The 60,948-nt window shown below is 51.9% G+C and overlaps 1 long non-coding RNA gene across 1 annotated transcript; it reads left to right on the plus strand.

Moving 5' to 3' along the window:
* The first annotated feature begins 26,434 nt into the window (after window positions 1-26,434).
* LOC103542021 (uncharacterized) lies at window positions 26,435-39,369 on the plus strand. Its single transcript, XR_542614.2, has 3 exons — window positions 26,435-26,918; window positions 28,319-28,381; window positions 39,126-39,369. It is a non-coding gene; the product is annotated as an uncharacterized lncRNA (long non-coding RNA).
* The last annotated feature ends 21,579 nt before the right edge of the window (window positions 39,370-60,948 follow it).

Here is a 60,948-nt window from a genome sequence, read left to right on the forward strand (position 1 = left end):
GGAGCGAGAACGCTTTGAACCAACAGATGCAACGTCATAGAAGCGTCTGTGTGAACAAACTCTGCTCATGTGCAGAAGGAAGCAGAAGTCCAGCCAGGCCACCAACAGCAGGATGTGGAGGCGTCATCTCTAGCTGAGTAACGGCAAAGCACTCATGCTTTTGTTTCTGTCATCTGTCTTGTTGGAAATTTTCTGATCTTTGCTTTGCCAAATACAAGTAGGATTTAAATAACTATTTTCACGCACTTCTGTGTGGATCTAGGGTGCTTCCAATAATTAAAATATTTTCTCCTTTAAGAAGCTGAAAGATGAGGTGGAATCATGTGCGCCCCCCGCCCCCCACAGGTGACCCTGATTTTGTTGCTATGCAATCTGAATGGGGAAAACATTGCTGTGTTTCTCCTCTACCGTTCTCACACTTGCAACACTTCTGACACCAGGTGTGTGGGTTTTCCACATGTCAAGCAATTCTCTGACACCAGCTGGGTGTCCTATAATTCAATTCAGTTCTGATATTGGGACTTAGCATCAAGTCCCACAAGCTAAGGGTTTAGTCCCACAAAACTGCCCCCACTTCAGACGACAACTGAGAGTCCAGGTTGTCATCTGTACTTCTGATTAACAGGCTATAAGTTGGGGTTCCCATGACTCCCTCTTTGGGTTCAATAATTTGTTAGACTGGCTCGCAGAACTCAGCGAAACGCTGACTTCTGTTTACCAACTTATTATAAAGGAAAAAGATGAACAGCCAGATGACGAGATCCACAGGGTGAGGCCCGAAATGGTCCTGAGCGCAGAGCTCTGTCCCCACGGAGCTGGGGTGCGCCACCTCCCAGCACATGGATACGTTCACCAACCAGGAAGCTCTCTGAACTTTTATGGAGGCTTTATCATGTAAGCATGACCATCAACTCAATCCCCAGACCCTCTGTTTCTGCAACTGGACACGTAGGAGCCCACAACCCGGGCTGTATAATAAGAGCTAATGTCTGTAAAGTATCGACCACCACGTGGTCCGATTCCAGGCACCCCACCCATGCTGGACTCGGGTTACCGTGTGTTGGGCACTGCTCTCAGTGCTTGAACTTGCATGTCTTCCATCCTTATCACAACGCTATGCAGTCTGTGCTTAAGGAAACTCCAGCCGGAGAGGCCAAAAGGCTTCCCCAAGACCATGCAACTGGCAAAGGGCAGACCGGTACCTAACCCCAGTCTCACCACGCCCACTTGCTATTGACAAATCCCTAATGCTCTCCCTTGTGCCGTCCCATACATCCATCACCATGACCCACACTGATGGTTACTAATCCCATTTCCCAGTTAAAGAAACGAAGCTCAGAAAGATTAAATGACTCTCTGAAGACTAGAAAGCTAATATGAGGCACAATCGGGTCCAGGAATCCGTCGGTGTGACGCTGAGTCCTTCTTTGGAGACCGCTGCCGATTCCAGTGTGCTCTGGCGCTGTGTTTACTTAAGATTGCAGGGAGGAGCGGGGGATGGAGGGGTCAGTGAAGGTTTGAGGCTGGAGGTGAGTGTCGGATCTGATGAGCAGGAGTCGGCAGAAGGAAATAAGGGTTTGGACTGTGGTTCTCAACTGCCTGCTTTTGTGGTAGGAGCGGTATTAAGCGATAAAAGTTTGGTTGGCATACGCAACAGAATTATGAGGCTCCAAATGACGTTCACTAAGGAATGACCACCGTGTCCCACACAGTGTGTAACCGGGTCTCACTTCCGCCACTATAGCGCCACAGTGAGGACGCTGCCCGCTGGATTTCGCCCTTCCCCCGCAGACTGTTTGGAGGAAGGTTGACGGTGCCCCTTCAGAAGCCAAAGCTCTCTAACGTCCTGTAGACACGTGCATTCTGGGACTTGGCTTCACGGCTCTCACCTTTTATCTTCCACCAACTGAGTCACCCCAGCCCCATACCTACTCTTCTGGGTACTGGTTGTGAAGATGTCTACTAAAAGTTGCAACCAAAAACAAATTTTACACATTGATCAAAATTTTCTGGTGATCCTGTGTCAATACAAATAATCCATAATTATAAATCAAAATTGGAGTGAGTTTATTTATTTGTTTTTGAGGAAGATCAGCCCTGAGCTAACATCTGCTGCCAATCCTCCTCTTTTTGCTGAGAAAGGTTGGCCCTGAGCTAACATCCGTGCCCATCTTCCTCTACTTTGTACGTGGGACGCCTACAACAGCATGGCTTGCCAAGCGGTGCCATGTCCGCACCCGGGATCCGAACCAGCAAACCCCGGGCCCTCGAAGCAGAACATGCAAACTTAACTGCTGCACCCCTAGGCTGACCCTGGAGTGAATTTATTATGAGCCAGATCTGAGGACTAGCACAGAGCCTTCCTTCCCCAAGGAAGGAAGGGCACCAAAGAAGTGGATGTACAGATTGGTTATATACCCTCTTGGAACAAAGAGCATACATCACATATGACAGGAATGTCCCATTTACAATCCTCATGAGATGCTCAGCTGGCACAGCAGATCAGTGGTCAGCAGGTCACAAAGTGAGCACAGAAGGTCAGTAATTAATCCTCAGTTCCCGGGAAGAGATGCTTATCTCCTCCCTCCCCCGCCCTCCCCCCCCCCATAAGGGGGGAAGTTACATCCCTATCTTTAAGGGCATCATTCTTGTCTTTGGAACACAGTAAATATTTAAAGCGGATGTACAATGCATGCTCTACAGGCCACATCAGCCCCTTTTGGAAAAATAAGGTCAGACTGAGTTAGTTTTAACCCAAATGGCTTCCTCATATACTCCAATATATCCTATTGCTTTTTATTCATTTATCACCTGCAAGGCATTTCTGGTACACTAGGTCCAGGGACCCACAAAAGAATACCCCTCACGCGCAGGTCCATGAGAGAGGGTGTTTTCAACAGCCGGCATTTAGCAAATGGGCTGGCTGGGAGCTGGGGGCCCCCTCCATTTGTGGAGGGCTTCAGCCGCCTTCACTGGACTCGCCAGAGGGCAGAAGTCATGCTGAAGTGGCCATGCCAGGCTGAAACTCTCCAGAAAAGGCTGTCGGCCAGGGCACTGTGATGATTTGTAATCAAATTGTGTTTCATTAAAGGGAAGGTATCTAGAGGTTTCCTATTGGCTGCGTTCTTGCAAATTAAAGATAATAGAGTTAACAGAGAACAATTCTAAGTCAGATGCCAACAGGTGAAATGAGCCCAAAGCAGCTTCGCCTCTTCGGATGCTCACATGTAGAATGTGGGTCCTGCTCAGGCAGGGGCCAGGCTGGATTCAGTCTTTGTCCCAAATCACAGGTTCACGTTAAAAACAGCTCTGCCGCCCCCTAACCAGATGACTTTGAGCCAGTCTGTGACCCTGCCTCTCTTTTTAAAACAAGGAAGGCCTGTAGAGTGACCAGCTGTCCCAGTTTGTCTAGGGCTGGGGGGGTGGGGGAGCAGGGGGTGCTGTTCTCAGGGCACAGGACTTCAGTACTAAAATCAGGAAAGTTCCGGACAAACCAGGGCAAGTCGGCTGCCCTCTAGGGCTTCCCACGATCCCTGACTTTGTCAACATTCTGGGATTATTCCAACTCTAATATTCTTGAAAATTACTGAACCTCAAGAAGCCTGGAGCCGCTATGTGTGTGTCATGAGGCCAGTAGAACTTCCAGCACTGCTGTGGACTCGGCAAGTGCTGCCCTGTCTGGCGTTCCTGGCCAAGCACTGTCGCCTCTGGCTGTTCTGATACCTGGCAGTCCCGTGCTGATGAAGTCTCCAGAATGTTCCCACCTGCAACCCTCACCACAGCCCCAGAGGCTGGCAAATTTCTCTCTTCAGGGTAAAGAAATGGAATTGCCCAAAGCAATTATGTGATTTGCTTGAGGCCACAAGGATGTTTAATAAGGGAATTAGGAGTCCACCTCGCTGCCTTGTGCCAAGCCAGCGGCTCCTTGGCCAGGCCAGACTGCTGTGTGCCCCACAGACACACACCGAGGGGTGGGCTGCAGACCAGTGAGTTCAGGCCTCTAACATATTTGGCGTCTCCCCAGCTAGAATCATTGCTCACTGCCTGATCCATTTCTCCAGAGCTCCCCACTTCCTCCAGGCCCACTCACAGCTTCGTGGGCACCTCGCTGCCCAATGCAGGGAGGGGTGGTCAGCGTGCAGGCACCCCCACGTCCAGGTGTTGACCCCACCCCACAGCACGAAACACAAGCCCTCACTGTGTCACCAAGAACTCTGTTTTTGCACCCTGTCCTCACCTCCCAGCAATTGCCCAGGAGGCAGGGAAGGACCTGGAAGGGCAGGCAGATGGAGAGAAGGGCAGGCTGCCCCACCCTGCCATAGTCAGGGGCTCCGGGAGCAGAAACCCCTGCAGCGAGGCGTCCTCTGAGGCCCAAAGTGGGCCAGAGCAACCTGAAACTCCAGCCAAGAGGGATGGAGACCCAGGAGGAGGCAGGCCCGGGAGGAGGCGGCAGCCTGTAATTTTTAATTTACTTTTTCTTGCCCTGAGACAAAAATTAATTTGACTTGGGAAAAAAAAAAAAAAAACTAACTTTTTACTTGACTTTTGAAAGTAAAATTTCTGCAACTCTTTTTCCACTTAACAGAACGTTTCCTCCACTTCTAAGGCATCCTGTTAATATGCGCCAAAGATGGGAATTCCCTGAGCTCACTTCGCATATCACTGAACTGATTTTTTTCTTAATTTCCCAGTAATACTGGCTGGGTTATGCTAACAGGAGAGTTAACAGCTAATTTTGCTACAGGGAAGAGAATAACAGGAAATGATCTTTAATAATGAATTAAAGAGACTCCTTGGATCCTGATTCCTTTTATTAGGTAAGGTCAATGGCAGCTTAAATGAGCGAATCTATCCCAGACCTACAACGAGATACCAAGAAAATTGTCAGGCTGACTCGATTCGTCACCAGCTCTGAAGATCCGATGGTAAAGCCTGATGCAGCGGTGGGATCATGAACTTTAGACTCAAAACTGGACACGAACCTGCACTAGCTGTGTGACCTTGACCATGCCCCCACCTCTCTGAAGTTCTCTCTTGAGCTGTTCATGGGGATAATAATCTAATAATCCCCCCCTTCTGGAGCTTTGTGTTTCTTCCTGAGTAAAAGTGTGTATGGTCCAGCACACTGTCCCTGTGAATGGCCCCATGGTATTTGCCCCCTTCCTTAGAAAGAGGATGTAGTTTACAAAACAGTTTCATGGGCATCGTGTCATTCAACCCTCAGAATAACCTCCCTTTTAAAACGAACCATCCAGACTGGATTAGCCTCATTTCAGGACAAGGAAGGTCAAATACTGCCTGAGGGGAAGCAATTAATGAGAGGGAGGACCAGAATCCTTAGGGCAGGTCTTCTGACTCCAATTTATTTCAACTATATGGTCCTGATGCTTCAAACTAGTTGGCTCCACATTTTTTTAACCCCATAGATTTATTTTTTATTTATTTATTTTTTTTGGTGAGGAAGATTGGCCCTGAGCTAACATCTGTTGCCAATCTTGTTCTTTTTTCTTCTTCTTCTTCTCCCCAAAGCCCCCCAGTACATAGTTGTATATTCTAGTTGTGGGTCTTTTTAGTTCTGCTATGTGGGACGCCACCTCAGCCTGGCTTGATGAGCGGTGCTAGGTTCACGCCCAGGACCGGAACCAGCGAAACCCTGGGCCACCGAAGCAGAGCATGTGAATTTAACCACTCAGCCACAGGGCCCACCCCCACACAGATTTTTTAGGAAGTTTCTCAGGACACATCACCAACCATATTTATTTATTAGGCATATATGTGTTCTTCTCTATGAATAGCAGTACACACACACACATATATGAAGTGAAACATACAGAAAGATAGAAGATACAAAGTAAATATAAATTGAAGTTGTAATGTTTTCTTGCAGGAAGAGGGATATGCGGATAAACTGGAGGGGAGGGGAGAAGCTGTCAGGGTGGAGAAAATTAGCATTGCCTCGGGGCTAGGAGCAGCTAGTCCTGCCTCATTGTTTCATCCAAGCGGAAGCAGAGGCGTGGAGAGGTTAGAGGTTTGCTCAGGGTCATGCAGAATTTGCCTCTCCAGGCACCCTGCCCGGGTCCTTTTCCACTGTAGAGCAGAGTTGGTGCTGATGCCAGCAAGCCCTAGGGAGCCACAGAGGGTGTTTGAGTGAGGGCAGGGCAAAACAGCCTGCTTCGGAATGCTTACCCCCAGAACTTCCACAGACTGATAGTTTCATCCCAGCCAAACCGCAGGCTCACATCCTTAGCCAAAGCCCATGTGTGAAGGTTCCGGTTCCCAGAAGTTTCCAAAGCATGGGATGTAATTACAACGTTTTAAAGCAAACAAACACACGCCCGAGTGGGAGGACTGCATATTTGTTTGACTAATTAGAGGGAATTCACAGAAAGGATGAACAATAACGTCGGCCTCTTTTTTTTTTTTTTTTTTTTTTTTGGTAATCCTAGCTGACATTTTCTTTTGACATTTTATCAGTAGCTCATCTTTATTTTTACTGTGCTCTCAATAAGGTTCCCAGGCAAAGCGTCATGCTCGCTGGCACCACGTCACCAGCAGCGGCTCAGGGCGCCAGTTTTGCAGAGCGCCAGTTACCAGCCCGCGGCAGCCAGGGGAGGGCTGCCCGGCGGCGGTGATCGCGCACCGTGGGAGGCCTGCCAATTTGCTGCCTGGCTGCCGAGAGCCCGGGTTCAGCTCCCAGAGGCCGCGTCAGGCCGCCCTGCCCCGAGCTGACAGTGCAGCCCGCGGACCAAGAAGGACACGCGAGTCAGCAGACTTCCGGCCCCTCCTGCCGCTTCCACACTCCTGCTGTTTGTTCATCCCAAGGGCCAAGAGACTGCGCTCTCGAACAGCGAGGTTAACACCTGCTTCCTGAGGACCTAAGACGTGTCCAGCGAAGGTGCCAGACACAACGCCGCTGGAAGAGCAGCTCGGAATCCGAGGGATCTGGGCTCAGGGTAATTTCTCTGAGGCGCCACTTTCCATCCGTAAAAGGGAGATTAAATACCCACCTCATGGGTTATGCTGAGAATGAAGTCAGAAAATTACATAAAGCGTTTAACACAATGGCTGATGCATTCGTGCATCCCTGGAAGACTGATGGGGGCAGATGGAAAATACGACTAAGGCAGCTCAGGAAACATCACACCAGGACACAATAGGTACCTAATAAGTGCCCTGTTGGACCCCATAAAAACTCTTAGAGAGAGAGAGGCAGGCAGAATCAGAAATCACTGTAATATATGGCTGGCTCCAACAGGTTGGGCAGTAGGGAGCCACTGAAGGTCTTTGAGCAGAGGAGACCTGTGGCAATTGAGCACCTGCCATATGGCTAGTCCAAATTAAGATGTGCCATATGTATAAAGTACTCTCTGGCTTTCCAAGACTTAGTGCAATCAAAAGAATATAAAATACTCATTAATCGTTTTTATATTGATTATATGTTGAAACGATAGTATTTTGAATATATTAGGTTAAATAAAACATTATTATAATAGAATTTACCAATTTCTTTTGTGGCTACTGGAAAATTTAAAATGACGCATGTGGCTCCTGTTACATTTCTGTTGGACAGCCTTGCCCGGGCCTGTTTGCGGGCTGTATCAGCGCAGAGAGCAGCTGGAGGCAGCACAACATCTGGGCCACTTCATTCCAGCCAAACTGCTGAGGTCCCCTCCGCCCAGCCCGGCCTCCCCCGCCGCCAGTTCACTGAGTAATTAAAATGCCTCAAAGCAAAGAGCCCAGCTCCTGGGTGTGCTTGACGACGCTCAGAGTTTTGCAACGTGGTTTCAGCAGGGAGCATCCGGGCAGCATTCTCGAGCGCCCGTGCTATCCAGAGCAAGGACCAGGCGCCAAAGTGCCTGGCTCGCAGCCCCGGGATCTGGTGGCCATAGCTCAGGCCCAGCAGCGGCCGTTTCAAGGGTAAATTAAAAAGCAACCAGCATTTTCCTCTCCAACTGGCACCAAATGGATGTTTTTCTGTGAGGATCTCCTTGTGGAGGCTCTCCGAAGCCTGCGGATGGATCCCAGCAGATCCCACGCGTGGTGCTCCCAGGATGGAGAACGGACGAGGCAGATCTTGTTTCCCTGCACTTGGCTTTGGTCTGCAAGCCCCAGGCTCAGCCTTGAAACCAATAATGCCACTGACCTGCTGGGTGGGGACCGTGAACCTACGCCGCCTCCTTTCTGCATCAGCAAAATGGGGAAGCTGGGTCGCATGATCTGGAACATTCTGGGGGAAGCCCTGCTACCAAGAGGGGTTAAATGCGTGTGATTTGCAGTCAGCGTGACCTCCGCTCCAGTCCCAGCTCTGCCACCTACAGGCCATATGCTGGGGCAAATGACCAGCCTGTCGGAGCCCCTGTTTTCTTTTTTGTAAAATGGGAATGCGTGTAGTGGCAATCTCCTGGGTTGTTGGGAAGGTTAAGTTAGATAACGGGGGAAAGACACCTAGTGCAATAGTGGGCACCGAGGGAGCCCCAAATAAAGTCACCCAGTAAATAAACACTTCAGAGTTTGTTTTGGAAACGTTAGTCCGGGCCTCAGAAGGCCTTAGTCAGCAAAGGAGCTTGTTACCTCCTCCAGCTGCTAACTCACTGGAGGGACTCTGATGTTTCCTCTGTACAGAGGGGCTGCCCCCGCAGAGGCAGGAGCAGAAGGGGTGCAGGGGTCTCTCTTTGGAGACACTGTCCCTGTGGGCACAGCTGGGCCCAGGGGTCAGGAAATCTGGACTAGATCTGAAGTGGGGCTGGGAATGTAGCAGACAGGGATGCTCACCAATTGTGGTAGGCAGAATCTAAGATGGCCCCATATTCCCACCCCCAATGTACATACCCTGTATAATCCCCTCCCTTTGAGTGTGGGCAGAACTTGTGAATATGATGGGGCATCATTCCCCTGATTAAGTTACATTATATGGCAAAGGTGAAGAGATGTTCCAGATGTAATTAAGGTTCCTAATATGTTGACTTTGAGTCAGTACAAGGGAGATGATCTGGGTGAGCCTGATCTAATCAGATGAGTTCTCATAAAAGTGTTTAGAAGTCAGAGATAGAAGTCAGAAAGATGTATCCTGCTGGTCTGGAAGCAGCACACACTCGCTATGCTGTGAGAGGAGGGGGCCGTGTGGCAAGGACCTGAAGGCAGGCTCTAGGAGCTGAGAGCCGTCCCTGCCACAGCCAGCAAGGTAACAGGGACCTTAGTCCTACAATACAAGGAAATGAATTCTGCCAACCACCAGCACACTTGGAAGAGGTCCCCAAAGCTCAGATGAGTACACAGCCTCAGCTGACCGCTGGAGGTCAGCCTGGTGAGACCCTGAGCGGAAGAGCCAGCTAACCCATGCCCAGACTCCTGACCCGGGGAAACTGTCTGATAGTGAATGTGTGTTGTTTCAAGTTTGTGGTGATTTGTTATGAAGAAACAAAACTAATACACCCACCAAGTCCGCTCCGGGATCCATTCCACCCCTGTCCATTGGGTCACGCAGAGCCTGTTGGGTGCCTATTTGCCTAAGCCAATCAGCTGAAGCCCAGCCTCTGGCCTCGGTGATTGGGACAAGGTGGGCACGTGACCCAGTTGGCCCAATCAGAGTGAAGCCCGGGACGTCAGTCTGATGATTGGGGGAGAGACGTGCTCTGCTCCTGTGGGTGGTGGGGAGTTGGAGGAATGAACAGCTGCCCCCAGGCCGAATCGGGCTGAGATAGAAGCAGCCAGCTGTGGAGGGCGACGCCGTGACCTCAGACTTGGGAAGCGCGCTGCACCTAAGACCCACCCAACCCTGGACTCTCCAGACGCGTGAGTCAGTAAAGCCCCCTTCATTCCCTGAATTGCTTCTGACAGTTTATGCTGATTTTTCTGTTCCTCGCAATCTGCAACTAAAAGCATTCTGCCTGATGCCTGGGGTGTGTGAGCATCCCAGTGTAGGCTCTGACTGTACCCAACAGCTGCCTCTGGTTCATAATAATAATAATAATAATAATAATAATAATAATAATGCCTCCTGCTGTTCTTTGTGCATTCGACAAGAATTGATTGAGGGCTTAAGTGCCAGAAATTGCATTGCTGAGATGGGGCAGCTAAGTGGCAGCCCAGGCCCTGCGCCCTGCATGTCACAGTCCAGTGGGGCTGCAGACGAGCAAACCAGCAATTACAAATGGCAGACACGGTGCAAGGCATATGCACTTTGGCCAAGTGGCTGTGTCAAAATTAACCAACTGAAGCCAAAGGACACCATCGTGGAATTTACTTCTGGGATAAAAAGAACAATTCTGGCATCCAATTTTAAAATTTCATTATTATTACAATTTTGTCATTTACGTTTTACTAGTCACATTTTGGACATTCGGCATCTTAGGGCAGGAACAATAATTCCTCGAGACTGTCAGGGGTCAAGTGGCCCCAGGGCCTCTTAGCTCACATTTGTAACATCAAATAAACACTCCCCCTCAACTGAGGGCAGGGGAGAAGCAAGCTGTCTGGGGCTTACCTCATCTTCCTCACAGCTCTCTTTTTCTCTTTATATCCACGTTCTTTATTACATCTGGATCAGATTCATCCTGAACACTGTACATAATTTTGGAGTTTTTCCTCCTATTTTGAGATAGCGGAGGTGACATTCCATTTCCAATTCATCCTCCCAGGATAGGGAAAAATTTCCCAAGTATTTTCTTGGAATCCTCACACCCTAAGTAGAATTCTTAGGCAGAATTGAATGACTAAAAATCAAATGCAGTTATTAAAGTTTATTTTGTTTAATGTTGTGAATGCAGGTACAATAGCAATTCTACAAATATTATAATTGTGATATAATCTAATTTCTATTATTCTGCTCTGTATTATGTAAATTTTATAAACATTGGTTAGCTCAGAAAGGAAACAGTATTCTTCGTAAAGTTATCTACCAAACACGCTCAATATTTGTATTAACTGTTAGTCTATCTCCCTATTTATTTGCCAGTTGGAAATATGTTAAGATGACTTAGCAAATAAAATTAACTTTCATAATCAAAGTTAATTATTGTAGACTTTTCTCTTGCAATAATTTATACTTCAAACAATTGATAAAATTTCTAAATATAAACAAAAAGATTTGAGTCTACGATACTTCAAGAATGCTTTCGTATATTTGAAAGTAAATATTTAGATATTGACAATAAATACGAAAGGTATACATTCTCATTTTATTATTTACTTGTTCAGTAAATGAGATATGATGATAACCTGGCGAGATCACTCAGTTGTTGGTGATTCACAATTTCACAAATTCCAGAAATGACATTGAACTAAGCCTTTGGCTGTTCGATGCTGAATTCCAAAGGTCAAAGCCAAACTTTGTTTCATCCCTGCCTCAGTTGGACCCAACCAGGGAATTTCATCACTTGAATGGAACTAAGGCAGAGAACTGATGATATGATGGTTAGTTTGGTGTGTCAACTTGACTGGGTCACAGGGCGCCCACATGATTATTAAACAGTGTTCTGGGTGTGTCTGTGAGAGTATTTCTAGATAAGATAAGATTTGAATGGATAGATTGAGTAAGGCAGATGGCCCTCCCCAACGTGGGTGGGCCTCATCCAACCCATTGAAGGCCTGGATAGAACAGAAAGGTGGAGGAAGGGAGAATCCTTTCTGCCTGCCCGACTGTCTTGGGCTGGGACTTCAGTCTTTGGGCTTAGCCTCGGGCTGGAATTACACCGGCTCTCCTGGGTCTCCAGCTTGCCAACTGCAGATCTGGGAGCTTCTCAGTCTCTGTAATCATGTGGGCCAATTCTTTGTTATATATATTTTATATATAATTATAAAATTATAAAATATATATAAATAAAGTCATGTATGTGTACATATACATATATGTATATGTCCTATCAGCTGTATTTCTCTGGAGAACCGAGACTAACACAACAAGTGATGGAGGAGCTGATAAGCCAACCAGTAGACAGGGATGCAGTCTAGAGGTCAGAAACAGCAGGAAACTGCTACCTAGGCTGGAGGGACAGAAGGAAGAGGTGATGTCACTGGAGACCCTGAGGCCTGGGGCTGGGGGGACCCAACAGAAGCTGGAACCTGAGTGGAGCTCTATGGCAGCACTGGAACCACAGAGGAGACACAGCCACTTCTCGAGAACCCATCAGAGGCAGAGGAAGGACGAGAAACACTCCTGCTTCTCCCTTCCTCCTGCCCTCCAGTCTCTTGAAGAGCCTGCAAAGGTCGTCCATCCCCCTGGCTTAGAGAGTAGAATCAGGAGACAGAGAGACTGGACCTGACCACATATGGGCTCAGGACCAACACCAGCCCTATAGAGTTTCTTATCCTCACAACAACCCTAAAAAGTAGGTAGTTCCTTATTGCCAATTGAATAACTATAGTTCAGAGAGGTGACATGACTCTCCTAAGGTCACACAGCTATTCGATAGTGAGGTTCAACATCACAGCGACATAAAGACCTTAAAATGGACAATTAGACATCCCTGCTCTTCAAAGTATTTTTCCAGCTGCTTTGGTACCCAAATCCTTTCTCCTCTCCCCTTCCCCATGCCAAAAATCTTGTTCATTTCTTTTAGATAAAGGCCCTTTTTGCTTCACTATCTCCCTAAAGACAATATCTCAGGGCCTCACATTCACCCAAAGGGGCCCCTCAAGGATTTTCCTGTGCAAAAGTCTCTTCTCTGCAAGAAACGTGGGTCCTAGATGTCAAGATAATCATTTCTTTGTCCTACTTCATGAGTAAGACTCATTTGAAGTGCTCTGCCACCAAGAAAAATGGTGAAAAACCAATGCTCCAGACAATCCTCAGGCCTATTTCAAGTCCTTGTGTTGTGGTGCTAAGAGATCCTAGAAGGAGGAATGCCCCAAGCTGGTCTGCAAGGAGAACTCATACTCCAGGCTCTTACTGCCAGGGTCAGAGGACACAGGGGTCTTTATTTCATTCTTCTCAGGCACAAAACACTCCCCCCACCTCCCTCCCAGGAGGCAAGGGACACCCAGGAGCTAGGCTGGGTCATACCCTGGATCCCCCTGCCCCATCCTCCATGCCAAGAGCAGGATAGCCAGGACCCTGGCCACCCAGCCAGACACCTCCCTGTGTCCCCTCTCTCTTTTCTCACTTTCCCTATTTTCATCATAAAAGTTATACAGCAATTGTTATAAAGATTTAGAAAATCCAAATATAGAATTACCACTAATCCTACCACCCAGAGGCTACCACCCTTAGAGATATTTTCCTTTCTAGTCTTTTTTCTATGCCTAATAGACATCTTCCCCCCATGAAAGTAGGATCAGGCTGGACATGCAGTTTTGTGTCCTTGATTTTTCCATCTCCATGGTCACATTGAGAGATAGAGTGGCTCAGGACCCCCAGTGCTATGTGGGAAAGTAAGTCCTGACTCTCTGCCTTACTGGGCTGCCATTTCCCCGTCTGTAATGTGGGCGTTATTCTGACATTGCACCTGCATCATAAGGTTGCTGGGAGGATTAACTGGGTTATTCCTTGTGAAGTGAGGAGAGCAGTGCCTGGCCCATTATAAATATTATTACCATGATTATTATGTTTCCATGGCAGCAAAAATGCACACAAGCATCCTTTTAAATGGATACCATTGCATTGAATGGATGGATAGAAGGATGGACATAAGTGATTTAAACACTTCCCTATTGTTGGACACTCAGCATCTTTCCAAAGTTTCACTGTCCTATCCAACAATAAACAACTTCACACATGAGTCTTTTTGTATCTGTTAATTTAGCTGACTTCTATCCCAGAAGAACAATGGCTACATTGAAGGGTAGGAGCTTGTTTAAATGTCAATGCATGATGCTGAATTGCTCCTTGGAGAAATTGTGCGATTTATATTTAACTGTGGTGGAGAGAGATCTTGAACCTGGGCATTATCAACATTATTAAGTAGTTGTTTTACTGTTGTTACTAGTTTCAACTCAGTGCCAAGCAGATGGGCAGTAAATGATATCTTGCCATTTTAGTTGATACATTTTTGCTTTAGCTACCTCAGTGAAGCCTTCTGCCCCATTTCCCAGCCCTCCCGCCCACCACTACCCACATCTTTTCTTCCCACACATCTGGCAAGGACAAAGACATCAGTTTTCTAGCCATCAGCTGAGGTGCTTAAGAATAGCTGCTCACCAAAGATGCCCAAAACACAGCCATCCTGATTGCTGTTGAAATTCGGTAGTGACAGTGATGATACCAAACCTCTTAATCTCAAGTTCGTGTGCCAGATATGCAATCATCCAATCACTGAGACATCAGGTGCTTAGAGATGGAGAAAGGTTTATTTGAATTGGAGAAAACAAGAAGGCAGGAGGATAGGTTCTCTCAAATCCACCTTAACAAAAGAAGAAAGCAGGCAGTTTCATACAGCTAAGGAGCTCGGGAGGAGGAGTTTCTAAGAAACAAAGGGGGAATCCTGTTTCTTACTCACCAGATAAGCCCTTGGGCAATTAGACTTCTGGGCTCAATAGCAGCTGGGAGCTGGTTAGCTGGTGATGGTAACTTCCTTAAAGGCATTCTTTTCCTTCTGCAAAACAAGCTCATAAATCCTTGTGACCCTTGAATCACCCTTCAGGTTAAACAGGAAAACAGCAAATTAACAAGATTAACTTCTTTTCATCTGTGTCTGTGTTGGGAACAAGGGGGAGAGTAATCTTATCAAATATTTACAGTAACCCCAGGTACCTGGCTTCAGTGGCAGCAGTCAAAGGAAGGAAGAGGAAAGCTGTCCAAAGTATTTGGGAGAAAGGCTTCTGGGACCAAAGCTCAAGATATACTGGTACTGGTGGCATTCTGAAGGCCATGAGTGCGTGTTTTCACCCAGAGGAGGCACAGGCAACACCAGGGAGGTTCGGATCTAGAGGAAGCCCTGCAGATCCAAGGGCCCAGGGGCCACTGGAAGACAGGAACCACGTGTGACATTTCCAGCCGTGGCTATTGGGCTCCCTTGAGGCCACCTCCATGGGTATTCAGAGTATTTTACCCCACAGACCAATGAAAAAATGACCTTTTCAAAGCTGTGGTTATAATTAGAGTCTGTTCAGGACAGGACTGAGAAAATAACCCGGCAGCACATCCCAGGCGCACAGGGAATTCATGGCAAATGTTGGCAGAATAAATAAATCAACATAGTGGGGAAAATTGGTTTGGGATTTGTCAAAAGTTCTGATTGAACTGAACTCCCTTGTCAAGACTTAAGAGATCATTAACAGATGCACAAATCAATATGATTTCACTGGCTGCGATGTGCAGGGCACTGTGTTCAACACACAGAAACAAGAGAGAAAAGGATGAATGGGTCCTGCCCTCAAAGTGTGCGCGGGTAGGACTGTAGGTAACAACGTGCCCTTGGGTTTGAGCCCCAGCTCCCCGATTCAGTAGCTGAGTGTGTGGAGACAGTCATCATCATTCAGAGTCTTTAAGCCTCAGTGTTCTCTTCTGTGGAATGGGAGTACTAACAATAACCACCCCACAGAGCTGGGTGAGGATAAATGAGATGAGGCTGGCGACATGCCTGGCAAGTCAATGGGCAGTAAACGGCAGCTGCTATTGTTTTATTTTTATCCAGAAGGAGGAGAAGAGACTGGCTCTGATCAGTTCTCCAGCCCTAGGTAGACTGCTCTCCAGCAGGACGACCAACTCCAGGCTTCATCAGAGTTTGGATTTAAGGCCATCCTATCATACATCCTATCGTATCTTACATCTTAATTACATCTACAAAGACTCTACTTCCAATAAGCTCACGTACCTGGGCCCCAGCGGTTAGCATTTGAGCATATCTTTTGGGGGCACAGTTCAACCCACAAACGACCCTTCTCTCTGAAGTCCATCACACTTTTCCTTCATCCCAAGCTCTGCTCGACTGCGACCTCCCCACAGAGGCTTCTGGACCCACTTGATCCGAGGTAGTCCTCATCACTCCATACCCTACCCCTGCTTTCCTTCTCCCCAGAGAACTTGTCCCCACCTCTATACTATCTATTTTCCTGTTTGTCATCAGTCTCCCCCACTAGCACATAGACTCCCTAAGGGCAGGGGTTGGTCTGGCATATAGTTGGCACTCAATAAATGTTTGTGCAGTGACCGAGATGGTGACCAATGGTTGTTTAGTCTCTCTGCTGGGGCGCTGGGGGACACCATGCTGCAGCCCAAAGATTCTTCCCATTTGCAGGGAACACTACAGTAGGCTGAATAATGGCCCCCAAAGATGTCCACATCCTGATACCCAGGACCTGTGCTATGGGACCTCACATGGTAAGTGGGACTTCGCAGATGTGATTAAGTTAAGGCTTTTAAGATGGGAGAGTATCCTGGATTATCCGGGTGAGACCCATGTGATCACAAAGGTCCTTATAAAGGGAGACAGGAGGGCCAGAGTCAGAGGAGAAGATGTGGCGACAGAAGCAGAGGTTGGAGCGATGTGATCTGAAGATGGAGGAAGGGCTGCAAGCCAAGGAGTGCAGGTGGCCTCTAGAAGCTGGAAAGAAGGAAACAGATTGTCCCCTGGAGCCTCCAGAAGGGACACAGCTCCACCAACACCACGATTTTAGCCCAGTGAGACCCATGTCAGACTTCTGACCTCTAGACCTGTAAGACAATAATATGTTTGTGTTGTTTTGAGCCACTAAGCATGTGGTGACTGTTACAGCGGCAAGAGAAAACATACTGTGACCTTGTTCTAACTCTTCCCAGAACAGCTCCTCCTGACCCAGGCAGGTCAGCTACGCAGCAAGGATTTGCAAGTGAAGAACTGAGGCCCAGAAGGGTCAAGGAGCTTGCCCCAGGTCACACAGCTGGAGAGAGGCCAACCCAAGATTTAAGCCTGTTTTATCTGAAGTCCTTGCTTTTGCTCCGACACGAGAGTGGAGGGTGACTGTGCAGCTTTAGTGGCCCGTGAGACAGTCTCAGCCCTGCCTCAGCCCCGACAGCCACCCCAGGACCCACACAGAGACGGCCATGTGATGAGGGTTCTGTTTCTACATGGTTCGTCCTGGCGGAAATGTGTTTTGAGTGGTGTTTATGGACACATCTGGGCCCCGTGGAGCCCTGGCTGCACACGGATTGTTCGAGAAGTAAAGTAGAGCAGCTGGTGTGATGTTCCACAGAGCCGGCCTCCGAGGACAGCCCCAGAGCCCGGGAGAGGGGCACCACGCCAGCCGGACATGGAAGGAAGGACGGGAACCCCTCAGTGCTCACGGCTGCAGAGCATCCTCCTGCCCTGGTCTCTGGGTCTCACGACAGACCGTCCGAGTTCTTATCACCTCAGTTTACAGACAGGAAACGGAAGCGTGAGGAGGGCACTGATGTGCCCGAGGGCCCGCAGGGAGGAGGGAGAGCTGGACTTTGTATCCAGGACCAGAGTAACTCGAAGGCTGCCCCTTAATGCTGGCCCCAGGAGTTCCCCACCCACGACTGTGCCAGCAGAAGCAAGAGGGGAGGATGGTCGAGAGCTGACCCACTCGGCCATGCACAGTGCTCAGGGCTGTGGGCCTTGGTGTCCCTCAGCGCGATTCTATGACCGTGTCTCCCATGTGACTCTAAAGGCCCCTGCATATTTTCCAAGAAAGCCTCAAAAACCAAGTAGCTTCATACACCCACAATCTCTCTCTCTCACACACACACACATACCTACCTGCACACAAACACACACACATACATACACCCTGATGCATACATATTTACACACAGACATACACCCACTTACACAGCTATGCTCATACATACGCTCACTGAGGACACATAGCACATGCACGCACACATGTACTCCTGTAAACACACACTCAAAAGCACTCCCCCACGTGCACACATATATCCATGTAAGTTCATATACAACATATATGCATAAATGTTCAGACATATGCACGCATTCTCACCCTCACACAGACTCACGCACAGACATACACACATGCATATTCACTCACACACACTCCCCGACCCAAGCACACGTACACACACTCAGCGTTGGGCCATGGCTGCTGTTCCTGAGACTCACCTGCTTGGTTATTCAGGAAAATGAAACAACCCCGGCCTATCGCTGGCTCTCCGGGCAGAAAGACAGACTGTCAAATCCTCGGCTTAACATCCTCTAATCCTCCTGCCCGCCCGGCGATTCCCCTCGGATGCTGCGGTCAGGCATGTGTCGTCCCGCAGGACGCGCTTCTGATCTTGGCGAAGTTGCAGGATTAGTCCCCTGGCCTGACACGCGCCCTGCTCACCCTGAATGGGGCTCCCCCCGGCCGGACGCCATCCCTCGGAGCGGTTCTGTGGCGTGGCGGGCTCTTTCCTCCCGCAGCGGAACACGGAATGGGAGGGCCGTGAGCACTGAGGCCAGGAGGAGCTCCACCCCTCCCACCTGCAACCACGGGCAAGGATGGCCCTTGCTTTCCCTCTGAGACACAGACCCCTGCCCCTCGGGACAGAGAGGAGGGATAAAGCCGAGATCTGCTGGAGTCCAGAGAGCAGGGCAGAAGACGCCAAAAAGCAAGTGGAGGCGGTTCCAGAAAAGGTATGGACTCAGCAGAGGCAAGAGAGGGGACAGACGTGCTGGCTGATGTAATTCTGTGTCTGGCCGGCCTTTGGAGGGCTGGGCGTTTGCCGGGCGACTCTGCAGGCTGGCTGGGGGAAGATCCCTTCCCTGCCCGGTTCAGCCGCTCCAGGGTTGACGGTCATCTCTCTGAGGCGCCTACTCGCAGGACCCACCAAGGTGAATTCTGTGTGTACACAGAGACTCATATTTTTACGTTAAACCATGCAAGACCGCCCTGTAACCAGGTGGGATCCTGTGGCTGTGCATCCTCGTGAGATGCAGTAACAAGATGAAGCTTAAAATGAACATTCAACAACCAATCCCTGGAGACCTAGGGAGACAGTCCTGGCTTCTGGAAGGAGCAAGCGGTGGAGACAGATGGATCTGAGCCCAGATCCCAGCTCTGCCACCTAGCTACGAGTTGAGTGGCCTTGAGCAAGCTTCTTAAGCCCTCAGATGGGCCGGCCCAGTGGCATAGTGGTTAAGTTTGCACGTTTTGCTTCAGCGGCCCAGGGTTTGAGGGTTCAGATCCCGGGCGTGGACCTACACACTGCTCATCAAGCCATGCTGTGGCAGGCATCCCACATACAAAATAGAGGAAGATTGGCACAGATGTTAGCTTAGGGACAATCTTCCTCAAGCAAAAAAAAAAAGAGATTGGCAACAGCTGTTTACTCAGGGCCAATCTTCCTCACCAAAAAAAAAAATAAACAAAAAAAGTCCCTGGGAACCTCGATTTTTCTCATCTATTAAATGGGAACAACACCCGTTCCAACTTCACAGGATCTTGAGAGGACCCAATGACTTGCCATCCACAAAGCTGCTAGCACAGTGCCTGGCACACAGGAGGTGCTCAGTAGGATCTTTAATATATCCACAAAGACCCTTTTTCCAAATAAGGTCACATTCACAGTTTCTAGGGCTGAGGACATGGACATGTCTTTTGGGGGCCACGATTCAACCCACTACAGGACAATTTCCAAACATGAAGCAGGCTTCAGGCAGACCAACAGGAGGAACGGAGCAGGTGGCACCCCTAGGCCTCTGGGGGTGAGGGAGGGAAGGGGCCTGGACCATGCAGGGAGCTGTAAGTGTAGCTGCCTGGCACCGCCACCCTTAACCCTCAGCTCACAGGGAGGGAGCAGGGAAAAACACCCAGCTCTCCCCCTTCTGTCTCCAGCTGCCTGCTGCTGCCTCCAACTGGCCAAACTGAACCCAAAGCCAGAGGGTGGGGGAGCCCCAGTGATGCAGCCACAGCAGGTGGCTCCCGGGCACACAGCAACCTGGAGAATGATCTGGAAGGGCAAACAAGAATATCCTGCAAAGCCCAGTTTCTTGCTTTGGAGTCCTCCGGTGCAAACAGTTTCCTGGTGAATAAGCATCTCATTAGAGGAGAAACGGATAAAAACCGGGTCTCTGTTGAGCTTGCATTTCCTTCAAGTCGCTCCAGACTTTAGTCTCTTGTGTCAAACCCTTGAACTCTTTCCCATGCCTGTCCTAAGTCCATGACATCCCCAGACCTGGCACTTCATGGGAGCAGGCCAGACCCCCATCCCCTGCCATGCCAGAAAGCAAGAGACCAAACGAGCAGTACTGAGGGCTAGTACAGGGGAGTCTATGGTCCTAGGACTGAGCCGAGTGGACCCGGATGTATGTTCCCCATTGTAGACAGAACCAGGGCATCAAAGAGCCGCTAAAGCCGAGGTCAGTGGCCTGGGATCCACCGGGCAAAGGGCGCCTGCCCCACCGACCCTCCAGGACTCCACACGGAAGTGTCACCTTCTCACCCAAGGCTGCAGCACAGAATCCTGCCCCAGCTGCTTTGCCCTCCCGCACGGAAGGCAAACCTGCAAACCACTTCTGTCGCTGTTTCCTCAAGTACCGCGGAACAGAGTACACCGCAGAAATCGCACTGCTGCTCCGGGAGGGGCCGGCAGCCCTTCAAATTACTGTCACATGACCTTCTCCAACTTGAGCTCCCCTATTTTATCTATAATAGGTAAATGCACAGTCCTAGGGAAGGGGAATTTTTTAAAAACCAAGTGTAATAAACCAGAAAAGTACCACTTGTCGCCGGCAAGAAGCGGTGCCCATCAGTGGGCTCAGAGCCATCCTCACGACCCCCCCGGAGCCCCCAGTGCTGGGAAGACTGTTCTGGAAGTCCCCGCTCACTCGGTCGGGAACAATTATGAAGAGCCTGCTCTGAGCCAGGCTGAGAGCCGGGCGCGCGGTGCCTGCGGTCCTCCAGCAGCTCCCGGAACGGGAGACTGTGTCGGAGCCGCAAGCAGCCAGCGCGGAGATGTCCTTGCTGCCCGGACCGTCGTGGGCACAGGCCCCGGATCCCCTCTCCTCGACCTGCTGTCAGCCATTTGGAAGGGCCTGGGCAGGCCAGCCAGCAGGAGCCTCGGTTAAATCCGCGCTCTCTGCGGGAGCCGCACATTCTAATTTTGCCTTGGCAGAGCCCTGCGCGGCGACGTGCCAGGCCATCACCGGGGGCGGAAGCAGAGCCAGCCGCCGAGGAGGACCGCGTCCTGATTGGGCCCTAGAGCGCCCCCTGCAGGCGATCCTCGGAGTGAACGCCTGAGACTCGGGGGCCAGGACCCTGCTGCAGGGGCCGCGGGACCCCAGGGCAGAGGGGAGGCGCCACAAGGAACCCAAAGCAGAGAGGGCTTCTGCCCCAGCGCCACGCTGACCCTCAACGCCGCCAGGGCCCTGCTGCTCTGATGGGGAGCACTGGTCTTTTCACTTTATCCATCCAAGGTCCCCGTGAACCTTCACCTCAGGCTTGAGGGCGAAGGGCATAGCTGCCAGGGAGAAGGTAGCCAACAGCCACCCCTGGCTGCCTGGGCTCAACTCCTGATTCCACATCTTGGACAAGTCGCTTAACCTACCTGAGCCTCGGTTTCTTCATCTGCAGAGCAGAGCAAGTATGGGACCCGCCTGAGGGGGTTGTGGGGTCAGATGGCATGACACATAGGCAGCGCACACGGAAAGTGCTCCTTAAATGACAAAGGTTAGCATCGTTACTACCATTATGATTTTCACATAGGGAGCTGAGGGTCCAGCCTACATCACACAGCAGGAAAGTCAGTTGGGAAACCCCAACCCCAGGTCCCACTCTCTGCCAGCCCCCCTGGGTGCCTCCCACGATAAAGCCTCCACATTCTGCACAGATGCGGCTCCATGGCAATGTATCCTATAAGATACATTTCCAGTTACCCTGGGGAGGCTGAAGACTGGCTTACCGGACACAGCTGAGCCCAGAGCCCTCCCGCACTGTCATTTCAAGGACAATCCTGGCTGTGTGACCCCCCCTCTCTGGGCTGGCTTCTCCAGTTATAAGATGGGGGGGTAGAACTAGGAGGTCCTGCCACTCGCTGTGACCAGAGAACAATCCCCTTCAAGTCCAGACCTCCTGCGCGCTCCGGGCCCACACCTCCCGGCCCCCAGCGAATCTGGACACTCTGGCACTATTTAATGAGGCTCCTTGCGCTTGAGGTCAGAGCAAGAGATGTCAAGTTGCTGGAAATTTTTAAGTCATGGAAACAAAAATTTCAGGGGAGAGGGTGGAACACGAGCCGTTTTCAATATGTATTTTTAGGTCGCTGTACAGGCCTGAGGTCTCTTTGATTAGTTTAGAAACAAAACCAGATGTGCGTCTCGGGTCTGCTTGATGTAGACGTGGGCGGGACTGGAGTAGAGACCGTTCCCCACCGGATTTTCTGATTTGCTGGGAAAAGCCAAAAGTTTCTTCGGAACAAAGAGACAGACCCCTCCGCCCTCCCCCTGCCCGTATTCCATTCTTTTCTTTCTCCTTGGCCTTCCCTTCCTGCTCTGAAGGGGTGTCTGACAGCCCCTGGGAGGTCTCCAAAGCTCGGGCATCCAGCCCTGACCACAGCCGGAGCCCCGCCCGGCAGCTGGAGACAACTGCTTCCAGATGTGCGCAGGCCAGGAAGTGCCCAGACACCCGGGCTGGAGGGCCAGTGTGGACCAGCCCAGGGGCCAGAGGGCACCCGGGCCCCACCTGCCTGCCTCCTGAGATGTTCCTCTCAAGCCACGTCAGGAAACGCTCCAGAAAGATCGGGCTCCTCACCCCAGGTTCTGCGGAGCCAGCCCGGGTGCTCACACGCCATCCCGCACCCTGTCGCAGGCACACTGGCTGGTTCTAAGCCCCGCAGGGGGACTTCGCCCAGCTCAAGGACTGCTTTCCCGGTCTGTAGGAGAGTGGGTGTGGCCACGGCACAGGTGTGGCGACGTCGCAGCCAACCGGGATTGTGGGTCTGCCCAGGCGCAGGCCACTGAGGCCTCCTGATCTCCACAAGGATGTCAGGCACGGAGCCACCCACACACTTACAAGCCTTCTCTCCCTGGAACCCCACAACCAGCCTATTCAGTAGATGTTTTTTAGCCCATTTCCAGGTAAACCCATGAGCTCAGAAAAATTGAAGGCCAGAGGGGACACCCAGGTCTGTGTCACTCACAGCCTGAGTCCTGAGACTCTGGGCCCTGCTTCCTCCAGTTCCGCGCACAGGTCCTGTGGGCAGATGTTTGGATGGGCAGGGCACGGCTGGTCAGCCACATCTGGGGTGGGCAGAGAGGGAGCTTGGATGCTGACGGGCCTCCCATGCGCTCGGGTGGGGCCCTGGCTGAGGGAGGACGGGACTTGGGGACCCACATGCACACACAACCACACACGTGCACACAGGCACCTCCACCCCTCCTGCTTCCTGTCCTTCACAGCCTCCCTGGGTGGTTTGGAGCTTCCTGTCTCTGCCTCTTTGCTGTAAAGGACTCCCAGGCTTTCTGGAAGTGAACAGCATAGAAATGATGCCTTTCAACGGGGACCCTCCCCCCGCCCGCCCCCGCCCCGGGCAGCATATGCAGGAAGTGCAGCTCTCACACAGGTTGACTCTCAGACACACTCACACCCCTGCAGGCTGGGCCCCTGCCGGCCCTGGGGTAGGTCAGCCTGTGGCCCCCAGAGGGCACCCAGACTTCAGGCCATAAGTCCAGAGTCTGGGCAAAGGGAAGTGGGACATAAGGAAAGAGAGTTAGAAGGAAAGGGAGAAGGAGAGAAGAAGGAAAAAGAGAAGGAAGGAGGAGGAAGACGGGGAGGAAGGACAAAAGAGGAAGGGGGCGGAGTCTGGAACAGGCCCCCTCTTGAGCCCCAGTGAGTGCACAAGGTGTAGCCCACTTATCTCCAGGTCTCAAATGAGATGTACAGTAAATCAGACTTTTATTAGCTGTGTGATCTTAGGCAGATCTGAGCCTCAGTTTCTTTTTCTGTAAAATAGGGATAATATAGTAGCTTTGTCGGAGAGAAGCACAGAACACATGGAAGGTGCCCGATGAAGTCAGAAGACAGATCAAACAGGGTTCCTGGAGGCCCAGGTGAGGCCATAGACATCCCATGCCAGGCACATGGTGCATGCTCCGAGGATATTAACTGCCCTGGTTCCTAACATTACTGTCATCTTTATCACATGCCAGGCACTGCTCCCGGTGCCTTTGCAGCCACTGTCTCATCTGACCCTCCCACAACCTCGCAAGGGGTTATGTCATTATCCCTATTTGTGGATGGGTTAGGCAGAGGCCCAGAGAAGCTGAAAAATCATTCATTCAAGGGCACACAGCTGGCAAGTGGCACAGCCAGGATGTCAGAGCGTCCCGGAGCCTGTATCTTTTCCACGACATCACTACAGGGTGGGCATTTCAGGTTTAAGTCGTGATTTTTAAAAAGTGAAATGAGGGGTGACCCTCTTAACTAACACTTACTAAGCATGTACCGGATGCCAGGCCCTGTGCCGACTGTGCGTGTCCTTGAATCCTCACCATGACCTCAGGAAATAAGTAGTATTATCCTTATTTTTAAATTGAGGGGACTGGAGCACAGAACGGCTAAGGAATTTGCCCAGGGTCACCAGCCAGTAAGGGAAGGACCCGGATTCAAACAGAGGGAGTATCCCAGAGATGTGCCCTTAACTACTCTGCTGGAGACACATCAACCTCATGTAGTGACATGAGGAACAGTCTCTAAGACTTTTTTTTTAAATATATTTTAGGTTAAAAGCAAGATACCGAACAGCCTGTCTAAAGTGCTATATGTTTAAAAGGAGACATATGGACACGGATGTTGTCATCTGCACAGAGTGTCTGGGAAGCCTGCGGGAAGCTTGTCACCCTTGTTGCCTCCAGGAAGAGGAACTGGGAGGCTGGGGTCAGGGACAGGGGCGATTCGCACTTTTGTACCCTCCACATTTTTTGTAGGTGCCTTTAAAAGTATGCGTGTGACGTCCCCTGGTTCAGAAAGAAACTCTTTTCATTGCTTCCTCAGCTTAATGGAATGGCAGTGTTAGCCTGTTCTCAAGGCGGCTCCGCGAGGGGGCCTGGGCAGGGACAGAGGCCCCACCCTGACTGGAGGCCCCTCCACCCCTCCCTAGAGACGAGCGGTAATGGGCAGCACGTGCGCATCCTCGTCCACAGTCTGCAAAGGAGACTAGCTGTGGCTCCAAGGGCTTTCCCTGTTACCTCTGCTCCAGGCCCAGGACCCCCATTACAGTGAGAGGCCTGCAGACCAGTGTGATCTGCCAACCTCCAGTTGGAGAAATGACCTTCTCATCCTGGAGAGCACTCTAGAACTTTCTATAGCTCACTATTGCCTCCCCCAGGCAGGCAGGCTGTGGGAAGACCTCTGACCTGGAGGACAGGGCCCCGGGTCCAGGCTGCCTGCCCTTACTCACTGTGACCTTGACAGGACTGGTTTCCCACTCTGGGCCAGCTTCCCCACCAACAGAGCAATGGCAGCCTGGGATGCAAGGTCCCTCCTGGCTCTAAAAACGTGAAGACCCAAGGACTCCAATGCACCCTGCCAGCCCCAGGCCCCCTCAAGCGGCCCTACCACTCCAAACCCCACCTCCTTCCCCTCACAGCTCCCCTCCTCCTCCTCTCCTGAGAGCCTCCAGTGCCCTGAGGCCCCAAATCGCCTACGAGGGCCCCCACAGGCTTTGCCTGACCGGCTCTCACTTGGATCTGGTCACAAATAGCCAGGTAGGTACTTTAGCCTAAAGCCTCAATGGCACATTTCACATCCGTTTCAGAGGTTCATCCTCCTTGAGCGGCCACAGAGACCTCTGAGCAGCAGCTCTCAAAGTTCAGCATCACCAGAGCACTTGTTCAACACGCAGATTCAGGGCCCACCTCACAGAGTCGGCTTCAGCCAGTGGTCTGGATGGCCAGGAGTGAGGCCGGAACGCGCGCAGTTAACAACGCCCCTGGATGCTGCTGCAGGCGGTGGGCGCGCTGCAGGACAGCCCCTCCTGGTGGGCACTCGGAAGCTTCAAGGTTCTGTCCCCTCTTGGGGTGGCGGGGCCGAAAGGGACACTGGAGAAGGGGCAGTTTGGGGGGAAAGGTGCCAAGGTGCCAAGTTCCGGTTTGGACCCATCAAATCAAAAGTACCTGTGGGAGTGTCCAGAGGGAGGGGCCGGGGGTAGCAGGACCAGGGCCCAGGAGAGGGTCTCCTCCGGAGAGAAGAGACCCAGAGTGAAATCCAGAGTCTTCTGCTGAATCTGCAGCGACATAGAAAGGAGAGAGGAGGTGGGAGGAAGGAAGATTGCAGGGAGGAAGAAGTAACTAGCTCTGACGGGGCAAGTGAGGGGACCTGGATATGCTGGCCCCCCGGTTCCAGGGTCCAGTGACTTAACACAAAACCAGGAACCCCAAGGCCTGGAGCAGAGGAGTGGGCGCGAGGGCAGCGGGCGGCGCCACTTCGCAGATGAGCCAACTGAGGCCGGAAGGGCAGTAGATCCCGGCAGGGGACCGGCGGCTCCCCGCGGGGACAGCCGGGCCCGCCGGGCAGGAGCTGGGGCGGGGGCGCGGCGGCGGGGAGGCGGCGGGCGGCCGCGTGGCCACAGCGCCCCCTGGCGGCCGTCGGGACGCCTGCGCGCCGCGGCTGTGTCCCCGCCAGAAGGTCGCCGCCCGCGCGGCCAGCAGCTTCCCAGATACCCCACCCCACCCCACCCCTCGAGCACTGAAACGGCTGCCATCCGGCGTCAGGCCCCAAGCAAAGTGCACCCGTCTATATGTTTAAAAGTGGACAGCAGGTGCCCACGGCTGTCACCCCTCCCCCAAAGAGGACGTTTCTCTTGGCGAGCTTTTGAATGTCTTCTCCCAAACAGTGGTACCTAAACGTGGAATCCCGCATTCCAGTGTGACCCCTGTCCTCATGGCACCTTACTTTAAACTCAGGCATTGGAGGGCATGTCTGAAAGCTCCCTTTTCCTGTGTTGAGTTTGGAGTCTTAAAAGGAGAGAAGCCACCTCCTGCCCTGCCCATCCTAACGACAGCTCACACCGCACACGTCCTGTGCCAGGGGCTGTTCTGAGCCCTTCCCAGGTATGAGTCCTCACATCAGCCTGTTATGGTCCCCGTATGAATGAGGTAGCTGAGGCACAGAGAGGTTTAGGAACTTGCCCAAAGTCACACCTTTAGAGGGGGAGATACGTTTTTAATTCAGGAAGTCTTGGTTCCAAAAGAGAAAAGGGGATAAAAGGAATGGGGAGGGACAGAAAATTCACTTCTAAGAGGGGGCCTTGTGGAGTACCTGGGGCCTCCATTTTGTCTGAGGGTCCAGCACACCCTGTTGAAAATGCTCTGGCATCAGGGGCCAGGCGATGAGACGGGGAGCCCCAGGGTGGGCGCACTCTCGGTGAACTGCCCAGGCCAAGATTTGGGGAGCCGGATGAGGGATTGGGAGGGAGGGGCACTTCTGCCGCTCCCCACCCCACCCACCCGGGCCTCTCTGTCCTTCCGCTGGCCTGGGGATGGTCCACGAGGATGGAGATGGAAAGTGGCGCCAGGGAAGAAGGAAGCTTTTGCCTGTCAAGATGATTTCTCCAAGCTCCATCAAATGCCTGGGTCACAATAGTTCCCTGTGGCTTTACGTTCAGCTCTGATCCTCCCTTCCCTCTGCCCCCAAACCCTGCCAGAGATGCAAGAACAGAAACCTCATGAGCCACCTGATTTCTCTGGCCTCAAGCTCTAGAGGCCTGAGGTCCGTACCTTCCAGAGCTTTCCCTTCCTGGCTGAGATCTGAAATCTCCAAGTTTTCCAGTCAAGCTGTGTAAACCCATCCAGGTCCCCACACACGCCACCCCACGGCCTGTTGTCAGCAGGCTGCAGAGCTGCACCCAGAGGAATGGACGGGCCCGCGGGGAGGAAGGGGGAACCAGAGCAAGAAGGAGGGGCCACTACAAGACCGGGCTCCCAGACTTAACCGGAACCATCTTTGTGATGGAAAGACTAACACGGGACCCAGTTTCCTCTCCGTGAATGAGTGAGTTGGAAACCAGGCAAGGCCTCCGCTGTGCTAACTGGGCCCCAAGCCCCAGGACGGAGAGGGGTGAATCCTGGGAAATCTCGGGAGGAAGGAGACGCACCCCACCGGTCTGACTGGTCCCTGCTACTAACACCACCCTGGAGAAAGAGGCCGACCTGAATTGCTTATTAAAACAAATTATCCGAGGGGCTGGCCCCGTGGCTGAGTGGTTAAGTTCACGCGCTCTGCTGCGGGCGGCCCAGTGTTTCATCAGTTCGAATCCTGGGCGCGGACATGGCACTGCTCATCAAGCCACGCTGAGGCGGCGTCCCACATGCCACAACTAGAAGGACCCACAAAGAAGAATATACAACTATGTACTGGGGGGCTTTGGGGAGAAAAAGGAAAAATAAAATAAAATCTTAAAAAAAAAAAAAAAAACAAATTATCCGAGTTTCTCTGCCTGTCTCCCTTATAGGAACTCATCCACCAATTCTCCCGGAACATACCACAATTGAAGCAGGAATGTGTCGGCGCTCAGGTATACTCTCCCCTTTGTTATAAATGGCTGGACCTTGGTGCAAGGCATGCTGGGATAGGGCCCTCAGGGACCCCCTCGAGGTCTTCCTAGAATAGGCCATGCCCCCCCACCCCCGCCAGCCTCAGGGCCTGTGCACAGGCAGCTCCCTCTGCCTGGACTGTCCTCCCCCAACTTCTTTCACCCATTAAACTATGAGTCTTTCTTCAGCTGCAGGGAAAATGTCACTTCCTCCAGGAAGCTTTCCTGATACGTCTCCCCTGAGTCTAGGGTACACCTTCCAGGGAGCAGGAGTCAGGGGGGCTTATGTAGGGTTCCCAGAAAGCACAGCCTGAGGCCAGGCCTGGGGTGCAGGGAGTTTATATGGGAGAGGCTCCCAGGGAGCAGGAGCGAGGGAGTGGGGAGAGTGACACAGGGAAGAAGAGAAAGCTCATTAAAAGATGTGTGTGGGCAACATGGGCTCTGCCGGGACCTCCTGAGAAGCAAGGAGAAGGCCCCAGAACTGGTCCCCTGCAGGACAGGAGGCAGCAGCTTTCATCCACCAGTTCCCTGCCTCCATTGGTTGAAGGTTGTCCACGGGGAATTAAGAGCATATATCAACTCTATTTTCTTATTTTCTGTATTCTGAATGCTCTGGCATCTGGGGCCTTGATCCTGGAGAGACTGCCCACCCCCCACCTTGAGTTAGTTAATTCCTAGCAAACGATGCCCCCGGCCAGCCTCTGATGTGCAAACCAACCAATCAGAGCCCGCACACCTAACCATCTCCTTTATCGAACTCTCACACCACACCAGTATGCCCCATGCCCTAAATCATCATCCCAGGACCAGGTACTGGACAACCAGGGACCACTCCTGTGGCCCAGAGCCGCCAAAATTATTCCAACTTTCCAATCTTAAACTTACTCAGCTTGCCTATCCTGCCTGGTGCATTCCTTCCCACAAAATCCAAAATAAAGACTCTGGACCATGATCTACCCTCTCCCTCTTCCGCCTCCTGACTGACCCTGTCCGTCCCCACGTGGTCCTGTGTGGTGTGCCACACCTCCTGATTCTAGGGCTCTGCGAGTACACACTTCTTCCCTCATGACAATCATTTCCATGTCTACGTGTCTTGCCATACTCAATTCAAACACATCCCAGGCACACTTGACCACAGGCCCCCACACTGCCAAACGTGCACGGGCTGAGAGGGACCCCACCACATCAGAGAAGGTCCTGAGGCAGAAATGAACAGGCACCTGGTGCACCCATGAAGTTGACACTAAGCCTGAGGTGTCACAGAACTGGCCACCAGCCACCATAGCTGGGGCTGAAGTCAGAGCTGGCCAAGGAAGGTGAAGAGCAGGGCACCAGAGGCATCCGCTCCATCCTTGTGCTTGCTTGTATCTCACCATTGATCCCCCAGTGCCGTGCATAGTGTGGGGGCTTAATAATTACCTCCTGAATTAATGAATTATTGGTGACTGAATGAAGCAACGTTGTAAGGCTGACCCCCGAAGGAGAATGGCTGATAGTCCAAGATAAGATACTCAAAGACTCCCGGTCCATTAGGTCCAGTGGTCAGCCCATCCCCAGCAGAAATCCAGCCAGTAGCTAAGGATCCCACCCACAGTCCAGTAACCAAAGCATCAAGGCAGGTAAGGCTGGGTCAGGTGACAGAGCTGTAAGCCCAGTAGGGAAACTGAGGCACCAGATTAAAGGGCTTGATGAGATGCTGGGTCTTCCCCCAATGCCTTGCGTTCAAACAGGACTCCCTCCAAGTGCCAGGGCAGCGTCGGGTATCAGAGGGTAAGGTGAGCACAGAGAGGCCCAGAGATTCACACTGGGCAGGACCAGGGTGACACATCCAAACAGAAACTAAAAAAAAAAAAAAAAATCCATAAATCTCTTCCCCTAGGCTTTAGAATGTTCCAGAAAATCTTTCCTTGAGTCAGCAGATTCATCTTCTGGAATGGCCAACACAGGTGGCACAAAGGTGCCACACCTGGGGGACATCTTATGTATCATAAACATCATAAATGCATGTAGTGCCGTAGTGCCATGAACTTCCAACAGATGACGGTAAAGAGACTCATGCTAACAAAATCAGTGGAGTGCAGGCATTTTCCCACAGATGGAAGTAAGTGTCTTGAGGAGACGGAGTTTTTGCCCATTGTGTTTAATTGGGTTGTGTGGCCGAGCGCTGGATTTTGCCGTTTCTCAGAGGATTTTTCTCAGAGTCAGAAGCCCCTAGGTCCTGAGAACATAAACCAAGGGAGGGCAAAAGTCAATAGACCCACAGATGAGGAGGCTGAGGCAGGGGTGGGGTGAAGCTGTTTCCCTCTGTATCTCCTTAGTTGCCGTCTTCAGCCTCATTCAGGCCATAAACACTTGCTGAATTCTGCTAGCACGTGGGTGCAGGTGGAGGACGCATATGACCACGACTGGGTCCTTTTATCCAGTGTCATGGAAAGAGAAATGACCTTATAGTTAAGCAGACCTGGTTCAAATCCAGCTTCTACTGCTCAGAACATAGCAAGTCATGTACCCTCCCCGGTTTCTTCATCTGCATAATGAGGGTAATGCCATCTGCTTTGCAAGATGTTTACAAAGATCGGAACGATTATGTGAGTAAAGTGCCTGAGCCGAGACTGGAGCAGAGAAGGAGCTGCAGTAGAAAGAAGAAGGAATACTGGTTCCTTCTTCCTTCCTTGGCATCGCGGAGCTCACTGCCCAACTGCTGCTGCAGCCTATATCCATTCGCTTTTGACGAAAGAAGGAATAATATTACAGTTATTTTGCAACGTCACAAAGTGGTACAGGATTTAGTAAAAGATCCCTGGACCCAACATAACACAATGCAACTGAGAGAAAACCTCCCGTACTGGCGAGGGAGAAATAGACAGCAACACAATAATAGCAGGAGACTTCAATACCCAGCTTTCAACGATGGGCAGAACAAACAGATTAGTAAGGAATAGAGGACTTGGACATCGCGAGAGACCAATTGGACTTAACAAACATACACAGAACTCTCCACCCAGCAACAGCAGAAGACACATTCTTCTCAGGTAGGCATGGAACATTCTCCAGGACAAACCACATATTAGTCCACAAAACAAGTGTGAACAAATTTTAAAAGTTTGGAGTCATACAAAATATCTTCTTTGATCATAATGGAATGAAACTAGAAATCAACAGCAGAAGGAAAATTTGACAATCCACAAATACGTGGAAATTAAACAACACACTTTTGAACAACCAATGAGCCAAGAAGAAATCACAAAGGAAATTAGAAAAATACCTGATATGAATGAAAACAAAAACACAACATACCAAAACGTATGTCATTGAGCAAAAGCAGTGTTAAGAGGGAAGTTAAGAGCGAAGCTATAAACTTCCCTTTTACATTAAAAAAATTCCCTCTACATTACATTCTCTCTACATTAAGAAAAAAAGAAGAAAGATCTCAAATGAACAGCCTAACTTTACATCTCAAGGAAACAGAAAAGAACAAACTGAGCCCAAAACTAGCAGAAGGAAGGAGATGATAAAGATTAGAGCAGACATAAATGAAATAGAGAATAGAAATACAGTAGAAAAAATTAATGAAAATAAGAGTCAGTTTTTTTAAAACATTAAGAAACTCTTATCTGTATTAACCAAGAAGAAAAAGAGAAGGCTGAAATTTAAAAAATCAGAAATAAAGTAGGGGACATTATAACCAATGTCACAGAAATAAAAAGGATTATAAGAGGCTACTTTGAACAATTGTACACCAACAAGTTGGATAACCTAGAAGAAATGGATAAATTCCTAAAAACACACAACCTGCAAGACTGAATCATGAAGAAAGAGAAAATCTGAACAGACCAATAACTAGTAAAGATATTGAATCAATAACCAAAAACCTCCCAACAAAGAAAAGCCCAGGACCAAACGGCTTCGCTTAGGATTCTACCAAACATTTAAAGGAGAAGTGACACCAATCCGCTTCAAACTCTCCGAAAAAATTAAAGAGGATGGAACACTTGCAAACTTATTCTATGAGACCAGCATTACCCTGACACCAAAGCCAGACATTACATGAAAAGAAAACTTCCCATACCAACATCCCTTGTGAACACTGATGCAAAAATCCTCAACAGAACACTAGCAAACCAAATTCAACAGCACATTGAAAGGATTATACACTATGACCAAGTGAGAACATTCCTAGAACGCAAGCTTGGCTCAACATCTAAAATCAATCAATGCAACACACTCCACTAACAGAATGAAGGACGAAAGCCAGATGATCATCTCAATTGGTGCAGAGAAAACATTTGACGAGATTCAACACCCCTTAATGATAAAAAAAAGAACCGCTCAACAAACTAGGAATAGAACGAAACATCTATTTAATTATCATATACTTCTATATAATAAAGGTCATATATGAAAAGCTTACACCTAACATCATACTCAATGGTGACGCTGAAAGCTCTTCCAAGATCAGGAACAAGACAAGGATGCCCATTCGCGCCACTTCTATTCAACACAGTACTGGAATCCTAGCCAGAGCAATTCGGCAAGAAAAAGAAATAAAAGACATCCAACTTGTAAAGGAAGAGATAAAATTATCTCTGTTCACAGATGACATGATCTTATATGCAGAAAACCCTAAAGATTCCACACACCAAAAAAAATGTTAGAACTGTTCAACAAATTCAGCACAATTGCAGAATATGAAATCAACACGCAAAAATCGGTTATGCTTCTAGAGAGTAATAATGAACAATCCAAAAGGAAATCAAGAAAATAAGTCCATTTACAATAGCTAAAAAGAATAAAATACTTAGGAATAAACCTAATCAAGAAGGTGAAAGACGTATACTGAACACTAACATTGCTCAGAGAAATTAAAGAGACACAAATAAATGGAAAGACATCCTGTGTTCATGGATTAGGAGACTTAAAATTGTTAAGATGTCAGTACCACCCAAAGGAGTCTATGGATTCAAAACCCCATCCTAAAATCTATGTGGTGTCTAAAGGGACCCCAAATAGCCAAAACAATTTTGGAAAAGAACACAATTCTCTTCAAGCCAAGAGCCCCCCAGACAAGAAAAATGGGGGTGAGCTCCTGAGCCAACCTGTGTCTCGTTTCATAATTACCCAGAAACAGGGCCCAAAGCCCACTCTATGGACTCCTGACACCTGAGAGGACACAGCACGTGGGCCCAGGCAGGGAGCAGAGACCTCCCCTTGGAGTCTCTTTGATCCTCTAACCCAGCGGTTCTCAGCTTCCAACGGTTTTAATCTCCAGGGACATTTGGCAATGCCTGGAGACACTTTTGTTTGTCACAACTTGGAAGAGATGAGGGAGGGGTTCTGCTGGCATCTGGTGAGTAGAGGCCCGGGATGCCGCTGAACATCCCACAACGCACAGGCCGGCCCCACGACAAAGGATTATCTGGTCCAGAATACACAGAGGTTAAGAAATCCTGCACTAACCATGTTTAGAAACAAGGCTGTGACCAGGGCGGGGAAAGAGGTGCAGGCAGGGTGAGATAAGATGTCCTAGAGCTTGTCTAAACACCACTGGAGCGGCCCTGAGGCTCGGCTGCCCACCTGGAGGGCTGGAAGTTTCTGTGGGCAGGCAGCCCCGCAGAACCCCCAAGAAGAACTTTCTTGAAGTGAAGAGGAAGACCTCAGAGGTGAGGGGAATGACCCTTTGTTCTCTTCAAGCACAGAATTTCCTGCCCTGCTCTGATGAAGCCAGAGAGAGGCCACCCACGTTCTGCCAGGAGATCAAGCCAGCTCTAGGGAGGGGCTCTTGGGGCTGACTGCCCAAAAGGCCCTGGAAATCTACCATCGGAGGCCCATCTTCCCACAGGACCTCAAGATGTGAGGCTCTAAGGAGCCAAAATACTCAAACCCATGTGATCTTTGACCTGGATAAACAGAGGAGAACCACACACACACACACACACACCCCTGTATGGTGACACACACACAGGTGCACACACAGGCACACGCACAGCCTCCGGGAGCAGGCCAACTACTCCTTTGCATTATTTCTATTCAGGGAAGTGATACTCAAAGGAATTACATTCCTGCCATTCCTGCCAACGTTCTAAGCCAAGAAATTTGTCCCATGGGAAGATGGACCAAGCTTTTAGCGGACCAACCCCATCTCCCCAAGACGGGTTTCTTTCTGGGAAAAGCGCCATCTTCTGGCCAAAGCAGCTGAGGGGAGCACAGGGAATGGCCCCACCTGGGTTGAGTCATTCATCTGTTCGTTCATTCAAGAAATACCGACGCTGAGCGCCTGCCTCCTGTCAAGCACAGTGCATTGAACAAGGTGCCTACCGTCCCTGCCCTCAGGGAGCTCATGCCTCATGATGAGGACAGATCTTCACAATTAGTCACACATGTGAAAATGTCGTTATAATTGTTCTAATGTAGCTGCCACCCGCTCTGGGGCAGCTGCTCTGTGCCAGGAACTGTGCCAGGGGAGTTACTCACTGTCTCATTTAATCTCCTCAATAATCCGTGTAGACCTGGGCTGCGTCCTCAGCCCCTTCCTCTCCATCACTGCCTCTTCCCATCCGTCATCTGTCCTGTTCATTCCGATCCCACTCCTCCCCGTCACCCGTTCTCTCCTTTCCTTCCCCTCTGCGGTAAATCTGGCTGCACCAGCACTAACAGGATGCTGCCTCAGCCTCCTCGTAGGTCCCCTGTGTCCGGTCCCACCCGCTCTAATCCGACATCCGTGCTGCAGTCAGAAGGAGCCTTGACTATGTCCCTGTCCCACTCGACCTCTGAGTGGCTCCCCACCGCCTTCCAGCTGAAGCTCAAACGTAAATGGCTCATCAGGTCCCGGATCTTTGGGGTCCTCCCAGCCTCAGCTCCTGCATGCCCCACAGCACTACTCACCCCCTACTGCAGCCGCACTGAACTCCCAACAGCTCCCCACGCGGGCCCTGCACCCCGCCTCCCACCCCCCCCCCCCAACCCTGCGTACTGTGAGCTGCAGAGCCGGCCCGGCCTTGGGCTGTGCTGCATGCAAAGAGCTACAGTCCTGCAGGCAAAACGGACGCGAAAGTGATTCAGATCTCCACCTGCCCCTCTGCAAGCCCCTCACACGGTTCCAAGTCCTGACGGGCCCTCCATCACCACTTCCTCAAATCACTGTCGGCCCTCTTCCCGTTCTCCGCAACCCTGCAGCTGCTCAGGACCGTGGAACCGTGGACTCCCAACTCTCTCCCCAACACTCTGGTACCCCTGACCGTGCCAGATTGTAAGTCCTTCCTCCCCTCTTTCCCTCCACTTCTTTCTTTTCTGTTTCTTTCTTCATCATAAAAGCTGAGAATCCACTGGAAAGGCCCAACTCTCCCCAGAGCACACAGGGGAGGCAGATGCCATGCGCAAGGAGAGGCCTCTTTAGCAGGGAGAGTGTTGTGGTTGGAGCCATCGAGTCGACTCTGACTCCTAGAGATGCTGCGGACAGCAGATCAGAACCCAGCCCTGTCTTTTTGCACCATCCCCTCACATGCCGGTGCTATATCAGACAATGGTCCACCACCTTTGGCAGAGTTTCGGTGGCCGACTTTTTCTGAAGTGGATGACCATGTCCTTCTTTCTAGTCTGTCTAGTCTGGAACCTCCACTGAAACCTGTCCGCATGGGTGACCCTGCTGGTATTTGAAATACTGGTAGCACGGCTTTCAGCATCCCAGCAACACGCAGCTGTCACAGTGTGACAACTGACAGACAGGTGTTGTGGTTCCCTGACCTGAAAGGAACCCAGGGCCTCGGCAGTGAGAGCACCGAATCTTAACTGCTAGACCCCCCCAGGGCTGGCTAGGAAGGAGGGCAACTCATACAAATCCATTTTGCCACATTTCACCACCTTCAACTCACAAGCCCTCATAGGTCCGTCCAGCTCAGACTGCCCCTCCTCTGAGCCCCCCACCTTCTCTGGGGTCCCCTGAGGCCCTCTCCATCACAGCACTTGTCACGCTCGCCTCAGATTCCCTACCAGCTGTCTTGTCTCCCTCCCCAAGCCGACAGCATCCTCCTCCTCACCCCACCCCCGCCACCCCATAATGTTCATTAGGGCGGATTCACCTGAAGTGAGCAATGAGCTGCCCCAGGGCTATGACAGCCAACGAAAGTGCGGGATGTGGCCCCTCCCGAGGCTGCAGTAACTGAAGGAGGCATTTGATCAAGGCAGCAAAGGGCACACACACCCTTTCAGAATCACAGCACATGGAGATAAGGCAAGAGAAGGCCAGTGTTGGCCGGCCAAAGAGCCAAATGACCCAGAGTCCCTGCTCCCCACTCGCTGCCTGCGGCTTTGCAGGGAGGAGCCAGAGGGGACTGCATGCTTCCAACTCATGCCAGAAACGGGGCTCATGAAGAGAGGGTCCCACGGGGTCAGAGGGCCAAGGAGCCCCAGGGCAGCAGAGACAAGCAAGAGAATCCAAAGGAGAGGGCTGTTCATTTCCAAGCGACTACCGAGCAGTGGGCACATGTGGAGCTGGCCCCAAGAGCGGAGATCGGAAGACCCACACTGGAAGATGTCGGTTGAACTTGAAGGACAGAACCATTTTGTATTCCTCTGGGCTCCGTGTGTGTCTGACCTGCTCGCAGGAAAGACGATTGATAGTGGAGTGTACCACCCCTCTCAGTCATGGACAAGACTCTATGACTGGGCTGCACACGTATTTATAAAGTGAACCATTTACAGAGCCTATTGATGGAAGCGGGTCGGCTCGTTCTCACTGAGCTTAGTGGAGTGGCAGGCTGTGTTTCCCAACAGCCACAACAATATTCCCCCCGTCCCGTCCCAAATCCTCTTCTACGATGCGGCCTGGACATTCCTCCCACGGGGGTGGGGTCTTCTTCCCCTCTCTTGGGTCTAAGTTGGCATGCAACTACTTCTGCAATAGAATACGACAGAAGTGATGCTGTGTGACTTCCAAGGCTGGGTCACCAAAGGCCACACCCATCTTGGAGCTCAGAGCTGCCATGTAAGAAGTTCAACTCCTCTGAGGCCACTCGGCTGGGAGGAAGGCAAGCTACACAGAGAGGCCACACGTAGGTGGTCCAGTCAGCAATCCCAGCCCTCCAGTCACCCTAGCCCAGAGAGCAGACATAGGAGTGAATGAATGAATTAATGAATGAATGAACCTCCAGGTGACCCACTGTCAAGCCACCCCCCCATTTGGAATTTTCCCAGCTGACAAGCAGTCCCCGCTGTGCTATCTGAACTCTGACTCGCAGAATCTGTGAGCACAGTTAACTTATTGTTTTTAGCTACCACGTGTGGCTGTAATTTGTTACACGGCAATGCTAACTGGAACAGGCAGCATCCAGGGATGTGCCGCGTAAATCGCGAGGCTGGAAACACCCCTTGCTATCAGAACAAACAGACCTAAGCTCAAAATTAAGCTCATTCAGCCCCCTTCCTTAACGTCGCTGAGCCTCAGTCTTCCCCTCTGTAAAGTGGGGAAAACACCACACTTGTTGTGAGGGTTCAGGTAGCTGTTAAAATTGTCCCCGTGAACCCTGAGGGAGATGGAGCCAGTGCAGGCGCGAGGACTGTTTTGATTACAACACTCAACATCAACTTGTGGGATAAAACCAGTTCCATGGGAAATCAAGATTCCACGTCTTTCCAGACTAAATGAAGAATATGAGGGGCCACCCAGTGGCCAAGTGGTTAAGTTCACGTGCTTGCCTTTGGAGGCCTGGGTTTTGCCAGTTCTAGACATGGGTGTGGACGCACACACCATTCATCAAGCCATGCTGTGGTGGCCTCCCACCTAGAAGAACCAGAAGGATTTAGAACTAGGATATACAACTATGTACTGGGGCTTTGGAGACAAAAGAAAAAATAATCTAAGGCATTGCCCTGATGGCAGAAATCATCTTCTATATGTTTTTACTTTAACCGGTAATTTTTTTAATGCATGGAGAAATTCAGTGTCAAAATACTGAAAAATTGAGCACAGACAAGCTGAAGAGGCAAGTAGGATGTCAAGTCTCTAGTACGATTTTCCCAAAATGTTAACTGAACTTGTGTCACAGTTCAACAAAGGAGCTGCTGCTGCTGGAGTCTGGAATCTTTGAAAACAGCACTCTGTGTTTCAAACTGGGGAGAGAAGGGTGAAGGTCCCAGCCCTGGAAGGGACCTGGCAGCATGCTAGGAGCTCGCCTTGTTTCCTACGAAGGAACGCCCATCACGTGGAACTCCAAGCACAGATGAGCCCGCACGGAGCCCCCATGTGTCTGGTCCTAACATCTAGAGGGAGAGAGGCGTTCTGCTGACTTCTGCCTGTTACACAGCACAGCTTGGGTGCACGTAGGACTCAGGGAACCGGGGCCCTGGAGGCAGGGAGCAAGGTGAGCATCAGGAGAGAGCCCTGAGCATGGACACCACATTCCTGCGTGAGCCCCAAAGACCGTACAATCCGTGGACGCCAACAAGGGGGCGTGGGAGCAGGAAGAAGATGAAGGCTCCATGAAAGGGCAGAGAAGGGCTCATGTGAGATTTTGGGGGACCCTCAGAATCCCCAGGTGAGGTTTGAAGCTCCTACCTTAGCAGATGGAGCCAAAAAGCCAGAGAAATAGGGCATGGGTGCAAACTTGCAGACAGACACACCCAGGAGGCTGGGATGGTTTGAAAGTCTAGGGTTGCATAAAAGAAGGATGTTAGTACCTCCCGGGAAGGGGTTTGGGGCACCAAATGAGATCATTCATTCATCTGTTCACAGAATAGGCACTGAGCACCTGCAAAGAGCCAGCCCAGAGACCAGCGGAGACGCACCGAGGCCCCCAGGGAATGAAGGGTCAGATCATCCGGAATGGAGTAGGGCCTGGTTTTCTCCCCCCACCCCTCTGAGCCGCATTCTCATCTCCTGGGACTCTGTCATTCTTCAGGGTATCTGTTCCTGAAGCCAAGAAACAGGAAGGAAACGTGTTTCCTTTAATAAATAAAATAAAATCTCCTTCGCCTCACCCTTGCCTCCAGGCAGATTCTGGTAATACAAAGTCAAGCGCGTTTTGTTGTGTGTGTATGTTTTAATAAACGAGAACCATTTCCCCAGCCTCGTATTAAACAGAAATCTGTTTTCAGGATGATTCAATGGTGTGTTTTGAAAACAAAAATCTGCAAATTATAATGGCCTCTGCCATCGCCTGGAGGAGGGGAGGCCTTCCTCCCAACACATGGCTTGTAGAATGGCGGGGACGAAGTCGCCTCTACCCCACTGCATCCCTGGAGCTCCTAAGACCGGGCTGGATGACCCAGATTCACCTCGGACCGATGGCACCCACAGTGGCTTCCCCAAAGCCGTGTCAGCATCCCATTCTAAGCCGGCCACCATGAGTCCCTTTCTCCTCTGCGTCCTTGGCGTTCCCGGGCCTCCACTTCTCAGCTGGTCCCTCTAACACTTGTGAGTGACAGAGCTGGGGCTGTGCCCCACGTTTATGTTTCTTCTTTAACCAGGTGAATAATATCTCAGAGGCAGACACCTATAAAACGAGATGTTCCACCTCAGTGAGGCTTGTCGCAAACATGAGGGCTTGTTCTCTTCAAAACACTCCAATATCCCTCAGGTATGAAAAAATAATAATAATCCCCTCTCGACTGATTGACTCAGAGCGGTGTTTGAGCAAGTGCCACAGCAGCTGACTAGCAGAGCACTTCACAGAGGATGCAGTCCAGCCCCGCGCCTCTGAGAGGCCCCCTCTGCGCTCCTGCTCACTGAGTGTCAATATCCAAATTCACTCCCAGAAGGAGGGGCTCCGGGGGCCAGTGTCCAGGGCCTCACAGCCCGGGACAGGGAGCTTAACCTCCTGATACAGCCCCAGAGAGGCTTCCTGTCCCAGGCTGCCTAGCACACTCCTCGGAGAGAATGAGAACAGAGAGAACCAGGGGCCTGTTTTGCAATACAGAAAGCATTCCATCAGCTATTAAGCGCCCACTGGGTGCCCGGCCAGAGCAAGGGCTGTGATCATGAAAAATTCCTTTGAAGACAGAAAAGGAGTGATCCTAAGGGGAAGGTCCAGAATGTTCGCCCCAAGTTCGGCGATGACTAAAACTGTATTTGTTAGCAACCATGTCATTATTGAGGAAAGTCACCACCAAATGGAAAACGTAGTTTCAATTTTAACAGTGAGGGAGCCTCAACAAGACCAGCTTCAAATCTGAAGCGTATTAAGGATCCAATAAATAACTTTGATTCGAGCAATTACTTAAAATTGAAATTTGCTAAGTGAGGAGAATGAGTCATTCATTAGCACGGTGACATCCATCACCTGGCAGGAGCAGGGCGTCGTGGGGCTGCAAAGAGATGCGTGGGTGGAGAAGATTGGTGGTCCCTCCCTCTGGGGCTGCCTTCTGTGAGATGGGGAGGCTGCTCATGCCCAGCAGCACCGACACGGGGGGCCAGGGCCAATCACAACCCATTGCTCTCGGTCCTGGGTCTTTGTAGCCCCGGTTTACTTACCTTTGTGCTGTGTCTTTCATTTGAAAGCTTTGCTGAGTGTATTAGTTTGGTTCCCCCGCAGAAGAAGGCCCTGAGACAAGGTTTCATGCAAGTCGTTTACTCGAGAGGTGTGGGACCACCAGCAGGGAAGTGGGAAAGTGACACAGAGAAAGGGAAGACGGCCAGGAAAGGATGTGCTGAGAACAGCTAGCACAGGGATGATGTGGTAGGCGGAATAATGGCGCCCAGAGATGTCCAGGTCCTAATCCCCAGAACGGGGGGAGATATTATGCTACAAGGCAAAGGGGAGTTAAGATTGCACATGGAATTAAGATTGCACATGGAATTAGGTTGCTAATCAGCTGATCTTGAAATGGGGAAATTAGCCTGCATTATCTAGGTGGGACCAATGGAATCATAAGGGTCCTAACAACGTGGAGGAGAGAGAAGAGTTAGGGTTGGAGTGATGTGAAGTGAAAATGACTCAACTGGGGCCAGCCCCATGGCCGAGTAGTTAAGTTCACTCACTCTGCTTTGACGGCCTGGGGTTTGACCATTCAGATCCCAGGCACAGACCTGCATACCGCTCATCAAGCCATGCTGAGATGGCGTCCCACATACAAAATAGAGGACGAATGGCACGGATGTTAGCTCAGCAACAATCTTCCTCAAGCAAAAAGAGGATTGCCAATGGATGTTAGCTCATGGCCAGTCTTCCTCCCCCCCCCCCAAAAAAAAAAAAAAAAAGATGCAACTGGCCATTGCTGGCTTTGAAGATGGAAAGGGAGGCCACAAACCAAGGGATGCAGGAGCCTCTAAAAGCCAGAAAAGGCAAGGAGATGGATTCTCCCCAGAGCCTCCTGCACGTCCTGCTGACACCTTGACTTTGGCCCAGCGAGACTTCCTTCAGCTTCCCGGCCTCAAGAACTGCAAAACAGTAAATTGGTGTTGTTTTAAGCCACTGAGTTTGTCCTGATTTGTTACATGAGCAGTAGGAAATACAGGTGACTTTAGGAAACTCTCTTGTGCTTCCTGCGTCCGTGAGTGTCTTAGTCTGTTCGGGCCGCTATAATAAAATACTGTAGACTCGGTGCTCAGAGACAACGGAAATTTATTTCTTACGGTTGTGATGCTGAGGAAGTCCAAGGTCAAGGCGCCAGCAGACGCGGTGTCTCATGAGACCCACCACCTGGCTCATAGGTGGTTCTCTCTCTGTGCTCACTTGGTGGAGGGGGTGAGGGAGCTCCCTGGGGTCTCTTTTGTAAGGGCACTGATCCCATTCATGAGGGCTGCACTCATGACCTGATCACCTCCCGAAGGCCCCACCTCCTGCTACCATTCCCTTGGGGATTAGATTTCAACATGTGAGTTTGGGAGGACACAAACCATCGGTCTATGGCAGCGTGTAAACAGGAAGAGGCAGGATGGCCATTCTTGTGCATGGGGCCCTTTGGCCTCTCTTGCAGTTGTGGCCATCCTGGACTCATCAGTGGGATGTAGGACACTTCCCTTAGGCCTGATGCACGCTGAGTTCCCCAATCCAGCTTTTGCCAGAAGCCATCACGTGCTCACCCAGCGCTTAACAAGCCCGGAGTGTGACACTCTCTCAGGCAAAATGCCAGGACTGAGATAGACCCAAACCCCACGGTGGAGGACGGAAAGAAGGGCTCAGCCCGCCCCCAGGCATCAGTGAGGACCACCCGGGGCCCTGCAGGAACCAGGTCTAGGGAAAGGAGCAAGCACCGGGGCGCTAGTCGCGATGCTCCAGGTATCCGGATCAGAGATGTTCTTTCTGGGATGCCCCCACCCACACCCTCCGGATTGCTCCCCCAGCTGGTGGCCAGGAGGCCCCTGTTATGTAACAGATGAGAGGGTATCTTAGAGTAGGTTTCTTGGAAACAGACTCTGGAATGGAAAGTTCATGAAGAAGGTTTATTGCCAAGTGGTCCCAGGAGATACACATGAAAGGAAGCAAGGAAGGCAGGGCTGGGCAGAAGGAGAAGCTGACCGCAATGCAGTGGGTGACGCAGCGGCAACCGAGGCCTCGGCTGATCCAACGGGAGCTCTGGAGCCAGGACAGCCCCCCAGCACTGTCCTGAATTGAGGCCAGAAGGACAGGGCTTCAAAATTGCACCCCATCTTCCATCAGCCAATCATTAGCTAAGAGAATGGGCTACACCTGGGGTGAGGCAGTTCCCCATGGCCGAGGGCAATTTCCAGGAAGGAAGTAGCTGGCAGATATTCCCAGCATCTGGGGAATGGGTGCAAAGGCCCTGAAAACAGGGTCTGTGCTGAAGCCCCAGTGTTCACTACAGAAGAGAGAACCTGCTGGCCAAGGCAGGCCGTGGATGGAGGCTGGACGGAGAGGAGGTCACTTTGTCACCTCTAGTCCTGGCAGACCGGCCCCACGGCCCTCCACACCTCCCAGGATCCCCCCGGGGTGCTGCCTCCCCATCCTCAGGCCCCAGGCGACCTCAGTGAGCCAGCCTGTCTCCCCTACAGCGGTGCTAACAGAGACATCAAAGCCACAGCATCTCGCTTTCAAGAAGCTTTGAAACGTGCTTCTGAAACGGCTGTGCCCGGGAAGATGAAGTCTTCCTATTGAAGAATCAGAGGGTCTCCAGCATCAGAACAGAGTGGGTGGGCTCACGGGTATAGAAAAGTGGAGTGCTTTTGTGCACCGGGCAATGGAATAGAAAAGCCAGGATAAAAATATGTGGTGAATCTAAGTAGTAAAGTCTTCGTTCCTGAATCTCTGAAGTGGCGATGTAAGCGCACACGGCTGGGGTCAGGGAAGAGAGCAGATTGCCAGGAGGAAACCAAAGCCCTTCGTTAACTCACTCAATCATTCTTTCGTGCAGAAATGATTAATGAGCACCTACTCAGTGCCAGGCACTGTGCCAGGGCCCGAGGTACAGAGGGAATAGGACAGGCCTGCCCCTAGCCCCCAAGTTGCTGACAGCCTGGTGGGCAAGCCAGACAAATAGTCAAGTGTGAAATGTGCTGAGACAGGGGGCACAGGGGCCATAGGACACAGAGGCGTCAGGGAGGGCTTCCTGGAGGAGGCAAAGCCTGAGCTGAGCCCCAAAGCATGCGCAGGAGTGACTCCGATGAAGGAGAGTGGGGAGAAGAGAATATGAGTGAGGTGAGAAGGAAGAGAAGTTTGAAAGATGAGCAGAGAGAGGGGAGGGTATCATAGGATCCCATAAAGCCATGAAGACCAGGCGAAAAGCGTGGACTTCATCAGGAGGGCAGTGAGGAGCCATGGAGGGGTCTTGAGCAGGGGCGTGACAGGATTCCATCTGTGGGTTGGAGCAATGAGCAGCCCCACCAGCCACTGAAGACCCACAGTGAAAACTCTTCTGGGTCCTTAACCCATAGCCCTGACTCAAGATGGGAGAGAGCTGGGCTGGGGGCGCAGAGCAGGTCTCGAAGGATATAGATCGAGGCCCTGCACCATCTTGCCCTTTTCCATAAGTCCAGCCGCCTCTCTCGTAGCTCCCGGATTCAAAACATGTCATACTCCAGACGTACCTAAATCCTTGAATCTGCCTGCAGTAGCATGTCATTCCACTGCACCAGAACTTTGCTGTGTCTGGAAGGCCCTCTCCCCCGCCCGCTTCACCTGGCTGTCTCCTGCCTGTCCTTAACTACCACCCACCACCCCCAAGCTGGTCAGGCGCTTCCTCTCAGGGCTCATGCAGGCCCAGTGCTTCCCTTGGGCAGGGTTCCTGTCGTAGTCACCTGTTCACATGTCTATGACCAGTCTACCTGTATATCTACCTGTGTGTAAGAGTCAGGCCCCGAGGGGCAAGGACCTCATGAGTGCTGACTCCCCAAAGACACCAGAACTAGCTCTGTCCATATCCTATTGGTTCTGGGCTCCCACGGGTACCAGGCCTGTTGCAGACATCATCTCTAGTCATCCTCAAATATCTCTGCCTGCCACTGTTGTGAATCCTGTTCTGGATGCTCAGAGGGGCTGGATGCCGGCCAAGGCCACAGAGCTGGTCTGGAGCAAACCAAACTTGGGATTCAAACTTGGCCATTTTCAAGATGCCTCCCTTATCATTGTCCAGCCCAGTTCTCAAAGTTCTCCATGGAATGGCAGACAACATATCCATCAAAATGCCTTCTGAGTCACAACCAGAGCCTCTCCTGTGTATTCACATATTCTGGTCACACGGCTCCCCAGTAGGGCTGCAGATTGTTTAATGAGACTGATTCAGGTGAGAAAGGAAAAGCATCGCTTGGGCCGCCACCATGATGTCCTTGGAGCTCACACATCTCAGCTTCTCTCCTGGTTCCTGAGCCCCACGGCCTCCCAGCAAGTGAACTCAGCATCCTCACGAAAGCCTTCTCCTGGTTTCTTGGGGCCTGGGGCTCACAAACCCAGCCCTGTGACAATGTTTCCTGGAGGCAAGGAAAGCAAATCAGAGCAGCAGATGGTTCTGCACCACCTATGGGACCCCAGAGTGGACCAGCGCCCACGTGACTCAGCAGACCAGGCAGCTGGGTGCAGCAATTGGCCCCCAGGAGAGGAACTTTCAGTGCCAGGCTTGGGTGGCCCAGAGCCCAAGTGCATTCTCTGCAAGAGTTGAGACATTGCCCCTTTGTATAACATTCTTGTCATGCCTAGAAAGCCACTGGGTTATGGCCAGAGGGCAGGGCCACCTCGTCAGCATAAGGAGGCTCAGCAAGAACAGGAGATGAGAATATTAAGGCTGACAGTGACCAGCGCCTTTCAAATTAGCTGCTTGGATTGGGAAGTGAATCTACTGCCAGTACAGGCATGAGGGAGCTTGGAAAAGCCTTGAATCTTTATGTTTAAAGCCTGGAGGTCACAAAGCACGGCGTGTGTTCACTCCAGTTCTGTGATGGCACGACCTTTCTGAATGGAAGGATTGGGGAAGTGAGGATTGTCTGGTCCATGAAGGACCATCAGATGCAGGCAACTCAGTGTCGTGACGTGAACAGCATCTTCCCTTTGTTGTTCTTATTTATATTTTGTTATGACTTTATTGAATGTTTTCTTGTAGGTCACCTCAAATCCTTTGGGGAATAAAGCAAAGCAAAAATAAATAAACACTTTGAATTACAGCTTAAGAGGGACAGCATTCCAGTGACAGAAGTGAGCGCTCCGGTAATCAGACGGGGTCTCTGCAGAGAGACAACAACCCCCAAGACAGGCAGCAGCAGACGCTCCAGCTAGATGTGGCGAAACTTGCTTAACGCCCATCAGACACATTTCCATGTTAAGTCCATCACCGACGCTCAGAATCCAGCATCCGGGCAGCCGGGGCTTACAGGAACTATCTCCTTCCTTGGCTTCCCCGAGAAAGGGGGAAAAGGACACACAAAGGCCAGAAGAGGACAATGGCAGTGTGGGCATGGAGGACAGAAAGGAGCGAGCCTGATGGGGCAGACAGGCGGACGGCCGCCCCAGGGAAAGGGGAAAGCTGGATCTCCTTCCTGAACGTTGAAAACTCAGCAGACAGACCAACAAGATTAATTCGCACAGGCAGACAGCTCCAAGCTCTGTGTGTGTGTGACCTGAATGTTGTGTAAATAGTGGAAGCAGCTGAACAAGAGAAGAATTCTTTGATTGATCCAAGTGACACGGGTCCTGGAATTTCTGCCTTTTGCTTGTGTTTAAAGAACTGAAATTAGGCCTCTGCCAGAGAAGGAGGCACTCCTGGTTTTGGCAAAGGTTAACATACTAGCACCCAGGCTGCCCTCAATAAATACCAGTGGAGGGAGGGATGGAGGGAGGAAAGAAGAGGGGGAAAGAGGGAGGGAGGCAGGAATTGGAAAGCTCATTAATATTTTTCAGGTGCATCCTTCTTGCCTGCGAGTTGGAGAATGATTGTGATTCTCATCAGCCTGGAGCCCCGGCTCCCTGAGGAGACTGGCACTGTTCTCACTGGTGTGTTAATAGCGAATTTCAGGAGAAAATGGGGCTTCCAGGCTAGCAACCTCCCAGGTTAAAGTGCCAGGATCCTATCACGAACACTTGTGATTCTGAATTAGATCTGAGGCAAGGGGAATCGGAGCGCCAGGGCAGGGCTGGGATCCTCCCTAACTGGAAGGAGGACACAGGACAGAACCCCCGGCTTCCTGCTCAGGGCTGGGCGTGAGATGGACTCTCCTCTCGCCATCTACAGGTCCTGCCCTCTGAGTTCCTGGTCCCTCCCAACCACTCCTCAGGCATCCCGCTTCCTCCTCCCTCCATCCCCAAGGGGCAGGCCCCCCCACTCTGGCTTAGACTTTACCCACCCCTGCTGCAAACTAAAACAATGCACAATTATCAAGCACCTACTGTGTGCGTGGCCCTGTGCTAAGTCCTTTTCATGCATTATCTCATTTGCCTCTCATCGCACCCTCCCAAGAGGTATTTTTAGCCCTGTTTTACAGATTGGGAGACCGAGGCCCAGAGGCCCAAGGTCACACCCCTGGGAGAGCCAGAGCCAAAGCCTCCACCTGTGACTCCAAACCCATGCCGTCCACCCCACCACCGTCGTTCTCATACGAGCACCAGGATTTTGCTGCATTCATGCACCACCTGTACTATTGTTTACTTAATATTTTTCTTTAAACTGACTCCCTTTATTTCTAACTTAAATAAACGTATTTAAAGGAAACAGCATATCACTACAGTATGTGTAAAAATAGTACCACTTATCAAAAGTAACCAGCAAAGAAAACAGCGGGTGTAAATTGCCACTGGATACTGCTGCCCGGCTGCAGGCGCCGGCCTCGCTCCCACCCGCTCTGCCTCTGGAAGGGAGATGAGCAAAAACTAGAGGCTCACAGGCACAAGACGGCCTCCCCCACCAAGACAGGACTGACGGAGATTCCAAAAGGGTCCCATTCTCACTCTGTGACCCAGGGCGGTAAATACTGTGTTGGGCCCCTGAGGACATCCCCCTGTGACCCACCCTCCTCAGTGACATTTGGCCCATCCTGTGGGAAATGGCATCTCACCCTGACCTGGAACCCACCCATTCCCAGGGCTTCACTGCCCACCCTTGCTCTGAGGGCCTCCAATATATGTGTCTATAGCCCAGGCCCCTGTGGCCACCTTCTCAATGGGGAGGTTCTCCCCCAATGGATCACCCAAGACCTGAGCCCACGGCCAGTGTCCACCTACACACACCGGAGCCACACACACCTGGATGGTACCACTGTCAGCCCAGGGGCTCAAACTAGGAAAGGGGAGTCATCCCCCGCCTTTACCCCAACATCTTACCCCCAACATCTGAAAACATTCCGTGCAAAGTAGCAGGCTGCGAGCTGAGTGGAGATGGCTCAGACATATCCAGCATCCCTGCTCCGATGTGGTCCTCCGAACAACGACAGATAAGCAATAGCTCTAACTGGCCGACGAGGAGGCGAGGAGGTTGAGGAAGACAGACAAGGGAATCGTTGTTTAACTTGGAGGAGGGGCTTGGAGAGGTTTACAAAGGAGGTGCCGCTCACTGAGCAGGTCAGAAAGCCTCTATCTCCCATCGCCATATGTGATTCTCAAAACATCGCTGTGGATCCCTTAGGGATGCCCGGCCCCATTTTATAGATGAGGAAATAGAGACCCAGCAGGTTTAAGTCACTCAGGTCACACTGGCTCTTCGAGGTGGAGCCGAGACTGAAACTCAGTCACCGAACCCATTCTCTTTACCCCATACTTCACTGTTTCTCAGCTGGGCACTCAGAAAATGTTCAGTGTCTTGAACCAAATTCCTACATCTACAGATTGAGTGGGAAGCCCCCAAACGCAGGAGTCATTGCTTGCACTTCTTTGTCTCTCTCCCCCATCATCCTCCAGTTCACACCAAAGTCGTGCACAGAGCACCAAGCCGACAGTCTCCTGCAAATCAGAAATGCTTGTTCAAGTGGGGTGGGCGGAGTGTTAAAATGAGGAAGTGGAAGAGGAGGAGGAAGCAACAGAACACAGTCCTTGGCTTCCTTCTCGTCGGGGAGACAATGCCCAGGGACCTGGAGCAGGCACAAGGCAGGCGCCTCTGGAAGGTTCCCTGGAAGAGGTCATTTTGAAGTTGGTTGTGTGCCCTCCAGGATGTGACCGTGCTTTTCAAATTTAAGAGGGAGGCAGGTTGGTGAGGAGAGACCTGGACATGGCTTAGAGACTCAAGCTCCTTCAAACACTGTCCACCTCTGCCAGGCCACTCAGCAGCCACACCGTCCTCATCCCAGCCCTGCTTTGGGAATCCAGAAGGAAAAGGCAGCGATGCAGGACTCGGGCTTGACCGTGTGGGAGCGCATCCCTTTGTTGAGAACCTTGGCTCCCCCTAGTGGCCATCTGGGGCAGCAGCGCCTGGCAGGGATGCCGCTGTAAGTAGGAACAGAGGCTTCCGGTCAGAGAAGAGGACCACCTGGGCCTCGCTGCAACCTGAGACACCCCACATCTGAGGAGGGGTATGAACAGCGCCCTGGATGCCCACGGAAGTTTCATTTGCCCAGCATCTGCATCTTTGTGAAGGTTCTCTCTCTCCAAATGACTTTCATAACCTGTGTTTTAAATACTATCTTTGAGCTGGAAACTAAGAACACTACTACTGACACTATGCAGTCTTTAAAAGTGCCCCTAAAAGCTTTTCCCCCCAGTTTCCCATATCTAAATAATTGATAGTTTTTAATAGCTATTGTTGCCCCAATGGCAGCCACTTATGAAGGCACTTATAGAATTTTCTGCCTCCTCTTGCCCTAGAGGGAAGGGAGAAAGTTTTCTGTAATAACAGTGTTTTTCGGGCAATCTGGGTGCTATTCAGGGGCCTGACCTACCCACTGCCTGCAGGCGGGGAAGGAAGTACAATCAGGACCCAGCACGGACCTGCCCCATCACCCCCCCAGCCAGGCCTGCTCCACCCTCCCTGGTCCAGGCAGCCACTCAGGCAGCCGAGCAAGCCGGCCTGCTGGCTGTGCAGCTCAGCCTGGGAGGGATGGGAAGGCATCCTGGCAGAGTGCAGCATGAACAACCCACAAAACATCTCCTTGGGGAGAAATTGCCTTTGGAATTTCAGCTCCTTAACTGCCTAGTGGGCACAGGCGGAAAACCTGCCAGAGGGTGATGTTTATTTAACTAGAGCAGCGACAGGAAGGTCTTCTCCAAAAGAGGTGCAGGTCACTCCTGCCAAGGCCCTCATGGGGGCCCCCTTGCTGCTGTGGACTGAGGGAGGGGGTGGCAGGGCACTGGTGATGAGCTTTCCCGGGAAGCAGCTCCCACATCTGTGCCTTGCACAAGCTGGGCGCCCAACAGCCCGGCAGCTTCCAGAGGCAGAGCAGGGAAAGCAGCAGCATCAAAAAGCTTCACTGGTGATGGCGGTAGATGACCAGGAACCCAGCCTTCACGGAGCGGAACCATGTGCCAAGTGCTTTCTTTACGTACAGTGTGGCTGTTAAGCCCCAAACAACCCCATCACAGAGGCTGCTCTTAGACCCGTTTCAGAAATGAGGCAACTGGAGCAGCAACCCCAAGCAAAGGGTCAGATGTTCCCTCTGCCCCGGATCAGGCCTTATCGTCTCTCCTGGACCACCTTCAGGAAAAGAGTCCCACAGGCCTCCTATTAAAGCAGCCCAGCCCCACCCACCCTCTTAATGACAGCCACTTGACCCCGTGCCCCCATCTTCAAATCCCCCGAAAGCTCCCCATCGCTTTCAGGATAAAACCTAAGTTTCTTACTTGGCATGCCAAATGTTTTATGATGTCACCATACCGACCTCTCCAAGCTCAGCTCACCTCCCGACATCCCCGCTGCCCACGGGAGGTGCCCGTCCACGAGCTCTTCCCGGGACACCTTAGACTTCGTCGTGTCTGTGGACATTTGCCCAGGTTCTTCCCTCTCCCTGCGATGCTCTTCCTTTCCGCGTGGCTGTCTACCTAGGAGAAGGCTTTGCAGCTTGCAAACACAGCTCAAGTACTGGTCCTCTGAGAAGTTGTCCCTGGGGTTCCCCTCACCCCCATCCCAGGACAGAGAAAGCCACGCTCTCTTCAGGGTGCCCCTCCTCAGGGCCTAGCTCATCCCTCTGCTGTACATGCCTCTCCCCACTTTCCAGGCTAACAGCTTGAGTGCCTTTGTTTCCCCTGGTCTGTGGGTCCCTGAAGGGCGGGGAAATGCTTGAGTGATGACAATATTCTTGGAGCCTCATGCAGGCCCTGAGAGTGATGACACTAAAAGAATTTGTGATGAGTGAGCAAGTAAGGAGACAGTACTGCAACGGTCCAAGCAAGATGTGGGGAGGGCCTGGATGACATCATGGTGATGGAGGTGCCTTAGAGAGCTGCTCTGTCTCCACCCTGGCTGTACCAGTGACTACGGGTGAGTCATCTGACCTTTCTCTAGCCCTCAGTTTCTTTATCAGCAAAATGGACTCACTAGAAACACATTGTATGTGGGACGCTGCCACAGCATGGCTTGACAAGTGGTATATAGGTCCGTGCCCGGGATCTGAACCAGTGAACCCCACAATCTCTAGCATCCTCCCAGAAGCCGATTAGACCACATGAGGCCCTTAATTAGAGAGAGAATCTGCTCTTTGATCCAGCTTTTGGGGTGCTTCCATGGGTTGGGGCATTCCAAGGGGCTGGGTGCCAGAGGGCCATGTTCAGCTGGGCTTTCAAGAATGGGTAAAACGTGGGCGGATGGATGGAGAGGAGGGGAAATTGTTCCAGTTAGAGAAAATGATCTGAGGAGACCTTGCCAGAAGGGGGAAGGACAAAGGAAATACACCTCTTCTGAGCACCTGCTGTATACTTGGCATATTACATTCTCTCACTTCACACTCCCAAGAATCATCTGGGGGCTGGCCAGGTGGTGTAGTGGTTAAGTTCAAGTTCTCCACTTTGGCAGCCCAGGGTTCACTGGTTCAGATCCCGGGCACGGACCTATATACCACTTGTCAAGCCATGCTGTGGCAGCGTCCCACATACAAAATAGAGGAAGATTCCCATAGCTGTTACCTCACAGCCAATCTTCCTCACAAAAAAAAATCTGTAATCAAACTTGAGGGGGCTGCAGTCAATTTCTGCTCCCCAATGACACCTTTAAGAAAATGAATAAACCAGCTACAGACTGGGGAAAAGATGGTTCATATTTAGAGTATATAAAGAACTCCCACACATCAACAATAAAAGGACAGCCAACCCAATTTTTTAAGGGGGCAAAAGACTGGAACAGACACATCACAAAAGAAAATATATGAATGGCAGATGCGCACACGAAAAATAAGCTCAGATCATTATTCATCACGGAAGTGCGAATTAAAACCAAAATGAGACACCACTATTTGTTCACTAGAGTGGCTAAAATAAAGACTAGCACCACCAAATGTTGACAAGGATGTGGAACAACCAGAACCCCCTTACACGGCCAGGGAGAGTGTGAAATGGCACAGCGGCGTCAGAAAATGTCAGGCAGTTACAAAGTTAAACAGGCACCTCCTTATAAGCTGGCAGTTCCACCCAAAGTATCTACCCGAGGGGAGTGAAGCTGTATGTCCAAACAGAGCTCTGTATGTGAATGTTCACAGCAGCTTTGTTCATAATAGCCCAAAACTGGAAATAACCCCCAAATGTCCATCAGGAAGTGAAGGGATAAACAAATTGTGGTGTCTCTGTATAACGGAATCCTACGCAGCAATAAAGGTAATGAACTCCTGATATGGCGACAATATGGATAAATCTCAAAAGCGTTTGTCCGTATTGAAGTGTATATAAAGGAGCATAAACTAATTTCATTTCTACAAAGTCCAAGGACAAGGTGTACCCATGGGGAGAGCAATCAGAACAGAGGGGCCTCCCCACGGTGGGTGGGGAGCGATGGGGAAGAGGCAGGAAGAAGGAAGGTGTTGGACACCGTGCTTAGAGGGCGGCTGCCTGGGTGAATACGGTCGTCACCACTCATTGAACTGAACACCGAAGATCCACACCTTTTGTTGTGCTATAATCATCCCTCAATTTAAAAAGAAGATTATGTAGTCAGACCATCTGGGTTCAAATTCTAACACACCCCTGACTCGTTCTGTGACCAGTTTAGCCTCGAGACTCCGATCCCTGGTCTATGAAACGAGAATGACAATAGCTCTTACCTGGGTGCATTGCACTGTTAAGTGAGATAATTAACGAGTGAGCAGAGATTCCCTCGGGCCCTGAGACGTGGGAAAGCAGGCAGTACCCGTGAGCTGGGTACAAGCAGCTGCCCAAGGTCCTGCCGAGAAGCAAGGGAGTGAGGTCCAGGTGAGGATGCCCCCAAGTGTGTAGTGTGGCCGCCAGCCCACGCACTGCCCCAGGAGGATGAAGCCAGGCCAGTATCCTTAATAAAAGTCGCTGCCGGGAGCCCTGCGTGCCTCCATGGCCCCAGACACAAAGAGAGGTTGACGCTGTTGTTTACAATGAGTCACGGTTCCTGGGCCGCCCGAGGCTGCAAGCAGAAGACAGGTGCCGCCCAGTGATTTGTTGTGGGAGTTCTCCGCACGGAGAGCAGGGACCTGCAGACAACGGGTGGTGGATGGAGTGCCAAGTGGGGAAACTGAGGCATGTGCACAGGCCATGCGTCAGAGTCGGGGTAGGGAAGCTGTCTCTCTCAGCTTCCCTGAGCCCACGGGGCATGACTGAGCCTGGCCCCACGTGTCAAACATGCAGGGGTGGACTCGGTGGCTCTGGGTCCCCTGCAGACACTAAGAGCACCCACCCTCTGCTGATGTTAATGGGGCTTCCCCTCCACAGAGCTACCGAGGACCGAGGTCAGACGCCTGTGGGCCTGGCTTGTCCCCATCAAGCCTGTCAAAAGACCTCCTCTCCAGAAACGACACTAATTAATTTGTGATCCCCGGCAGGGGGTCCTCCAATCCTGCATCTGCCAACCTAATTATAAAATGGCTGGCTCACGGCCCCAGGTGATCCCAGCACAGGCACCAACAGCTGGAGGGAACAACAATGACTGGAAAAAAAAGAATGAGAAATCAGGGCTGTTAATGATGATAATGATATTCATACTAACCATCATTTACGAAGCTCCTATAAGGTGACTTGTACTTTACGGATATGATCCCCGGTATTCCCAATGACCCTGAAGGTATCATTAGCATTGCTTTCCAAACCAGGAAACTAAGGATCAGAGAGGTTAAGGAATTGGTCTGGGGTCACACAACAGACTTAAGATATGAGTGCAAGGATGTCTTACTCCAAAGCCCGTATTCTTACAGAGTGCAATACACCTCCTAAGGGGTCCCTTGCCCCACTGGAGGGGACTTCAGTCATTCCCCCAGCTAGATAAGTTCCCTCAGCCCCAGTTTCCAGGAAAACAGGCTGATTTATCATCTACAACAATGGCTGGCTGAGCCCCAGTGGCGACTCAGTGAGATGCCACTTCCTAGGGACAGAGTCTTGGCGTGGGCACCACTGAGAAGAGAGGCCACACTTCTTATTTTATTACCGGAGGCCATGAGGCTCTGTTCTGCAGGCAATGCCAGGTTCCCCCCCAAGATCTCAAAAGCTATGTGTGTTCCACATTGTGAGCTCTGCAGCTACAAGTGGTTGAGCACCTACTGTGTGCCAGCTCCACACAAAACACCTGGAGATGAACAGTGAGGAAAAAAAAGATGTAGAGAGCCAGCCCTGATAGCCTAGGGGTTAAAGTTCGACGCACTCTGCTTCAGCAGCCCAGGCTCAGTTCCCGGGCACAGAGCCACACCACCTGTCTGCCAGTAGCTTTGCGGTGGTGGTGGCTCACACAGAAGAACTAGAAGCACCTACGACTAGAATATACAACTATGTCCTGAGGGGCTTTGGGGAGGAAAAAAAAAAGAGAGGAAGATTGGCAACAGATGCTAGCTCAGGGTGACTCTTTCCCAGCAAAAAAAGGAAAATTACACGAAATTAAAAAAAAAAAAAAGATGCGGAAACAAGCAAAGATGAAAGAGGGCAGGCTGTGACCGGTGCTCAGGATTCCAGACAAACCGCAGTGGGAACACAAAAGGAGACGGGGCTGCTCCCAGCTCGGGGGGTGGACGGCATCAGAGGCAGCTTGGCCCCGGAGGAAGCATCTCAGCAGGACCTGGAGATGCAGGTGCACTGGGTGCGTGTGTGTTTGAGGTAGGAGGATGCCAGGGCAGAGGAAACGGCGGGAGCAAATGTGCAGAGAAGATGGATCTATTCAAGACAAGCAGGGGGAGGACTCGTTCACACACCCAACAAATAATTTATCCAGGAAGTAGAGCGCACACAAAGGGAGAGTGACCGAGGGGTCTTGAATATCAGGCCATGTGAGATGCCGCCCCAGGGCAGTGGGGAGCCATGGAGGGGTATTGAGCAGATGAGTGGAAGGTGTAATGTCCCACGCAAGAACAGGGCGGGCGGTTAGAGAAGCTGACAGTGGGTGGAGAGGACCAGTCTGGTTAGGATGATGCTAAGCCCTTCAGCCCTGCATCCCATCAGGCCTGGAGCACCCTTCTGCAGCCAGACCAGGAGAGGGGGCCCCCACCCTCCAGGCAGTGGGCTGGGCTGCGTGAGCCACAGCCCCACAGCCTGCACCAGGTTTGAAATCTTCACGTCTTCATTCCTGTAAATTATTGCTTTTTTTTCCTCTCCACTCATCTCCTTGGTGTCTTTGACACTCTGCTCATCAGAGAGAAAAATCATCTGCAAACAGAACGGCACAGCGGCATGTCATATTTGAGTATTATGGGAATGAAATTGACTCAAAAAGAAAAGCTTATTTCAAGCAAATGTGGTGCCAGCACACGCACACCCTTTGCAGAGCCTCGTCTTCTCCTGGGAAAACGGGCCAATTCTGGGAGGGGACGTCCATGGGAGGCCCACAGGAGGCTTGGGGAACAGGAAGGGGCGTGGCAAGTGCTCCTAGGGAAGTGAGGCCGGCCTTGTGGCCACAGCTGGGGTGGGTGGTTAGGAGATGAGTGGGGGAGGCAGGGATTCTCCGTCGACTCAGGGCAGCCTGCTCCTGCCCCCTGCCTCTTCCCAACCCCCACAGCTCACAAGCCTTAGCAGCAGAATGACCTGGGCTTGTTCACAATGCAGAATCTCAGGGCCCCGGATGGACTGGATCCAAATCTGAGGTGGGACCTGAGAAGTTGTATTTTAACAAGTTCCCCCAGACGATCCTAAATACAGGTGGGGGAGGCGTACTCCAGCCCTTCCCTCCCAATTGAAGGGACCTGCCTTCTCTCCCCCGGGGCCCACTTCCAGGGCCCCTGGGGGTCCCTAACTATAGCCCCCAGGCCTGGCATGAGACCCCAGGCCCTGCCCACAAGGTTGTGGGAAATCTCATCTCGATTTCTCGGGGAGGAGGTGGGAGCGCCCTTGTGTGCAGGCTGGGTAGCAACCCCACTTCTGGCCCCCAGGAGTCTCCTTACCTTGAGTTCACAGCCTGGTGCTCAAGCCTCTCCTTCTACACTCAGGGGCCTGGTCACAGAGCCCCCAAGCCCAAGATCCTTAGCTTCTTCAGGGGCCCCACAAAGCCCATCTCCCTTAGGTCCAGCTACCCCTCCCCTCCCCCAAAATCCTATAAGGGGTGCACCAGACACTCTGTGACCTTCCCAGTCTGGAGAGTCTCCTCCCTGGCTCCATCAGCCTTCTCCACTTCTCCCCTGCTGGAACATTCTTCCCTCCGTCCCCTCCTCCTCTTTCCTGGGCACGGGGGTGGGGGAAGGAGACACGGAAACTGGTCAACTTTTCCTTACTAACCCACCCTTTATGTGGGCATATTTATATTTCTTTCTTTTGTTAAGGATTTTTTTAATTAATGAAGGTCTTCTTAGTCCAATAGTTTCCAACAAGTGGCTTAAAATGCAATGCTGTTTAATGCTCTCAACACAATAAACGATAATGAAACAAGGACTCCAGCTTGTTGAAGGGCTGCCATGACCAGAAGCTTCTCGTACAGGAGAGTTCTCACTGGAACTCTCTCTGGGACCTGGCAGCTTTGTTATAATGCAGATGTCCGACCCCGCTCCCCAGAAAGTCTGATGAAATCGGCTCCAGTGGGTCTCAGGGTGGACCCCGGTCTTGGTGCTTGTTTTAACGACCCTGATGATTCTAAGTGCACAACCAGGATTGAGAACCACTGACTCGATTCCGGCCAGGGACCTTCGAGGTGGGTGGTGTTGGTGTCTCCATTATGCAAACGGAGAAACTGAGGCCTTAGGAAGAGGGGGGAGGAGGAGGGGGTGCAGAGCCAAGGGGCACCCAGACTGGGTAACTGGCCTGGCGGCGAGGGGCGGGGGACAGGAGGAGCTCTGTCCTCACTCTGGCACTATCTGAGCAGATCCTGTCCAGGGGTGAGGACGCAGGCTGTAACCCTGGACCACACACAGCAAGTCAGGAAACAGGCTCCAGCCATCAACGAAGAAGGAAGGCCCTCAGACAGGGGGCCCTGCCTGCATATGCGTCAGCCTCCACACGGCACTGACTGGAAGGCCCCCCCACAAGGACCACGGCGGGTGCCTCTCATCCCCCAGGGCCAGGCTACAGCAGGAGGTCACAGCTGGCTGCGCTGAGGCGGGACCTAAGAACAAATTTCAGATAGGACCAAATTTTGCAATTACAAAAAAAAAACGTAGCAGCCCCATAAATAAAATCACACATAGGGGTGGCGGAGGGGGCAGTTCTCCTGGCCCGGAATCATCCTCCCTCCATTCCCACAACTGGCAGCGGAGTAATAGCGGGGATATATAATTAGCAGCTGTTATTACATTAGCGTGTGAGATACATGCTGATGAGGTGCCTGGGTCTGGAGAAAGCTTCCGACCAGGGAGGCGGTGGGAAGATGGCAGCGTGGGGCGGAGGACCCCTGGCTGAGCCTCTGGATCTCTCGGAGCAGTCTAAACACCCCCAGGACATCCCCCACCTCCCACCAGCCTCCCGCCTCCGGGGCACTGGTCCTCCTCTCCCGTCCGATGAAGGGCGCCCTGCTGCCCACTCTGCCTGTCGGACGACATCCGCGTCCCCCCAGAGCATCATTCCAGGGCAGCAGCCATACTTAATATTCCCCGTCAGGCTCTCGGACGACGTTCTGCGTGTTAATAAATTCAGGACACTTTGGGATTCTAAGCAGCTGGTTATTTCAAAGCAGCATTTCACACGGTCCAGTGGGCAAACCCTGCCTAGAACTAAGGCCAGACGGGCCTCAGCTATCAGAGCAGCTTTTCTGGGTCTGCTGGGGCTCGGGCGAGTTGTTCCCCAAAGATACTGGTTTCTAGAGCTGAGGATTGGAGGTCGGGGGAGGGATAGTGGGTCTCACTTGGGGGCGTCTAAGCCGAGGTTCTCGAAGTGTCTTCCATGAGCCACCCATGTCCCCCGCAGCGCCTGTGAAAATGCAGGTTCCCACCCCTGCCCTGCTGAACCCCAAGGGGGAGGCCTGAGAATCTGTATTTTTAACAAGTCCCCCAGATGATTTTGATCCACGCAGAAGTCTGGGAAAGCAGAATCTGAGGACGTGGCGAGAGAACAGCCGGATGCTGAGGGGAGACTTGTTCAGAGGGGCTGCGGCCAAGGTCCTGCAATGTGCGTGCACAACCTCATTTGTGCGTTACAACACAGAGCAGGGCGTGGGGCCCCTCCATCACCAGGCTGCAGATTAGGAAACCTAGGGTCACAAAGCTCCAGGTCTCAGCTCAAAAGCGTCACTTCCTCTCAGAGGCTGTGACCACCAGGGTTGGCAGAGCCCCCAGTCACACCCTGTCACAGGATTTGTTCACGGCTCTGAAACGGTTCCAAATTATTTTGTTTAGTGGTGTGTTTGTGCCCACAGTGACCTTGACAATCCTGTTTGTCCCTTTGACCCCAGCACCCAGCACGGAGACTGGCATCTATATACACCGAATGTTGGAGGCGATGAGGTCAGGGTTCACCCCCAGGTTTGGTGACTCCAGAGGTGTCCTGAGATGGTGGCCTGAGTGTGGGGTCAGGGCGGGGCTGGCAGCCGGACCCTACGCTGAGCCAGCACGTGACAGGTGCAGCCTGTCAAGAGGCGGGATTAGAAGCACACGGCCAGGGAGGGTCCCGGCTCCTGCTCTGCAGATGACGCTGCTGGTTCGAGGGGTGAGGTGATGGACCCAGGGCCTCCCGCCACAGGAACGTCAGGTGTGCCTCCCACGCACTCTCCCTCCCCCTCCCTCCTCTGCCCGGGCGCACTTCTTCTCCATGGGGCTTCTGAGGGCTGAATCCTGTGTTGGACCGAGGTCAGCCAACACCCGGCCTTCCAGGGGTTCTGGAAGGGTGTGCTGAGCCAGGCGGGGCCGGGGAGGAATGTGGGCAAACAGCCCGGTCACGTCCATCCGCCAAAGACAATCGCAGCTGATCCTCCTCCTCGGAGAGACTAATATTGATGCTGCATGTTAAGCAGCTGCAGCAGCTGGTCCACAGCGAGGCCTTCAAACCCACCCCACCGGCGCCTGCTCGGGCCCAGAAAATGGACTTTTAACAGGCAGCAAATGAACATGTCAAGCCCAATGATTCCACAGCCGGAGACCAGGCCTATTGGGGGTGGGGGACAGCCGAGGGACGGTGACCTCATGGCACAGCTGTCCCCAACAGAGCCTGACTCCTCTCGGCACATGGCAGTCTGTCGGCCCACGGACCCTTCAGTCCAGCCCCTGGACATCTTGGGCCTGGGCAGAGGCCACGGTGGAGCCGAGGGGACAGCCGTCAGGGCTGCAGGGTGACACCAACTGGGACAGGGGATGGGCTGGTGCCAGGGGGCAGGTGGACCACTCTAGGGGAGGGTGGGTTGGAACAAGCCTAAGTGAGGCTTAAACAGGCACGTTTGGGACCTCCGAATAGCCAGGAGCTCTTCAAGCCGATTTACAAATTCAAACCCTCCTAAGAAGCTCCCCTCTGACCCCCCACTTTGCAGGATCATTGTGGGTCACTGAGGGATGTCAGGGACCCACCCCCGCCACTGCCCTAAGGACCTTGACATCACCTGTAGACTTCCCCCAGCCCCCAGGCAGCCCCATGCGCAGCCCCAACCACGGTGGCCTCAGCATGCAGCTGTCTAGACCGGGAGCTTCCGGAAGGCAGGAAGGAGTGTTCCCCGCTGCGTCCCTAGGCCCACACGCAGCCAAGTCTCTGCTGAATGCAGGCAGAGAGGGTCACCTACCGCACGGCAGCTATAGAGCCTAGAGCTTTACCTTTGCTGTCCCTGAGAGGAGGTCCTCGGCATCACCACTGCACGAGGAGAACTGAGGTCAGTGGGCCAGGGCACTGACCTAAGTCACACAGTGCACGCAACGAACCCAGGACCCCCCAGGAGCATGTGGCACACCCAGGACCCTCCAGGACCCCCCAGGAGCATGCGGCACACCCAGGACACCCCAGGAACCCCCAGGAGCATGTGGCACACCCAGGATGCCCCCCAGGAGCATGTGGCACACTCAGGACCCCCCAGGAGCACGCAGCACACCCAGGACCCCCCAGGAGCACACGGCACACCCAGGACCCCCCAGGAGCATGTGGCACACCCAGGACACTCCAGGACCCCCCAGGTCCCCCCAGGAGCATGTGGCACACCCAGGACACCCCAGGAGCATGCAGCACACTCAGGACCCCCCAGGAGCATGCGGCACACCCAGGCCCCCCGGGAGCATGCGGCACACCCAGGAGCAGAAACCAGGTGTCCTTTCTCGCAGCCTTACTTCCCTAGTGCTCATTTAGGCATTTTGTATTTACAATTTCAGCAGAGAGCAGTTTCTATCCTTTTCATACACAGATATAGTCCCTTTTAACACTAACTGTCAGAAACTAGCCCCGTTATTGCAGCCTTTCATTCCTCAGCTGCTCAGCTTCCCCGGAGACTAACCATCCGCCCCACCACCTTGCCACCCCTCTCCCTGAAACCCCCATCTATATCCAGGGACGTCCTCCGTCCCATGACCAAAGGCAGTGACTGGCTGGATGGACACCTCTCACATCCAGATGTCCTGCCAAGTGACCACCGAGTGGTCATTCTGAGACCTCATTCAGGGACAACAGCCCTTCTCGGCCTGCCCCGGAGATGTGGCGTGCCTTCCACCTCTGTTCTGAAGGAGAGAGGAGGCACTGTGGCAGGACCAGGGTCAGGCACAAGCAGACTCGGGAGCA

Source organism: Equus przewalskii, chromosome 3 (genome assembly GCF_037783145.1).
Source record: "Equus przewalskii isolate Varuska chromosome 3, EquPr2, whole genome shotgun sequence".
Lineage (NCBI taxonomy): Eukaryota > Metazoa > Chordata > Mammalia > Perissodactyla > Equidae > Equus > Equus przewalskii.